This window comes from Arachis hypogaea, chromosome 8 (assembly GCF_003086295.3).
Source record: "Arachis hypogaea cultivar Tifrunner chromosome 8, arahy.Tifrunner.gnm2.J5K5, whole genome shotgun sequence".
Taxonomy (NCBI): Eukaryota; Viridiplantae; Streptophyta; class Magnoliopsida; order Fabales; family Fabaceae; genus Arachis; species Arachis hypogaea.
In genome coordinates this window covers 15,803,579-15,875,667 of record NC_092043.1, presented here as the reverse complement: position 1 = coordinate 15,875,667, position 72,089 = coordinate 15,803,579, and the positions used below count along the sequence as shown (strand labels likewise).

At 33.6% G+C, this 72,089-nt stretch overlaps 4 protein-coding genes and 1 non-coding gene across 5 annotated transcripts in view; 1 reads left to right on the top strand and 4 right to left on the bottom strand.

The window, feature by feature from the left end:
• LOC112706299 (receptor-like protein kinase 7) overlaps positions 1–1,378 on the bottom strand; it is a 3,613-nt gene extending 2,235 nt beyond the window's left edge. Inside the window, exon 1 of the mRNA XM_025757535.2 lies at positions 1–1,378. This exon is cut by the window's left edge and continues 1,408 nt beyond it. Within this exon, the coding sequence (XP_025613320.1) occupies positions 1–1,188 (1,188 nt within the window). The 5' untranslated portion in view covers positions 1,189–1,378.
• A 29,434-nt stretch (positions 1,379–30,812) lies between these two features.
• Positions 30,813–32,500, top strand: LOC112705058 (uncharacterized). The gene is made up of 3 exons (XM_025755917.1): positions 30,813–31,062; positions 31,155–32,396; positions 32,493–32,500. The coding sequence occupies exons 1-3, from the start codon at positions 30,813–30,815 to the stop codon at positions 32,498–32,500; spliced, it is 1,500 nt and encodes a 499-aa protein (XP_025611702.1).
• Positions 32,501–34,019: 1,519 nt separating this feature from the next.
• On the bottom strand, positions 34,020–35,119 carry LOC112705057 (protein MAIN-LIKE 1-like). The gene is made up of 3 exons (XM_025755916.1): positions 35,039–35,119; positions 34,150–34,916; positions 34,020–34,059 (listed from the first exon to the last, which is right to left on the bottom strand). Exons 1-3 carry the CDS (start codon positions 35,117–35,119, stop codon positions 34,020–34,022), a joined length of 888 nt encoding a protein of 295 aa, XP_025611701.1.
• Positions 35,120–42,480: 7,361 nt separating this feature from the next.
• LOC112705056 (F-box/kelch-repeat protein At3g06240-like) lies at positions 42,481–43,629 on the bottom strand. Its single transcript, XM_025755915.1, has one exon. The coding sequence runs from the start codon at positions 43,627–43,629 to the stop codon at positions 42,481–42,483; it is 1,149 nt and encodes a 382-aa protein (XP_025611700.1).
• Positions 43,630–61,608: 17,979 nt separating this feature from the next.
• Positions 61,609–61,716, bottom strand: LOC112708648 (small nucleolar RNA R71). The gene has a single exon (XR_003156491.1). It is a non-coding gene; the product is annotated as a small nucleolar RNA R71 (small nucleolar RNA).
• Positions 61,717–72,089: the final 10,373 nt, after the last annotated feature.

The following is a 72,089-nucleotide window of genomic DNA, read 5'->3' as shown; positions in this document are numbered from 1 at the left end:
GGAACCGGAGAGCGAGTTGTTACTGACTCTGAAGCGGTTAAGAGTGTTACAGGAAGCGTAGGTTTCCGGTATTGATCCGGTGAGCTTGTTCTGAAGCACTAACAGAGCAGTCATTTTCCCCTTCTTGCACATGTCAGGTGGAATCGGACCCGAAAGCATGTTCTCCGAAACATCCACGAAATCGAATTCCGTCCAAGAACCCAGTCTCTGAGGGATTTCACCAATTAATTTGTTTCTATACAGAGATAATGCCTTGAGGCTCTTGAATTCGCCGATCTCTTTCGGAATCTCACCGCCGAAACCGTTTTCGAAGAGCTGAAACGAAACGAGATTGGTTAAGAACTTCACCTCGGTGAGATCGCCTTCCAGTTTGTTCATTGAACCGTCAAAGTAGTTTAGTCCCGTAAGGTTGCGAAAACCGAAGGGAAGCTTTCCGCTTAGGGAATTATTGTAGAACGTCAGCTGCCACAGCTTCTTCAGATTAACGATCTCGCCGGGAAGCTCTCCGGTGACGAAGTTATCGGAGAATTCCAGTTCCGTAAGCTCCGTAAGGTTGCCGATTCCGACTGGAATTTTCCCTCCAAGTGAACAATTCGAAAGGTAGAGCCAGTTCAGTTTCTTGAGACTAACAACTTCTTTCGGAAATGGCGTGAGATCGAAGGGGTTATCACCAACGCTTAACTGTAACAGAGAATCCGTCATGTTCAACAGTGACTGCCATGGAAAAGTTCCGGAGAAACCGCTCTGGTTCAAGAACAGGTACTGCAGTTTGTTTAACGGTGAGATGTCAGGGAACGTTCCGTAGAAGTTGTTGTTCCCAAGGTCCAAGAACTTGAGCCCGGTGCAGTTTCTGATGTCGTCGGAGATTTTTCCATGGAGAGAGTTGAAACCGAGCTCGAGAGTCTGGAGAGACTGGATGCGGCAGAGATTGTGAAAATCAAGAACGCCGGTGAGGGAACGGTTGGAGAGGTTGATTCCGGTAACGGAATTGGAAGCGTCACACGTAACGCCGTTGAAGGCGCAAACGGAGTTGTCAGGGGTCCATGAGAGGAAGGCGTTGGGGTTTGGTGATTGAAGGGTTGACTTAAAGTCGAGGAGGAGTTGACGATCGTCAGAATTAACGGCGAGGATTAATGAGGAAACGAAGAGAAGGAGAAGAGTGTGGTGGGAAGAAGGGGCGGGAAGCATGTTGACGTAAGTGTATGAGGGAGAATGGAAGGGAAGGAATGAAGAAGGTTGTGATTAGGTGTCTTGAAACGTAAGAAAGTGATAAGGGAGTTACATATAATATAAGAAAGAAGGAACAAAGTGGAACCTCGTGGGAATGGAGGGGATAGTGGGGAGTGACTTATATGATGATAATGCCAAAATTGCCAATGCAGCAATCCTCAACACTACTGGCTGTAGTAAATCCCCCACCACCTAGTGAAAAGTGAAAACAGGTTTTGTCATTTACTTATTTCCCATTAATTTTGGATGATGCATGAACGTGGACGTCGTTCATTGTTGATATTTTTTCCTCATCTTTAAATACTTATTATTAAATAAAAATAGAGAAATACTATTTGTACACTAAAATCAGCCATCAATATATTTGTGTATAAATATATGTGTAGTTTCATTTATTTTCAATATGTATTTATATTTTAATATGTATTTTATAATATTGGCTAACTTTAATGGATGATTTTGATGTACATGTAGTATAATTATATTTTTTATTAAGAGTTTAATTTTGATACACAAAAAATAAAAAATAATTATTTTTACTGATATGATATTACGTAATTAAATGCATGTGTAAATTAGATTAATTATATTTCTTAAAAAAAATAGGTTAATCATATTTCTTGAAAAAGTTTCAAATGAGTTACAGGTATGTTTTTTACTAAGGAAATAAAAAATTAATGTTTATAACTAATTATTTTATTTATTATTTTTAATAGTAATTTATTTTTTAAAAAGCACTGCACTATCTGCTTTACCTAGAACACATTTGTATTTATCATGGTTTATGTATGATTTGATTTAGTTTTTTTTTTTTTTTTTTACAAATATTTATTGTGATTCAGTTTAGTGCTTAACTTCTAGCATATTTTGTTGCTATAGTGTTTCACGTACATTAAAATATATAAGTATAATAAATATCTAACATACAAGGCATATTATTCATTGGTGGATATTTTAATAACAATATCTTTAGATAAAAATTATATTGTAAATCATTAAATAATCTAACAATTCATAACGTGATCTTCATATAAAAATATGAAGATCAAAAGATCTATACTATATATGATCAAAACCACAATAAAAACACTAAAGAATTGGATTCAATGATTAACACTTTATGTGGATGGTTTGGTTGTTTGTTTGTTACTTTGTTAATGCTACTTTTCCTAAAGCACTCACGTGTTTCCTTTTTCATTTTCCTCTCTCTTTGCATAATTGACAGATTTAGATTTTGTTGTATAGATGTTCTTTTTGGTAATGTGTGTGAACATGAATTAAGAAGTTAGAATAGATTTGCATACTCATCTTATGAAGGTAAGAAATAATTCTTGGTTCTTGTGTCTATTTGGGTTCTTTTCGTTATTGTTGTCCTGCAGCTATATATATTATGTACTAATATACTGTGTTTAATTTTTGCATACATAAAGAAATTAAAATTGTAAAATTTCATATTGAAACATTTTAAAAACATATTTTCAGATTTGTTAGCAATGCAAGACCCTGTTCTTTTTGCTTAAGTTACATCATATTACTGATAGATCAGAAGTGGTGATCCAATGAGGCTGTGAGTGAAAGAAGACTCACCAACTCAGTATCCGTGTTAAACATTGGCCAATTGACTTGGACTCGTTAACTCTCAAGTCTCAAAGATTGAAAGAAATCATTATGCCTAAGAAAGAAGACCCTATATATGGTTATGTTGTTTTTAATAAATAATGTTTGGACATCCAAAAAGACAACTACCTATTGAATCCCTTTTATTCGTATACTACAACAAACGCGGCAGACGGCGGTGATTGGAATTTGGGATGCTGACCGCCGCTAAACATTCTGCAGCGGTTGGTCAATCGCCGATAGTAAGGACGTCGATAAACTTTTAGCGGCGGTTTTTTATGACCGTCGGAATAACCAATGCTAAACTGTATTTAGTGGTGAATACATTATGCAGCGGTTAGCAATCGCTGCTATCTATCAGCACTGATTTTAGACTTTTTGAGGCGATTAGATAACTGCCGCTATTTAATTTAGTTTAAAAAATAGGTTTTTGTAACATTCCATAAAAACTGTAGCTAAAAGTTCAAATTTTTTTCATTTAAATTGATTATTTGAATTTTGGATTCATATCACAATCAATATTTAAAATGTTATGTATTAATTTAACAAGATACAATTGATATTTAAAATATATTTTTTATTTTTTAATTTTTGTGTATTATTATATATTAGTGTGAAAACAAATTTACACTAACATTATATTAAATGTTGTCACATAAATAATTAAAATGTTTTTTCATAAACAGAAAATGTAGAGGTTAATTAATTAATTGATTTTGTTTACATAATAACGACACTACCTAATGTATAGTTGTTAGTAGAATTCATTGTTTATTCTTTTATAATTTATATTACGGACATATTGTGGGGAAGCATGTACGGCATAATATGTGAATGGAAATGTAAAGTATTATTCCAATATAATACACTTTTTTTAATTTATATGGCTAAAATATGGACAAATAACTTAATTAAAATTTTTTAAATAAAAAATTTAAATAATAAATATTTATATTAAAAATAATTTATAAATAAATTATTTTGTATTTAATTTTTTAGTTCTAAAATTATTTATTTTAAAAAAAATAATAAAAAGCTTTTATTATAAGAAAAGATATTTTTAATTTTTTTATAAATATTTAAAAAAAATTAAAAAGTTATAATTTAATTTTAAAAATTATACTAATATTAATACTATAATTTTTTATAAATTAAAAATTAAAAGAATATTTATAGACCTATCCAAATCTACCCTTAATATGAAATTTTCTTACTCATGAATATCTGACTCATGAATATCCTTAACCTAATATTCATATCTTCTCTCTCTTTTCTTTATTTTTTTTTTCCGGTAAGGGATCATAACAAAATATTCTCCACATTTTTATCTTTTGCATGTCACTGCACGATTCATGTTGTTCGGAAGGTAAAGATAAAAAATGGCTATTTGCGAAATGAAATATATATGGTCTATAAAATAATCTAATATTGTTATACACACACATATATATGGCTCTACATTATTTTATGGTAATAATTACATTCAATACTCTAAAATAATTGATATATAATTGTAAGATGCTATACTTTTGTGATGGTGTGAGATTGGTGTGAGATTTCATCTAATGACTCACTTTTCTTTGTTGGTTATATGCTGGCCAGAATTTAATCAAATTGCTGACTTCTTAGACTTTTCTGTTTATTAATTACTTGAAGATTATCTATTTTTAAATATATCTTGTGTTTCAAATGAATACAAAAGCTGGATTCCAATAAAATAAAAAATTTGATGCCAGAAAGATTGGAATAATTTTGAACGCAAATATTTAAAAATAATAAATCTGATACTAAAAGATTATGATGATTTAAAACAGTCACTAAATATAGAAAAATTTTTTGAAAAATTTGTAATTTAGTGACAATTTTCAACTATTATCAAATATATTATGACGGTTTAAAACAGTTATTAAATAAAACAATTATCATGAATTAGTAATTTAGTGACCGTTTGAAATCGTTACTAAATATAACATGAAAAACATACCGACAAATATTATAAATTAATAATGATTTTATACTTCTAAAAGTATCACAAATAATTCAGCGACGATCTTACAATTGTTGCAAAAAAATTTTAAACATAATAAAATCATCGCTAAACAATAAAAAAAAACGATGCAAAAATATTGTTTTGTTGTAGTGCGATACTCTTCTCTTAAAATAAATATAAACATCTATATCCAATATAAAATTGGAACACAAAATCTGCCTATTTTTATTATTAATAGAAAAGCTAAGAATTTTTGTTAAGTTGTTAATAACATTAAATAAATAAAATAATTACAAATTTTTACTTTTTATCTTTCACATACAAGAGTATAGCGTCCTTTAAGAAAATCTAATTTTTTCTTAAAATATTAGTTTTTAAAATTATTTTCTCAATTTTTATATACATGCATTCAAAATAAAATTAGACAACTATTTTTTTTGAAAGAGAATCACTTAACTATATATAGCCGCCAAAATTGACCTTATGTGATGCACCAAATAAAGAAAGAGGGGCCACTTTAGAAAAAAAAATACATTAGAAGGTGACAAAACAGTGTACCAAACAAGCTGAGATGACAAATTGACAATGGACACGACGCACGCACACATTATATGATTATCACTTAAATTTCATATTAGCTTTAGTAGACCGAATTATCAATATCAATGGAGTATATTTATTCGAGATAAAGTATTGTTTTGATCCCTAACGTTGAAGATTAAAATTGAAATCGTTCTTATTGTAATTTTGAATTTAAAATTATTCTTAACGTTTTTTTAGTATTAAAATCGTCATTTTTAATAAAAAAAAATTTACGTTGTTCTTAAATTATCCCTATTTTAATAATAAAAGTTATAAAATTTAAAAAAAAATAAAAGAAAACGCGGGGGGGGGGGGAAGGGGAGGGGAGAAAAAGGGAAAAGGGAAGAGGGGGAGGCGGACGGCGCCGGCGCCGGCGAAGCTTATAGCCGTTTGTCGCCGAAAGAAAGAAGAGAGGGGCTGCGACAGGATAGAAGAGAATAGGGAAAGGAGACCACGCCGCTAGGGCTCGCCGCCGCCGTTGCGTCGTCATCGGGAGACTACGCCGCCGATTCGACCACGCCGCTGCTCCGTTGGTTTTGCTTCTTCTTCTGAATCTGCTTCCTTCTTCTTGGAGCTGCCGTCGCCGTCGCGAGTCAGGGAGAGAGCCTCGGATTCCGCTCCGCTGCTCCTCACCGCCTCGCTGTTGCTCCTCGCCGCCTTACCGCTGCTCCTCGCCGCCTCTGCTTCTTGCTTCGATCTCTATTTCTGCTTCGCCTTCTGCTTCTTCTGCTTCTGTATCTTCTGAGTTTGCTTTTGTATCTTCTGTATCTTCTGCTTCTGCATCTTCTTTGTTGAAGCTGGATTTGATTTGTTGAATCTGATTTGATTTGTTGAATTATTGTTGGTTTTGTTCTTGTTTTGATTTCTGAATTGCGGTTGATTGATTTTGTTCTTTTTTTAATTTCTGAAATGTTGTTAGTTTTGTTGAATTTGGTTTTTGTTCTTGTATTTTTTAATTTGTTAATGGAAGAAGTTGCTGTTGTTTGGTATTCTTTGTGTTAGTGGTGGTGGTAGTGCTGGTGGTGGTGGTGATGGTGGTGGTGATTGGTGCTGGTGCTGGTGCTGGTGGTGGTAGTGGTGGAGGAGATAATTGTGTTAGTAGTAGTGAAGGTATTTTTGTCCAAAAAAAATTAAAAGGACGATTTTAATACGAAAAAAAAACGTTAAAGATGATTCTAAATCAGAAATTACGTTAAAAACAGTTTCGATTCTGACCCTCAACATTAGGGATCAAAACAATACTTATTCCTAGCTATTCTATATATATAATTATATATACAAAGGATTTATGATTGTCTTTCTATAATGGTCATGTCTTTAACTTTTGATATTTATATTTATATATATTATTATAGTTATTAAATTCAATCTATTCGGTTCATCAATACCTTCAAATTATAAAATTTATTTACAAACAAAATTTAACAATTATATTATGATTCATCTTATATTTTTTAATCATATATATATATAATATTATGAATTTATTAACTTTAAATATTATTAATTAACTACTCGCTTTTTTTATTATTAATTAAATATTGTTTAGTATTTTTTATTATTGTTAATTCTAAATTTTCTGATAAATGTGTATTTAGTTAAAGTAATGAATAAAAACAAACAAATAAAGTGTATCTTTTTAAAGTTGACAAACATAAATTTTTATATGTTCTTAACTAGGTATATTACTTCATGACAATTTATACATATAAATTAAATAGAAAAACATAATATGAGATTGTCCTAAATCAGATTTTGCTATAAATTTATCCATTTTTATATATACAAATCACAGTACATGGCTGTATATTTGTGAATAAAACTCACTCAAATACAATAATTTATTGACACAATACTATATAAAATAAAATATTTTTAGCAGTCATTTATTTTATTTTTAGCGACAATAAAAATAGTTGTTAATATACATTTTATCGCTAAAAAATTTTAACAATAATAAAAAATTTTTTAATATTCATAAAAAATATATAATTATTATTATAACATATAGTAATAACAAAAAAAATCTATAAATTTTAATATATAGAAACTGAATTTTATACATAACCAATATATCCCTAAAATTAGATATATATTCACCTTTACGGTTTTCACAAGTCCAACTAATCTCAATCATAAATTAAAACTTAAAAATAGTCACAACATATCCAAAATAATTTAATCAGTTGAGTTCCTAACTATTTAGATTAATTTGTTCATTATCAAACCAATAACTTAATCAACAACACTTCAAAATATGTTTCAATTAAAATCAGAACAAATTAAAACCAAATAACGAACACAAAATTATAATAACAAATCAGAACATATCAGAACTAAAATAACAAATATAAAATTATAATAACAAATTAAAACTAAAATTATAATAACAAATCAGACCTTATTCATATTTAAAAAAAAAAAAAATTCAGAAGCATTACTTAAAGAAGAACATCAACGTCGAGAAGAAAAGGGCAGCAGAAGCAGCGGCAGCAACAATAACGGCAAAAACGACGAATAACACCGAAAAAGAAGAGGATGCCAGCCTCGGAAGGGGTTTCTAGAAAGGAGGGGGATGCCAAAGAGATGAGAGGGGTAGAGAGAGTGGGAGGCGAGAGGGTTAGAGAGAGAGAGAGATTCAAATGAGGGGAAAAGGATTCGCAGTTTAAATTTAGGGCACAATTACCGTCGTATTTATCGACGGTTAAATTCAATGGTAATATATTGTGGTTTACCAAAATGCAGCATTTCATTAAGTGGGTTTACCGTCGGATTTTTTCTGCCAATAAACACAATCCTAAATGTCGCGCCTATTTTTTTTCTCTAATTATTATCGGCGAATTTACCGTTTGAAATGAAAATCCACTGGTAATCTTTTGACATGACGAATTTAACGTCTAAATCGCCAATAAATCCGTCATTATTCTGCGACGCTAAATTCAACGGTATTTAATATTTTTCTTGTAGTATAAATTATCATAAAAAAGTAAATTAATTTTTTTCTTTTCAACAATAAAGTTTAAAAGAGAAATTACAAGAAAAAAATCTAAAATAAACAACGTAATTATTAAAACATAATAATACAAGTCATTATATAGATTAGTGCGAAACTCATGCATCATAGCCTACTAAATCGTAGTATATGTGTCAACCATTTGCTGTGAAGCATAAAACCTATATAATTAAGTACCACGGTCTAGTGTGATTGAAAATCTAGGATTTCCATCTTCTAAAATTTGAATTTTATTTTAGATAATAAAATGTGATCTTTTATCTTTAAATGGTTTCTCTTTCATATTTATTTTTGGTTCCACTTATGAAATAAATGGTGAAAAATCACACTTTACTCTCTAAAATAAAATTTAAACTTTAGAGGATCCAAATCCAAAAATCTAATACCGAATTATTACATACTAAGATTTAATTAAGTAGGAATTCTAATACCGAACTACTTGTCAAGATTTAGTAGAAATTCTAATATTCAATTACATATTAAGATTTAGTAGGAGCAGTGATTTTTTAAACTCTTATACAATTTACAAAATTTAAAATTCAAAATTTAGATCGTGCCAACTGGTATATTTTGTAATAAAGATATTTAAAAGTGGTGAAAATTTGTATGCGAGATGTCTTTATGTAAAATTAATATTTAAAAATTTTTAAATAATTTTATAAGTTCAATTAAATTATTATTTAAATATTTAATGATTTTTAACTATAAATTTTACACGAAGATAAATGCATGTAAGTATTTACTACCTCTAAAATTTTTTGTAATTTAAAACTTTATTCACGTTTATTCAATAATTTATAAATTAAATATTATTCGTTGTCCAAACGTACTAATAAACTTCAAATGTTAAACCCTAATATATCACTACTCGTTAAGAAATAGTGGCAAATACTTTTCAAAAAGAGAATCGAGGAAAGATATGAAAGAACATTCCAACAAAAAAAATCGTGCCAAAAAAGAATGTTACATTCATATATTAATTATATGTATACTTGTACCAAATGGAAACCATGAACTAATGGATTCTGACACCTAAGGTACGTGTAGTATATAAATAGAAAACAATTCCGAAAGCATAGAAGAATGAATCAGATTCTATAGATATATACATCAAAGACATGAACATAAAACCAATGTGATGTTATTTGGGATATTAAGATGTGAGATGATTTTTAGGACCACTTAGAAGACGAGGATTGAAGGTGAACACATATTTGTGTCTTTCAACAAATTAACATTATTATATATATATATATATATATATATATATATATATATATATATATATATATATATATATATATATATTTATGAAAATGTTTTCTATATTGATATTTACTTAATTAAACTCGTATTAAGTTATGAAGTACGAATACTTCATTGAGTTGTTGTGTCTGCTTGTCCGATATATTTTGGACACGACTCTCATCGATATTCGTCTGACACGCGTTTCTACTGAGTCTAATCGTGTCTTAATAAAAAATAAAAAATTTTTCTGGACACGTTTAGACATACCTAAATATCATCACGTGTCAGCGCGTCCAGCCTTATTCTTAACATATATTCTTGAAATAAATTTAGATATGGTATATATTATTATTTATTAACACAAAAATATTTTAATACTTGATATAATTAAAATAAGATATTAAAAATAATTAAAAAATTAATTTATATTTTAATATCAATAAAATATCAAAATATCATTATAATTTATCTAAAAAATACTTTATATTTTATACGTATGCGTGTCCTCGTTTCTCATAAAATTTTAAAATTCGTGTGTCGGTGTGTCTTGTGTCATATTCCATATCCATATTAGTATCCGTGCATCATAGATATTAAGTGATATAATTAATTTTAGTGTTTTTCTTAGTTCAACATTAATATTCTTTTTTTATCATCTTAAATCTTAATTATTAGGCATTAATAAAATGAAAAATGATAATACTACTTTTAGATTGATAACAACACACCTTTTGATTTTTCTTTATTTTGTCTAAAACATCTCCCAATGAAATAATTTACTTATCAAAATTATTAGTGATTACTATTAATGCATTATTTTATTGTCTCTCTAATGTTATAACAATTAGTAAGTTAAATAAAATTATATTGGTAATTTTAATTTTATAAATAACTAGGATAAAAGTTTTCATTAATAATTATTGATATAGTAAAAGAATGTTAATTTGTAATTTAACAAATTATTTCCACTTGAAAATATATCACAACCATAATTTGTCGTTGTATAAAAAAATATCAAGCCAATAACTTTAATAATAATTAATATATTTTTATAAGTAGTGATAAATGAGGATGACAATGAAAAATGAGGATGTGAAATACGATCTTGGTCAAGTAGTTCTTTTAATCTTTTTAGTTCATAATATTTTTGATCAATTTCAGTTAATATGAGAATAGTCTATTAGATTATTCAACCAAGATTAAATTAAACTATAAATAGGGTTGGATGTAATTCTAACTTAAAAATAGGAAGAATATACTTTTTTGAATAATATATATCATTAACTAATACACCAAAAATATTTGATAAAATTTTTAATGTATTTATAATATATTTATAAAAAAAAATATACTTCTGATAGACACATCTTAATAAAATTCTAAAGAAAATTATTAAAAACAAAAATATCATCCAAAAAGGGAAAAATTAAATTAACTTACATGCTTTATTTAAAGATTTTGCTATAATACTTATAAAATATAAATATGATTTTTTTATGAAAGGGATAGAATATATAGTTTTGATTTTGGTTAATTCTTAAATTTTGAACCATTATTATTATTATTATTATTATTATTATTATTATTATTATTATTATTATTATTATTATTATTATTATTATTATTATTATTATTATTATGGGAAAATAAGAATGGCAAGTAGTTTTAGAAGAAGATAAAAAAATATCATTAAGAAAGAGCATTATCAATTTAAGAATGATATTATTTTTTAATTAAATATGTAACTTTTAAATGTTAAAATAAAGAAGAGAAATTAAAGGACTGCTTTATATAATATCAAGGGGAAAAGGGAAGGAAGGGGTTAATCAATTTCTATTGGATAATGTATTATATACCGATTATTAGTATTTTTATCCATAATAATATTATAAAAATATAAATTTTTAAAATTATATTATTTTTTTCTGATATTATATAGATTATAGTATAAAAAATGTATAGATTCAATATAAAAAAGTCGTAGGAAATGAAACTCTTCATTAGTTAAAAAGACCAAAATATTCATAAGTAAAAATAAAAAATAAAAAATAAAATTTTTACTTATTATTTTTATGTGAAAGAGTTTAATTTTTTTATTAATAATTAACTTTAATATTTATTATTTAAAATTTAAAAAAATTTAATGTGTATATTTTTATATTTGATTAGATGTTAAATTTATTGCATAAATAAAAATAATTTATTTTCATATTTATTATTTAAAAATAATATTTTTTTCTCTCTATGTATATAAAAATATCATTAGATATTAGTATAAAAAAATTACATTGATAATTATAGAATTAACTCAAAATCTTTTTTTTTAAATAATTGAATCTTGATTCTAATTATTAATCATAACATCAATATTCTCTCCAAATTATGTGTAATAAATATTTAAAGAAATAAAAATAAAAATATAAATTAAAAAGATAAGAAGTAAAAACTTAAAACTAAATAAAAAGACTAAAAAAAATATAATAATAATTTTTTCATATGAGTAATATTATAAAATTATTTTTTAATTATATTTAATTATAAATTTAATGTATTTTTTATAATTCTATGAATTTATTTAAATTATATTAATTTATTAATTTTATTTTTTTTAAATATAATGGTATAAAAGATAGAAAATGAGAGAGAAAAGAGAGAAAAAAATAAAAAAAAAAGAAAAAGGATAGATAGTTTTTTTAATTTTAGAGAAAAATATTTTATTTTAATTATAATGAAGAATAATATCTTTTGATACAGTTTTATTTGTCAAATTAGTAATATAAAATATAAATTATAAGCTATATGTAGAGTGGAAAGAGCAATAACAATAGAGAGAAATAGAAAAAGAGAGAGAGGTAGATAAGAGGATGTAGGAAAATAATTCATTAATTTTTGAAAAAAAATATTTCCACTCAATTTTAATGAAAAAGTATTATGTGACATATTTTTATTTCAGTTTTAATTTTAGTTGTAATTAGAGAATGTAATATTATATATTTTAATTATTAAATTTATAATTATTAATCATTGATAATAATATATAAAAAAATAAAATAAATAAAAAATGAAAAAAATAAAAAAAATTTCTTTAAGTTTAAAAAATAAAATTTGTTTTGATTATATATTTATAATAAAAAAATAATATATAACATATTTCAATTATAAAATTAGTAACATATAATCAATTTATACTTGATAAGAACTGGATTTGAATTCACTACTCGAGTGACTAATTCATGTGGAGTACAAATTTGACTAGGGAAAATGGGCAACATAGACAATGATTGATGCATAATAATGGACTTGGTGGGATGCATGGAAAACCAAAAACTTTCAAGACTCATTATTAGGGTGTCTTTAAAGTGTGTTAAGCACTCTTTAAAGTTTAAAGAGATTAAAAGATAAATCAATCCGCTAATTATACATATAGCTTTTATTATAGTAGATATAGTATTTTGATACCAGTATTTTTTATATAAATGTTAAAAAAATTTAATTATAAATTGTATTATTAAATATAAAATATTTAAATAAAAATATAAATAAAAAAATTATCTAAAAATTGTTATAAGGGAATTTGGTTAAGACAATTAAAAATATATTTATGTATTAATTATGTCAGAAAAACTAATTTTGTTGTTGTTTTAACCAATACTTTATGGACACACTCTTTAGTTAAATCCTAATCTATATACAAAGATTTTAAGATGAATTCAAATTAAAAAAAAAAAAAACAAACTGCATATATGTTAGTATGATCCCATTTTTATTTGAAATATATTAATTACATATTCTAGAAATTTTGTACTATTTTAGATTAATCACCGAATAAATTAAATCTGAAAGAAAATATTAACATTTGTCGATTATCACAAGTTCAAGCAAGCAAACCTTATAATTAAAAATTAGTGAGTCATTTTCTCACTCAAATTTTAAAGATAACAATTATGGTAAAAGTTGTTGTCCTAATCTTGATATAGAATCACTAATCATATTTTTTATATAAATAGAATCACTTTTGTTATAGTTTTTTAATTTGTGGGCATTTGTATTTTAGTATAAAACTAAGAGAGAGAGTGGAAACGCAAATTTTTGTATAAAAAAAGAGATATCTTTTTATAATTAGTGAACTATAATTTAAAGAAAATAATTTTTTTATATTCATTTAGAAATCGGAAATTCGAGTCTCATTCTTAATTTTTTTAAAAAAATATCAAATAAAATATATTGAGGAATATTTTTCATTTTGAATACCTTCTAGAAGTTCTGCCAATGACATGTAGTAAAAGCAATAATTCAAGAAAGAATAATGAATTTCATGTAGATAACTAGAAGTATTTGGCTACAACGTCTCCATCTACTTGTTGTTTAGAAAATGACACTAATCATATAATTAGTTTATCTTCAAACCATGTGCTACTCCCAAGTTTAGTTATAAACGTACTTTCAAGTTTCAACTACTAATTTTTAACCAAATTATGTTTCTGGACTATGCTGTCGGTTTATATATATAAATTGATACATTTGGTAAAATTTAAAAATGTCAGCTAAAAAAAGACTCAGAATATTCTTTGTAAGTATGGAGTTGAACTTTTCTTTTTTGGCTAGAGCTATCTTTTAATAAATAATTAATAAGTATATTTATCTTTATATTGTAAATGTTCCTTAAAGTTAGAAATATGCATTGATCTTTTTGATAGATTATTTTTTGACCCACCAAAATTCCTTGTTTATAAAATACAATAAAATTCATCCTATATATTTTGTAACGATAAAATATATTTTTATTCTTAAAATTTATTAAAAATTTAAAAAATATTCGTAATTTTTTTTTATTTTGTTCTAAAATTTTTTACTCTTATCTAATATATTTCTGACAATTAATTTTTTAAAAATAATCTTAAAAATAAATAAATCAAATATAATTATCGTACACTTTTATTAAATTGATCCTAAATTTTTTAAAAAAATTAACTATCAAAAATATATTTAATGCAAATAAATTTAAAAAATAAAATTTTAAAATACTTTTAAAATTTTTAATAAATTTTACTTTATCTATTCTCAAATATCTACCTCGATACTCGCACATGGATGTGTATGGTATAAATGGCATGCCTTAGAATTAGAGGAACCTTCTTCCGTACTTGTTCATGTGATTTGAGGAAAATAGTAGAAATTAAATTGGCTTTTAGAAATCAATGCAATTAAGAATACTAATTATTTAATAATTTATATAATTAAGCCGATAAATTAGATGCATAGAATATTCAACCAAATTTCTTGTCATGCTGATATTAATCAATTAAAGGACCCGGATCATATCATATCATATAAAATAATTATATAATATAAATATGATGATATGATACATGAAAGGCAATACCATAATTTTAAATAGCTACTAAGATAATCTTATCCTTTGAGCCCTGTCTTTTGAACGAGGAACATGGTCTAAGGTTACTAGGTTAGTGATTCAACGCCTACTCCAACTTTGTTCACAATTTAATAAGTGGATTTAAATAGTCATCAACAAACCTTCCCTTTATGTCTAGTCTATCTTATCATTTATTTAGGATTGATTAATAATTTGTAAGTTGGTATTTAGTTTTATGTTGTGATGGGTTAAAGATTAATTTGTAACGAATTTATATTTTATTTAATTGTTTGTAATTAGACAATAAATTATTATATATATAAAATAGAAATAGAACTATGATATTTATTTAATAGCTTAAATATTGATGAGTAAATTGATCACTCGATTAATTTAAATTAATTTTTAGTTAATTCAATTTTTATGAGAATTCACAAATGAATATCAAGTGTCAAACAATAATATCATAAATGACGAGGTAAAAGAATGTTGTATCCTATGACTAGTTGTATTATACTATAGATTAATTTTTGAATAAATAGTTAAAGTAATTTCTGAATAATCACTTAATTTTTAAATTAGTCTTTTAAATTTTTTTAATTAAATTCTTTTTTCAAAGATTTTAAGTTAGTCGTGTTAGTCCTTTCGTCACTTTAGTTGTATTAAGTGATATCACAATACATATTTATTAGTAGTCTTAATTGGCGGCAAACATAATAAGTTTATGAAATTAGATCAAAATAATCTCAAATTGAGGAATTTCAATGCCTCAAAATTTCCCTTCAATTATGTTTTGATTTAATCTAATATCATAAATTTATAATATTAATAACCAATTAGGATTTTTAGGTGTATGTTGTAATATACTTAACATGTTATATTAGTAAATTTTGACTCTAACAATAAAAAAAAGTAACAGAATAACCAACGTGATTAACTTAAAATTTTTAAAAGACGAATTTGATTAAAAAATATTTTAAAAATTAATTTAAAGAAAGAGTGATATTTCAGGAATGAATTTGACTCTTTATTCTTAATTTTCTTACATGATTGTTATTAATATAAAAAATTTGAGACTACTTTATTTATTTATTTATTTATGCATAATTAAAAAACGATTTCTAAATATTGAGTCAAAAGGAAAAAATAAAATAAAATCACCTTTGATATATTAAAAGTAACATGTGAAAGAAGCAGCATTGTCTCTATAAATTGGAGTACTCACTTTCTTAAAGGCAAATGTATGGAGAGAGCAAGAAAAAAAAAAGTTAAAAAGGTTTTCAATAATCAAAATGTAGTGCACATTGCGTCAGAGACCAACAATAATCACTCACGATTATTTCTTGCAATCAAAGTAGATACATGATATCATGGTGGGTTAGAAGTGTAACAAAAAATAGGATAAAGTATATTTTTTGTCTTTAAAATTTTGTAAAAATTTTAAAAATATCTGTAAGTTTTATTTTGTTTTAGTTTTGTTTCATTAATTTTTTATTTACATTAAATATACTTTTTACGGCTAAATTTTTTAAAAATTTAAGACTAATCTAATAATAATGCATGAAAATTATGCTTAATCTTGTGTTGAGGGTTGTTTTTATGAAATTGTTGTTCAATTAGTCTTAAATTTTTTGAAAAATTAGTCGTCAGTGATATATTTGATCCAAATAAAAATTTTTTATGATAAAATTAAAACAAAATAAAACTTAAGAATATTTTTAAAACTTTTATCAAACTTCACGGACAAAAAGTATATTTTATCTAAAATACTATTATTAATTTAATAAATACATTAATATAATTTTATGTATTTTTATAAAACTTTTCTCTATTAATAACATTAATATACATGTGCCATTAAAAAACATAATAGTTAAACGAAAAAAACTCATAAAAGTATGTATTAAAGCAACTTTAATAGAGTAACTTTTGAATATCATTTTTGACACTTATAAAAAATAAACTGGTTTAAAATTAAAATTTATATTAAATTACTGAATAAAATAAAACCGATTTTATCTTGAAAAGACGGTATCATTTGGATAAAAAACTAATAAAATTTTATTATCATTATAATAATAATTTTAATAAAATAATTAAAAATATAAAAATTAAATTATTTGAAATGAAATATTGGAATAATAATTTTTTTAATTAATCTTAAAAATTATTATTTATAACATGTGATATTATAAATATTAATGTAATATTTTGTGACGTCTAAAATAAAATTAAAATGAAAGATAAATTTGTTGGTGTTCTTAGGTTGTGTTTTTTTATAGAGAAAAGACATCGAGTATAAAATCATGTTTGGCCGAGGAGATATGGACAAAAACAATGTGTACAGAGACACTGAATTAGTGCATTTTGTGTCTATCTTGATAGGAAGGATACATAAACACTAACAAGAGACACAACTTATTTTTTATTTTTTTATTATTCTTGTTAATTTTTTATAATTATATTTTTTATTGCTATATTTTTCATCTCAAATTTTTTGAATGAAAAAAATAAAAAAAATTAAATTTTCATAATTTGTTCGAGTTTATCATCAAACAGAATATAAAAACACAAAATTTTGTGTTTCTGTCCATTAATATTTTATCCTATCTTATTCTCAATGTCTTATCCTATCTTGTTATTAGAAACAAACACAACCTTAGGTACTATAATTAATAACTAATAAGTAATAACTAATAACTCCTGTGAATATTGGTGCATGATTTTTTGTTCTCACCTTTGCATTATAGGTTCATGAATGTCTCATATCGGAAGTGATGCTAGCCAAATCCACATCGTTTAGGGAGTGAAGAACCAAAAAAGTCAGGGCACAAAATAACATCACTTTCCTTTCACACAAACACCCTCTCCTCCCTTCTTATCTTCTCTTTTATTAAGGTGTCTCCTTCCACCTTCAATCTTCTTAAGAATTTACTAACAAATGCTTTTAAAATACTTATTAAGATAATGCATAATATAAGTTTTTTTTATACCTTTTATAAATATATGATTTTTTTTATTTTGTTATAAAATTTTTGAAGACTCATTAACAAATATTTTTAAAACACTTTCTAACTGAATATTTTCGAATTAACAACTATAGAGTATTAATACAATATTAGAAATAAAAGAGATTGTATTTTATCTTTATTTTTGTCTTATAATTTTTTTTCGAATTTTGTGTTTTTTTAGACTATAATTCAACATAAATTTTATTTATTTTTTTAAATTTTAGATTTTATATATTTTTTTATAATTTATAAGTGTCGTTTAATTATTTTATTGAATAAAAGTTTTTTTTCATAAAAAAAAGTCGATTTGGCAATTGGCACTAGTGTAGCTAGAATCTAGCAAGGGACATGTCACCACAAAATCACTAGGATTTTGAACAATATGAATAACTACCAATCAAATAAAAATATACTATATCCTAATTTAATTTTACTAATTAAATTTAAAATTAATTTATTCTTTTAACTTTGTTAATTCATATTATTCACACATTATTCAAAATATTATTGATTATCTATACTTTTCCAAATCACAATAGTCACAGTTTTATTACAAGATACTAAAAATAAGACATAAATAATAGAGACACATAATTTAATATTTTTATATTTTATTTAATGATAAAATAAAAAAATTATAAAAATTTAATTTATTTTTATTTTTTTATTCAAAATATTTAAGAAAAAATATAATAATAAAAATATAATAATAAAAATTAACAAAAATAATAAAAAATAAAATATATCTCTTATTAATATTTTTTATGTTTTTTTTATTAAAATAAATAAAAAATATATTAATTTAATATCTATAAATATAATATATTTATTTATATCTTATATTTTTTTTTTGTTTCTCACGAAAAATTTAGTCCGACAGGTTAAGAATTAAAGGCAGAATTCAAATCTCTGACATTTATTTAAACGAACTAATAAACTAACTACTAGATCAATCTAATTTAATTTATTTATATTTTATTTATTAAATATAATTTTGTGTCTCTGTCCAATCTACAAACAAATGCAGCAAATAAGATTATTGAAACAAGGTGGATACTATAATGAAGATGGCAAAAATATCTTCTCATGAAGATGCTTTGGTTAAAAGTGTGGTTTATTTATTTAGCCACACTTTAAACAAAAACAACACTTTTATAAATATCAAAATCTAGGATTTGGCTCATCTGAAGTTGTTTATTTACTTTAGAGAAAAAAAGTAACGCAATCTAAGCTTGATAACATAAACGGTTTTGATCATCTTAAATAAATAAATAATAAATAAATACATTAAAAGAACCTTGAAAATCGTGCAACCAAGTCGTGCAAGTAGCAGTTTCCAAAACTGCGTGATTTTAATCTTTCATCTTTTTTGAATCCTGAATAACTTTTTGAAAAATTTAATAAAAAAACAAAATTAATTAATTTAAATTGAGTCAAAAATATTTTTTTATTTTTTATTTTAATATAAAAAAATACTCATGTAAATGTACTAAATTTTTTTAGATAAATATACTCAATTTTTTTTGTAATCCATTGTTTTGTTTATATTTTTTATTATTTGTCTATTCTGATGATAATATATTTTTTTAACCAGTCATACATTTAAATTTAAACTACAACATTAGACATGAAACAAGTATCATAAACATATAAAAACACATAAAAATACAAATAAATTAATTTAATGTATATCAATATAAATTTAGTAGATATCTATTAAACCAACATCACATCATTAGTTATTTTAAACGCTCTTTAGTTTGTTCTCAATTAGATTCTTATTTTAAGTATAAACAAAAAAAATTGAGTACATTTGTCTAAAAAAAATTAGTACATTTACATGAGTATTTTTTTATATTAAAATAAAAAATAAAAAAATTTAAATTAATTAATTTTTTTTTTATTAAATTTTTCAAAAAATTATTCAGGATTCAAAAAAGATGAAAGATTAAAATCACGCAGTTTTGGAAACTGCTGCTTGCACGATTTGGTTGCACGATTTTCAAAGTTCTTTTAATGTATTTATTTATTATTTATTTATTTAAGATGATCAAAACCGTTTATGTTATCAATGGCTTAGATTGCGTTACTTTTCTCTCTAAAGTAAATAAACAACTTCAGAGGAGCCAAATCCATCGTGCAAGCAGCAGTTTCCAAAACTGCGTGATTTTAATCTTTCATCTTTTTTGAATCCTGAATAATTTTTTGAAAAATTTAATAAAAAAATAAAATTAATTAATTTAAATTGAGTCAAAATTATTTTTTTATTTTTTATTTTAATATAAAAAAATACTCATGTAAATGTACTAATTTTTTTTAGATAAATGTACTCAATTTTTCTTGTAATTCATTGTTTTGTTTATATTTTTTATTATTTGTCTATTCTGACGATAATATATTTTTTTTAACCAGTCATACATTTAAATTTAAACTACAACATTAGACATGAAACAAACATCATAAACATATAAAAACACATAAAAATATAAATAAATTAATTTAATGTATATCAATATAAATTTAGTAGAGATCTATTAAACCAACATCACATCATTAGTTATTCTAAACACTCTTTAGTTTGTTCTCAATTAGATTCTTATTTTAAGTATAAACAAAAAAAATTGAGTACATTTATCTAAAAAAAATTTAGTACATTTACATGAGTATTTTTTTATATTAAATAAAAAATAAAAAATATTTTTGACCCAATTTAAATTAATTAATTTTATTTTTTTATTAAATTTTTCAAAAAATTAATCAGGATTCAAAAAAGATGAAAGATTAAAATCGCGCAGTATTGGAAACTGCTACTTGCACGATTTGGTTGCACGATTTTTAAGGTTCTTTTAATGTATTTATTTATTATTTATTTATTTAAGATGATCAAAACCGTTTATGTTATCAATGGTTTAGATTGCGTTATTTTTTTTCTCTAAAGTAAATAAACAACTTTAGAGGAGCCAAATCCCAAAATCTAACCATATAATCCATCGTTCAAAAATAAAAAAAAAATATACTCATATAAAGACAATTATGCCATCTTCATTGTAATATCCATCTTGAAACAAAACAATTTGTGCGATGGGATACACTTTTTTATCCCACGATGATAAAGAAGCCAAAAAGAGATTTGGGTCAACATTCAAACTTGTCATGGTTTGGGACTTGGGTTATTCTACTGAGTAGCGACACCCTACTAGTCTAATTGACCAAACTTAGAGGAGGATATTCAACCACGCTGTGAAAGAGACATCAACAATTATGAGATGGTCTCGTAATTCATTATTGCAATCCCCAATTAAAAATCTACGTGTACTTCTATTAACATAAATATTCACTTGTTAGATATAAAATAAAAAGTGTTTTAAGTGTATCAAAAATATTAATATTTTAATTATTTTAATTATTAATTTAAATTATAAAAAAATATATAATATATATTAATTAAAATAAATGATTAAAATAATTTAAATATTGATATTTTTTATTTATTTAAATTTTTTTTATAAAATATACATTTCTTATCCTGTGTTTTAACAACACATATTAGAATTATAAATTAAACAAATTTATTAAAAATATAAAATAATTAAATTTTTATTGTATTTATTTATATTCATTAAAAAAAATTTATTATTAAAAATTTTAAAGTATATATTAACTAAATTTATAAGATAAATTAACGTAATCAGTTTAGTGACCAACCATTCGTTTATTTGAATTTGCCAAGTTCCAAAAGACACGAATTACTATTATGAAGGATATACATAAATTTTTTGTTATTTGAGCTTATCACTACACCCATTTGGTTAGTCAAAAATGGTCTTAACTCTTAAATATACTCATTGAATGAAAATAATGAAATATATGGAAAAGAATAAATTAATATTTTGTGTTTGGGTCGTGTTGAATTTAAGTTCCTGTTGCGCCTTGGGCCCATTGAATTCAAGTCCCAATGGAGATAATGAAAAACTTTGAAGTGGAGCGTCTTAGAATGGATATGATGAGTGAGTTATATGACCAAGAAAAAAATTATAGAGTAATAATAAATACGACCAAAAAATAAAAGAAAAAGGTCATTTAATAATCACATATTCACATACCATAAACAAGTAACATTATTAATTGTTTTTTATTTAGTAGACCATTCCGAATTAATTAGTAACATTATAAATTAAAGAGTGATAGTATGACACTCCTAATCTTTAGTCCTCTCTTATATGTTTCGGCCTTGTCTTGAGCCTCTCTTAGCTCAGCAATATATATTTTTTTATTCTAATGGGCCTATGGCCCAAAACAAAAGAAATTAAAAACAAATACTACTTTAATGTTGAAAAGGACCAAAACCCAAAAAAAAAATGTTGAAAAAACAAGATGTGTTCTGTAAAAAGAAAATCATTTCTTTCTTTCTATGATCTGTATATTATCTATACTATCCCATAATATTTTGTCAGCATTTAGCCTAAAGTAATAATAACAACAAAAAAAGCCTACACAATAAAAGTAAATATGTTGTGATAAAGATTACTACTTAGATGTCCATTTTTAAGAGAAAATAAATTTAATAAGAGTTGAAAATAAAAATATTTTACATATATAAATAGAAAGCATCGTTAGATTAGGGATGGCAATTTATACCCTATTTGCGAGTACCCAATCCAGTCTAAATTGTTCGAGTAGGGTAGGATACGGATTTAGAGTGTATCCTACCCTATTCTACCCGCACCTCATATATAACACATATTTTTATAAAAATTAGGTATATAGTAAAAAAAGCGAGAGTTGAACTCACAACATCTTTTATGTAATGACTTACAATAAGTGAACAACTACTAAAACTAGTTAGTTAATTTAGTAATTTTGAACATTAGTTTTTTATTTTTGTATGTTATTAATATGTATAAAATTCGAAATGATTGAATTTTATATTTACTTTAAAAAAATTTTGATATTTCTGCGGGTAGAGTAGGATATGGTTTAAAATTTTAGGATATAGATAGGGTTAAAGTTGAGAGATTCTCAACTTGCGAATAAGATAGGATAGAGTTTTAATAAAATTTTCAACCCGCGGATAGAATTAGGATAAGATCCAAACTCTACCCTACCCTACCCATTGCCAGTCTTACATCAGATACAATATACATAAATAATAAAATTCTCTCTTTTACACTGCTAAAACACTCTTCTCTCTTTTATATACGCTACTATATATTGGTAATATATATATATATATATATATATATATATATATATATATATATATATATATATATATATATATATATATATATATATATATATATATAATTTTTAAAATATTAATAATTATAATAAATATTAATACTAAAATTTTTTAGTTATATTTTTTTATTTTATATTTATTACCTCTTTTTATTTATTTATTTATTTATTTTACAACAAAATGCAATAATTCATAATCAAAATGTGTGCATTCTTGCATCATGAAAAAGCAAGATTTACGTCAGAAATTCATACACGTAACTATAAATTACACAACATGAGTACATATATTCGAGCAAATCGCATAAAACATTTTATTCTTAGCTACACTACTCATCATGCACATTAAATGGAAATCAATCAAAAGACAAACTAAATAAATAATTCAACTTTTGGTGGAATAATATTTTTTTAGATAGTACTAATAAAACTATAATTTGTTATACTCTCTAAAAATATTTTTATCTGCATAATTTGCATAAAAGAATTAGTAGAATAAACGTTTTTTTTTAATTACCAAATTTCTATGTAACTCGATTCTCTCTCTCAGATGTTAACCTAATTGATTATTAGGTTTCATGAAGTTAGTTAAATAATTCCATCTCTCATTGGAATAACTCCATCCTCTATTGAAAATTCTATATTCATTATAACTTATTCCATAACTCACAATCTCCTATAACGGATTCTCTTTAGTTTGAGACCGAAAAAGATCTTGAAAAAGAATCTTTTAGAGCACTATTTTCAATACTTTGTAACTAGATGTCCTTCCAGAATCGAATCCTTCTTCCATCCTCTAGTTTCATAGATAAACCTCTAATCAACTTCTTCCTTATATGTGGTTCTATGATTTATAACTGACAAATATCCTTCCAAAGGCTCTCTTGTAGGTATAAGTTGACTGATAAGCATTTCTAAAGAATTCAAGTTATTGCATGAACACACAATTTTCTTTTATAATGGACAGTTTTTTTTAAAAAAACCGTCACCACCACTTAAACAACAGATATGTATTTCAAATCACTGCATCTCTAACCCCTAATCCACCTAGTTTCTTCGGAGCCTGCACTACTTCTTATTTTACTAAAGGTGTCCCATTTTTTCTATTCTTCTTACTCCACAAAAATTTCTTCTATAATTTCTTCTATAATGAAATTAGCTTTTTCACCATAGATTTAACCATTTTGTACAAACTAAGATAATACACAGACTATTTAAAACAGACTTAATAAGAACCAATTTACTAGTTTATTAAAAATTTTCACTTTTTACATACTAAGCTTTACTTCTATCTTGTCTATTATCGTCTATTACCGGTTTATGTATCTTGATAAATCTTAAATTTGCTTCTAAAAAAATATCAAAATATTTTATTGATAATGATGTTTTTTACGGTCCAACAACCTATACATCTTTCATGTCCAATCTTATTCACATTAACTGAATTTAAACTAGACTCATTAAAATTAATGTTCAGTTTTCACATCATCTCAAAATACCTTAACAACTTTTTGTAGTGTCTAATAGTTTTCTCTTGTAGTATCTATATTAGGTGAATTCTAATATAAAATATTTCGGTAGTTACTATTATTGTATAAGTGTGGTTAAGATTAAAATTATATTCTTTATATATTAACAATATTTTTTATTTTTTAAACTAAAAAATATTATTAAATAATAAAAAATTTTTATTTTTAAATTTAGTGTATCGTAATCAGCATAGTCATCATAATGTAAAAATACAAAAATACACTATTATATTATTGTCTCTATATTTAATCCAAAATAATAATAAAAAAATATTATTTATATACTAAAATTAATTATTAAAATTATTAATTTTTAATTTATATTTTATATTTAATATATATTTTATATTAATAATTAATTTTAGTGTACACTTAATATAATTAAATAATAAAATTACAAAACAAAAATAAATGCAAGAATTCATAATTAAATCAAATGTGTGCATTCTGGCACTATGGAAATCAAAATCAAATAGAAAAATAAGAGTTGAGTAAAAAATTCATCATCGTAATCATTATTGTATCCATTGTTGCAATATGGAAATTACTACAAAAATAAAGAAATCAAAAGGGAGAAAAACGTTTATTTCAATCTTGTTTGCCGAGACTGATTCCACTGTTGATGTGCACTGACTGAGAAATAAAAAATTGCACGATATTCTCGGGTGATAGTAACGAATGAGTGATAAGCATGGATGAAAATGGATCAAGTCGAATCAAAATTTGGTTTAGACGATTTTTTTTTTTTGAACGTTGGCTATTAAATTCTAAGTTACCCAATCAAATCTCAACCCAGTTTAAATTTCTTAATTGCAGTCGAGGCCTGGTCAGATAGTAACTTTGTTTATTTTCTATTGAGCTGCACCGGGTTTAAATTCTCATAGAAAAATATTAAATCATTTGTGTGTACTCTCATATAGTGTGTGAGTGGATTGTGTGAGTAGGTAATGCATGGGTGTAATGCCTAGGATTGGAGGCTGTGCAATCCACTTGACAAAAAAAAATTTTTTTTTCTTAATTCATTCCATCTATTTTGAAGCACATAAATCTTTTTTCTATTATTTTTCTGTTTTGTGCTCTAATTTACCCCTGAATTTGTAATTTCGATGATGTCGTATTTTTTCGATTCACAGCCTATTTGCCCTGAAACTCGTTTCCTATACCGAGTATGCTCCCTTTTCTCTTGTAATCGACCTGCATTTTATACTTCCTTAAAATAAGGTTTGTTATATCATTTTAATTGCATGTCTTTGTCTCAATTCAAATTGCTGCTGCCGCTAGAATTTCACTCCCACCGTTTCTTCATCTCCAATTGTTTTAAACAAGGTCGTGAAAGTCTTGTGCTTTCTCAGATCAAATTTGCTCATGTTGGTTTCTCCTTAAATCCCTTAATTTGGTGTTGATTTTGATTTATGTTTGCTCTGATATTGTTCTACATGTAGTAATTATTCTTGTTCTCAGTTGTTGAATTTTTTAAATTATTATGTTCCTAATTTTATGATTGATTTTCCTTTTTCAAGAATTGTTGTCAATTTTGAGTTTCCATGTTGATAATACGTCGCATCTCCAGAGGTGGTTGCATACTCCAGTTCTGACGAAGTCAATCTGATGCTGTCATTTTAACAACTGTGTAAGCAAGCAGATTCCTTTTTTTGGATGTTCACATTAGACCACAATTTGGTATTATTTTTATTAGCTCTCTAATATCTTGTAATGTTACTTTTGTTTCTCCAATGAAAGTATTTGATTTTATGGTTTGGATTAGTTTTAAACTGTCTAATTCAATTAATGTTTTTTCCAAATCCAAATTATCAATAATAATAAGGGCTTGTCTAATAGCTATAGCTTCAACTATTATACTTGAATGTGTGCTAATTTTTTCAGAGAAGCCTAACACAATCATTCCATTATTATTCCTAATGATCACAGATATTGCCCCTTTTCCATCCTCCTTCCTAAAAGCAGTATCCATATTAGCTTTTAACCAATTTTTCGGTGGAGGCCTCCAACTGATCAGGTGTGCTCTTGTATTTTTTTCGTTCTTCTTTTTTATAAATTACTGGTCTGTTGTGTTCCAAAATAGATTCCCTATTAGTTTAACTCTTTTAATTGTCCATTCTGGTTGAATATTCTGTGGTTGAATATTCTGTTGTTGAAATATTTTCTGATTTCTTATCTTCCACACCTCCCAAGCTAGAAATCATATTCTACTTATTCTCATCTCTTGATGATCTTCTCCTTATTTTTTTATTTTCTCTATATATTCCATCAACCAGTCCCCAAACGATTTTATTGAGTCTGCTGTGAATGTGCACTAACATTCAGCCCCAAACCAGGTGGCTCGCATCCATTCGCAGAGAAACAGGACATGCTTTGTAGTTTCAGTTTCTATATTACACACTTGGCAAATAAGACTAGTTATCAATTTCTTCTTATATAAGTTAGCATTTACGGCCAAGATATCTTGGGCTGCCTTCCATAAGAACGTTCTGATTTTTGGGGGAACTTTCATATTCCAAATCTCATTCTATAGTCCCTTTCTATCGATGCTTATTGAAGGACCATTTTGAATTTTTTTTTTCTGCGCCTCTAATCTTGCTGTTTGATAATCAATTTTGATTGTATAAGTATCATCTTCTTTCCAAGGCCAATATAGAGTGTCATGCCTTTTTATTGTACTTATTGGCGTTCTCACTATGTTATCTGCTATCTTTTGTGAAAATATTGAGTAAATTTTGGTTTTGTCCCACTCGCCACTTTCATTGAGTAGCTCCTTTACTTTCCTGTCCTCTATTATCCCCAAATTAAGTTATTTTTTCCTTCCCGCTATCCAATTGTCCTTCCTTATGCTAACTTGAGTAGCATCTCCTATACACTACTTTTCCTGTTTCTGGAGCAGTTTCCTATCTTGTAAAATATTCTTCCATATCCACGAAGCATTTCTTGAAGCCTTCGCTTTCCAAAAGTTCTTTCTCGAAAAATAAATAACCTTTAGGATTTGCACCCAATTCGGATCTTTTATAATTTTTCAAGCTCGCTTAAACCAAATAAGTTAAGTTTTGAATCTCTGCGTCTTTAAATTCCATTTATATTATAAATAGATAATCTAAATTTATGTTTATTTTTTTATAGTTTTTTTAGGCTTGAATCCGACCTGCTTAAATGCCCAATAAATCCACACAAAAATTTGTATCATGAATTATAATTTCAAACGATAAACTTAAAAAATCTAATTTGACATTAAGCATATTAGAATTTACAATTCATAATTTGTAAAATATAATTTATTTTTATATCAATTGTTAGTCACATATCATAACCATATTTACAATCCATAATTATAAATATTTTTTTGGTTAAATTGCACAATTGGTCCCTACACTTTTAGTGAAATTGCAAATTGGTCCCTACACTTTAAAAGTTTGTAATTAAATCCTTAAAGAGAATTAAAATTTGTAATTTAGTCCCCGCCAGTCAGAAAAGATTGATTTAACAGAATATTCTGTTAAATCAGACACTTTTTGAACGACGGAGACTAAATTACAAATTTTAATTATCTTTAGGGATCTAATTACAAACTTTTAAAGTATAAAAACCAATTTGCAATTTCACTAAAAGTGTAGGGACCAACAGTATAATTTAACCTATTTTTTTAAACAAAAAAATTGTAATCTTGACTAGTCTTAACTATTAATTCTTTTCAATTTTATTTTATATAAATATATAGTTAAAAATCTAAATTAAGAATAATTTATTTAAAAAAATTATTCTTAAAAAATCGGCCAAACAAGTTTTACGAGTTTTTTTTTAAGTTTATGGGATGACCTTTTAAACTAATAAAATTTTCAAAGGCCAAAACTTGATTTGTTTAATAAAACGAATCGAGACTAAAACAAGCTCGTGACTAACTTGATCAACTTCCATCCCTAACGATAGAAAAAAAGATTTGAAACTTAGAAGACTAAGTGGATAGTGATGGAAAAGAATATTAAAAAGTAGATGGATCTCTCCTCAAACTCCATGCTGTGAGTTACTAAGAGTAGAAAAGAGAATAAGCCTAAGAACAAGACTTTGAAAATTAGATTGGTTATCGAACCGTTTTAATTATTAGTTTATTAATTTATTGGTCTAACCAATTTAACTTTAGTTCAATTTGAAAAAATTATTTTATAATAAAATAATAAATAAAATATAAATAAATACACTAAACATAATAATGGTATAATGTAAATTTTAAAATGTCATCTAAATTTAAAGCACTACATCAACTAAAATTTTATGATCTTATCAAAATATAAACTCAAAAAACAAATAACAAAAGAGAATATCAAAACATGAAATCCCAACATAAAATTTTTTCATCCATCATCAAAATTCACAAAAATTTACTACAAATTTTAAAAGCAAAGATGAACAATTTATTCCTTTCCTAACAAAAGGCTAATTATAATGAACAAATAGAAGCTCATGCTTTAGCAGCAGGGCTTTTTTATATTAATAAGCATGGTAAAAATTAAAATTCCCAAAATACGCACGGCAAAAAAACGTTACGGAAATACGCATGTCCATGTCTTGGTCGCCGCCCACGAAATGGGTTTCCTCTTCATTTCTGGTGCAGCGCCCTTGAAATGGAAAAAGCAGCAGCAGTTCCAACTCAATAGCGGTGGCCACAAAATGGTGCAGATCCCATTTAGTGCCTGTTACCTGCGAAATGGGGCACATCTGGGTTGGCGTCCACGAGTTGGCCCCAAATCAACTGCAGCAGACGCGAGTTTAGCCACTTCTGGTGCATGGGCCACGAAATGCAATCGTGGTTTGCCTATATAAACGCTGCTGGATTAGCCACAGAAGAAGCCATTCTGTATCCAATCCCTTGCAACTCTCCAACATTCTCTCTCAAGTTCACAAGCTTCTTTTTCTCTTAAAAATGTTTTTTGGGTATTCAGATTGGGTTATTTTGTGTATGGCTTCGGAGAACGTGTATTTAATTATATATCCCAATGGAGAAATTTCTCATACAGCAGAAGGTATTACATTCGTTTGCGATGATCCACTATGGATAATGATTCCACCACAGACATCGTTACAAGATCTGAAGAATCTAATTCTGGTTCATACCGGAATGGTTGGAAAAAAAGAAATCACGAAGTCGACCTACAGGATGCCGGTTGCAGTGGCCAACTCGTTTGCATATCAAAAAATACAGATAAAATCTGATCAGCAGGTGTCAATGATGTTCTCTTATCATCGCAGCATAGGTACCATATATTCGTTGGAGCTTTGTCTGAATATTCAGGATATTGGCAGAAGCTCGTCCAGTTCCAATAATGTGGATGGTGTGAGAAATCTGGAAGTGGCTGATTTTGTACCGGGTCCGGATACAAGTAGGGCTCGTAGTCCAAGCTTCAATGCATTTGTTGTGCAGGAACATAATGCAAATCTTCGTGAAGCGCGGCCCTCTACTTCAACCTTACATGGGTTCGATAGGCATCCCGATGTTGGCATCCCTGGTAGTTCTGACGAGGATGACATTGAAGAATTCAGTGGTGATGAGGCAGAAGCCGTTCCGGAAACGCAACTTCTGCATGGCGACAACGTTCCTCTAACACCTGTCGAACCGGTAGGTGGAGGTGTATCCTCCAGCATACCTGCACACTACCTGTCCTTAAATCTTGGAGCAATGCATTCGAGTATCGCAGAGGACAGACCTAGTAGCTACCCTCTCTCAGGCGAGATGGAGCTTGAGATTGGGTTAAAGTTTTTGAACCGAGAAACAGCGATGCTGGCAGTCAAAAACTACAACATCCGCAGGAGTGCAGAGTATAAGGTCGTTGAGTCAGACCAAAGGAGGTATGTATGTCGATGCAAGCATTTCGGTGATCAATGTCGTTGGATGGTACGGGTTGCGAAGACAAGGTCTTCCAGATTTTGAGAAATTCGAAAATATGAAGGGCCTCATAGTTGCTTGGCAAGTTCGATGTCTCAAGACCACGCTCAACTAGATAGCAATGTGATATGCCAGCACATATTCCCCATGGTGTATGCTGATGCGACTATTTGTGTAAAGGTGTTGCAAGGATCGGTAGAGTCAGCGTACGGGTACAAGGTGTCTTACAAGAAGGTTTGGCACGCGAAGCAGAAGGCAATCGCAAGGATCTATGGTGATTGGGACGAGTCGTATGACCAGCTACGGAGATACTTCAATGCGCTAAAAGTTTTCGTCCCAGGTATTCCTTGCAATTTACTTTTGTACGGTCTTTGCTCTTTTTGTCCGTTTACTCGTTAACAACTTTGACCAAGTAAAAATTTTTTGCAACAGGGACAATTGTTGACCTCCAAATAGTTCCATACTATGTCGGAAACACGCTTTACCGTGAAAGTGTCATGTTTCACCAGGTCTTCTGGTCGTTCCCTTCGTGTGTTCAAGCGTTTAGGCATTGCAAGTCGCTGGTGTCAGTCGACGGAACACACATGTACGGTAAGTACGCTGGCACCCTTCTCATGGGCATAGCACAAGATGGAAACAACAACATTCTGCCTGTCGCTTTCGCCCTTGTAGAAAGGGAGAACACAGATGCATGGTACTTCTTCCTGACAAATTTGAGGAGACATGTAGCGACTAGGCCAGGAGTTCTTCTTATCTCCGACAGGCATGCTGCAATAAAGGCCGCGTTGGAGCATGAAGGATGTGGTTGGGATCACAATGCTTACTGTGTACGACATATTGCCTCGAACTTCGCAACAAGTTTCAAGAGTAAGGAAGCCAAAAGACACCTGGTTAATGCCGCTTATTCGAAGACCCAAGAGCAGGCGCAATACTATCTCGAGTTAATTAGCAGCGAGGATCCCATAGCATCCCCGCAGATGATGGGTTGGATACGAGGGTTAGAGCCACCTAAATGGCTGCAGCACCTTGATGAGGGCCGACGATATGGTCACATGACGACCAATCTTTCTGAGTGTATCAACTCCGTCCTGAAGGGCACTAGAAATCTACCAGTCTGTGCAATTGTCAAGTCTACATACTATCGCCTAAATGAGTTATTCGTCGTGAAGGGTAGGCAAGCACAAGCGCAGATTGCAAGCGGTCAGGTGTTCTCACAGTTCCTGCAGAAAGCCATATTAGCAAACCGTGAGGGAATTTCTCAGATGTTAGTGATGTCGTACGATAGAGCCACAACCGTATTCATAGTCGACGAGATAGCTGCTGCAGGGGTGCAGTCTCGGTTTAGGGTTAACCTTCAGTTTCGTAGATGTGACTGTGGTTACTTCCAGACGTTACACTACCCATGTGCTCATGCTCTAGCCGCTTGCGCCTATGCGAGACTCGAGTGGCAACAGTATGTAGACTTGGTTTATCGCATGGAGAGCGTGTTTCGGGTCTATGAAATGAAATTCCAGCCAATGCCGGATGAGGAGATGTGGCCCCTTATGAAGGCCCACGTGTCTGTCCCAACCCCCTCCTACGACGCACACTTGAAGGACGTCCGGTGTCTACGAGGTTTCGGAATGAGATGGACGAGGTTGAGCCTGGACTCGGTAAGCGGTGTGGCCTTTGCAGGCAACCAGGACATACGAGGCAACATTGTCCCAACGCTACTGCATCCTAGAATGCCACCTGCTTGGTTAATTGTAATTTTTTTGTTTTTTTTTTCAGTTATTTGAGTTTTATTGTATTAATGAATCTATGTTGTTTCTTCTTGTTATATTAAGTTCGGTTCGCATGTGTTGTTTATGTAAACAAACTAATATCATCATAAACTGCGGTACGGTCGTTAAAAAAATTCATGATTAACGAAAACAATAAGAAATACATAACACAAACAAATAGAGCCATTCATAAAGGTACGAGTACATCAACATAACTAAACGGTAAGACATATAACATCGATCGGAAACAAGATAACTAAACAATTAAACATAGAACAGATAACATCTAAAAGAAGGCTAATGGTGCTCGTGCCCCAGTCTGCCGCCTGTGCCACACGGAGGAGCTCGAGTGACCCGGCAGGGACGACCATGATGTCCCTCGTCCTCCTCCAAGCTAATATCAGCCTCAGTGTAAGAAAGCCTTCAGCCCTGCATTTGCATAGCGTCATAGGGACGGAGTGTTGAGCCAGCTGTGTCACAGATGGAGGTAGATCTCCTCCCCACAAGCGCATGCTGAGTCTCAGTGTCGGATTGGGGCAAGGCGAGTGCAAGATCAGTTGGTGTATGCGGGGATGCTTGCTGAGGAATAAAATGGTCCAAACCATCGAAAAAAGAAGAGAAATTTGTCCACCCAACTCTGTCCATAGAATTAATTAGGTCCTGTGTACCTCCCTGTGATGAACCCCCAACCTCGTAGCTACTCTGATATGGCATAAAATGCTGAATCGAAGATGGCTGGATAGGCTCTGGTTGAACATAAGGCTGCGGGTAGTAGCAGTCCCCAGGAACTGGAGGAGGCTGTGGTGGGTAACCCATGTCTGGCTCAAATCCGGCCCGTCTTCCACCGGTACATCCGGCCTATCCTCCCCAGGGTCAGCATCTTCTTCAACTCTACCCCTGCGAGGACGGCGACGACGATGGTCCCGTGGAACCGGTGGCAAATTAACCACGGGGCCTCTTCCATACTCTTCCGGTGCGCCTGCGGGGATAACTTCCTGCCTCGGATCATGGAATGCATCGGGGGAAGACAAAAATCTCCTTGTTCTGTTGCAGTACCACCTATAGTAATCTTGACTGGGACGCAATGTATCTGCACGATCAATGCGCAGCCTATATGCATCACTTCGCCGGTTTGCCAATACCTCAAACCACTCAGATAGTCTAACCGGCCACCATCCATCATCATTGCAGGCCGACTGTCGATGGAAGGTATCAATATTAAGAGGAGGGTTTGGAGGTCCTTGCTTTCCCCCAAATTGATGCAACACTCTGTCAACATTTAGGATCTCAATCCACCGAAAAAATATGAGAGGCACAACGGCGGTATAAAAGTCTCCATGTGGGTGGCCGAGGAAATCAGCCGGAACTCTAGAGAGAATCCGGGGGTCCATGTACGGTTGCCAAACAAACTACACATGAAATAAACCCCATCACTAAAGGCATATACACAGTTGTTGGTAACACATTAATAACAACCAGCACCAACCTCATCCACCTGAAGATTGTCCAACCTTAGACGGTGCCTCAATAAGCGCTACTCAGCATAGTCATTTTGTCCTTTTTTGCCTGCCCACCTGTTCGACAAGGAGAAAATTAAAAAAAAAATCTTCCAACAGCAAAGGATATCTAATAAAAGTCAGAAAGTGGGAAGACATATACCATACCTCGTGGCTAAAGAAAAACTATACGTTGTCGTGACATTCGGTGCGAAGAAAGGTAATCTGTAGTATATCCACGACATGAGCAACGTATGACAACCAGCCATACCCTCGACACTCGGATCTGTTGCTAAGCACATAGCACGATATAACCAACAGAGGACGGCACTCCCCCAGCTGTAGGTGCAGATGGCATCATAGTCAGCCAATAATGGCAGATATCGAACATGTACTGTGTTGTTCGCCTTGTCTGGAAGAAGCACTCCTCCCAACAAGTAAAGTATGTAACACCGTGCGTACTGCATGAGGCCATTATCTTCTAAGTCAAGCGGCATCTGCTGAAGACGAGTTCTGAGCCACTTCAACTTTATGTTGAACTTTGTTGTCCCTACGTGGCCGGCGGGAACCTCACCTAGAAGTTCATGACACCATTCCCAAATATCTCTTTGGTGAAACTTGCTCCATGACCTCAAAGTACCACTAATGGGCTGACCATCAACCGGTAGCCCTAACTGCATTGCTACATCTTCCAGGGTTACCGTACACTCGCCCCAAGGGAGGTGAAAGGTGTGTGTCTCCGGTCGCCATCGTTCAACGAAGGCACTAATAAGTGGATTGTCGTACTCGAAGCGCTTGATCAAAGCGGCGTGGTAAAATCCCGTGCGTCTCAAATAAGGCTCAAGCCTCTGCCACCTAATTTCCATGCTTGGATCCGCAGGATCCACCGTGAAAACATCTACGAGCGTGCCATGAGGAGTAAGGACACGTGTCGGCTGCAACAGAAGGTAGCAAGAAATACAATAATTCAAAAAACATAACAAAAATTTTTAAACGTGGAAAAATTTATGTCGAACAATCGCTAATGACAACTATCAACTTAATGATGTAAACTAACCTTTTGGAATAAATGTGCCGCTATATGATGTTCATCCAACCGGTTCAAGTTCTCCTCTGCGTTAACCCCTCCCCCACTCATATTAAAATTTTTTTTCAGCACTACCAACTTCTCCTACCTCCCTTTTACCACTTATACAATTTTTTTAAACCATATGTTCCCTTCAATTCAACCGTGCATGAGGTCCCCTCCCCACAACTCTTTTATAATGGTCTTGGCTCCCTTCCCAAGTGTCTCATGCCTCCCAACATAGCCAATGCATGTGAGGTACGGTTCCTGCAACATGTCCTTTGACCACACCTTCTCGTGGGCGCCACGCACAAGGTTCTCCATTTCATTGGCGCCGCCAGCAGGTTGGCCATTTCGCATGCACTGCGCCTGAGGTGAACCACCTCGTGTGCACCGTCATTGACTTGGCTCCATTTCGTTGATGGCAGAAAGGAAATGGAGAAAGCTGCTGCCATTGCACCATTTCGTGAGGGTCACACATGAATTGAAGTGAAACTCCATTTCGCAACTGCTATGCACGAATTGGGGGTGCATATTTTAGAATCAGTTTTGAATGCTGCGTATTATGGGAATAAAAGCTTCTCTAATGCTTAATTATATAAAAAAGCCTTAGCAGCAGTAACGTGATAAATTTTTAACAAACTTTTCAGCGTAATTTTAATAATTGTTAACAAGTTTTTTTGCTGATCACAATTTTAGCAAGAGTTTAACACAATTTTAACAAAGATTAAAAAGTTTTTTCCAATAATGAACTAATCAGATTCAATCGAAAGCAAAAAAACAGAATACAATACATCATAGGAGTAGAACTAATCATTTAACGATTCAATCTGAGTAACACTAACATAATCTTAAAAATACTCGTTTTGAGCGAAGAACGAAAAATTTAAAAAAAGCCATTGCCTCTGTTCTGAACGGTCTAAGCAAAGGGGCAGAAGCGTGACGGAAATGGAAACCAAGCGATGAGAATGACGGATGGTGGCCAAAGTGCGGCTAAGCAAACTAAAAGCAGACGTTGGATAGTGAGCTTGAGGAAGAGGCTGCGTTTGGTGAATGAGGAGAGGGGTTGGAGATTTCGACCACGACGACCAGACTAAGATGGTGGTGCCTGAGCCCAACAAACGGCGACAGAAGAAGACCAGTGATAGACAACTAGCTGGAAGAAGAAGTACCGATTGTTGAATGAGAAAGAAGTGCGGACGAACTGAACGAAAACACAATGATGCTTGAGTGTGACGGACAACGGCAGTGAGTCTCACTCCTTGTAGCCGTGGGAGAGAAACAATAAAGGAGATGAGAGAGAGAAGAATGGATGAGGAGAGAAGAGAAGGGTAGCGATCGAGATTGAATTGATGAGCAAAAGTTATCGAGGTAATCTGTGAACTCACACTTCCGCTAGTTACAAATAATCTATATATAGTATATACACATATCCATCACCTAACTCAACTAATTTAACACTTCCAAAAATATGTAGAAAATATATGTCTCAACAACTTCTAACTAATTAATTGACTAAGCTAGCTAATATAAGTAACCAACTAATTGTGTTTAATAAGCTAGTCAAGTCACAAAGAGGATTTGGGAAGAAAAACTAGAAGAAATGAGCAAAATAAAAAATTGTGCGTTGTTGTTGGAGAAGAGGATTTGGGGAGAAATCTAAAAAGAGTGAGTGATAGGACAGAGGATTTAGGGCGTGAAGTTGAGAAAGAGTGAGCAAAATCCTGACGTTGTTATTCGAGAAGAGAATTTCACAAGCTGCTAGATAAAGGAGTATACAAGAAGGTGGAAACTCATCTGCAGTCGACTGCAGGTGAAGTTGCTTCTGGATCGTTGATACGTATTACTGTATGGTTTAAAAAAATCGATTTATTTTATATAAATGATTTATTTAAAAAAATCGGTTTGAATAGATCAAATAACTACTTTTAAAATAATTTAAATTCTTTCTGCGTGTTATTCCTAAATTTCTAATAGATGAATTTGATATGTTCTTTTTCTTCATTCATATTGACCAATTTTTCTTTAAATTTATCTGAAACTTTTCTTTATTTAATTTTTATCAAATATATGTATACAAATTGTTTGAAAAAGTAAAATCTAGTATTCTGAAAAAGAAACAAAATTCACGATTTTTTATAGGAATGGCATAAATGATATATCATCTGTCCTTTTTTTGTGTCTCTGTTTCTATTTTCTTGATGAGTTTTGTTTTATTTCCCATAACTTACATTTTCAGTTACTTTTAAATTAAGATGTAAACAGATTTTAAATTAAGCTATAAAAATATGTTCAATTGCAAATTTATCGTTAAATTAAATTTTATGGTAATCAATCAATTAACTTTTATTTTACTAATAAACTATTTTCATGCAAATTATTGTTGATTTTTCAATATTATTCTATAAATAAATTATTTTTTTAAGATAATAAGACTATAATTTACTTGTCTAGAAATTATGATTTCACTGTCATGCACGTTTCTGTGTTTTTACTTATCAACTAGAATTTATTTTTTAATGAAATTAGAATTTATTTTCAATAAAACAAAAGTATCTAATCAAAATATTAATTTGGTCTCCTTAAATAATTGAACATAATATTATTAATTTTGTCTACAACAAAAATTTTTAATAAAATTTTTCAAAATAAAATTGATTCAAAAATAGAGAAAAAAAACTGATGAAAATATTTATTTTGACATTGCCATCAAGAATAGGATAGCCATAGAAAAAATTCAACCAAATAAAAAGGACCTAACTCATACAATTAAACTACCATCATATCATCACAATAAACTATAACATCACCAACTAAAGAGACATATAACAAATATGAAAGAGATCATGCCAAAATTTCAACAATGCTCATGCTATCAACTAGTCTATGTTATACCATAATTATATTTTTGTCTTCCATCACATGAAATTGCCATGAATTATCTTGGCATTTATGATCCTGAACATCAAAATAGTGTGATGACATAAATATGTACGTATTTATTAAATAATTTTCATCATTCACAGAGAAATGAATAAAAACATAAATTAAGAAATATATTTGAAATAATAAATTTGATTAAGAAATATAAATAAAAGGAACATACCTAATTGAAAGTTTCATATTAGTTCTGAAAAAGGAATTGAAAGAAAACGAATTTTACGTGCGAAACGAAGAAGAAGGAAATAAAAGTAACTGTTTAGTCCAATTTAAAACTGATTTTTTAAATAAACCATTTATATAAAATAAATCGATTTTTTTTAAACCATATAATAACATGTGTCAACCATCCAGAAACAACTGCAGGTGAGTTTCTGCCTAACATAACACTATAAAAATACGATTATTTGTAGGTGAATTCTTCCAAACCCATGGCAATTTTGTGGGTAAGTTACCCTTGCACATGTGTCTTCATCTCAGCCATTGATCAAAAAAATTTTCAACCTTTCATTAATTGATGCATTAAATTTTTTCACACTACATTGTATTTTATATTATTTACATTATACCCCATAACTTATTTATACTTGATGCAATACGCAAATAGTTGATTTTACAAATCTCTCCCCAAATACCATACAAATCAAAACCTTCCCCAAATACCATTTCAATGTGTACAGCTTCTTCTTCTATCTCTCAAAAGACACTTCAAAAGAACTGCTTCATTCTTCAACCTGACTGCTTCTTTTACCCTTCTACGATCTCACTTCTTCTTCTTCTCTACCCTTCCTGTGGGTGATGGGTTTTATTTTTCCGGCGACCCACTCCTAAAACCTTACCCAGATACTCCTGTACTATCCACAGCTCCTTCATCTACCTCAGTGCTTCTTCTACCCTCCCCTTAACTTAAGGGTTTGATTTTTCCGACGACCTACTCGCAAAACCTTCCCCAAATACCGCTGTAATGTCCACAGCCTCTTTTTCTACCTCGTTCCTCTGATTTCAAGGTCAGTCATCGTCAGGGACAGATTTTTCTGAACCCCGTGGAAGACCCTGCCTTCTGCGTCTTCGTCCAGGGGGTTACGCGGGTGTCATTTTCTGTGATTTACCGTCAAAGAACGTAAGTCATCCCCTTGCTAGCAAGGTTCCGGTGACCCACGTGCAGAACGCTCTCGGAAAACCCTTGTAAGCCCTACTGCTTCTTCATCTAGGTCATTCGTTCGTTTTTTTGTTTTTTAGCCAATTTGCGTGATTTGTTCTGTTAATCACTTTCTGTAATCACCGTTCATCGAAGAAGATTGATTCATTTTGGAATGCAATAGATGATGTTAGTTGTCCATGGTGGTGTTAAATGTTAATCAGATCGATGGCCAGTGATGCATGCTCCTCAAACACGAGACGAGGCATAGGGGGAGCCGACGGACAACGGGAACTGAGATCTGGAAATGCAACCTCAAGTTGGCTGCAACCTCAGGATGTAATAGATGGTGTGGCCCCAAAATGCTTCTGTGAAAAATATGCCATCAGTTACATGTCGAAGACAGACACCAACCCAAATAGGTTATTTTTTGGATGCCCATTATTAAAGGTAACCACGCAATTCTTTATGTTTGAGAACTAAGATTATGCTAAAATTTGATTAAAATTTGAATTTTCTGGAATGGAGCTTTAGACTCTATATTTTGGTTATTATCCACCTTGCTCAAGTTGTTGTGGATGTGATTTTGAATTGTTGGGAATTGCATGCCTATTGGTTATGAAAATGATTTGACTTTGTTATTGATTTGATGTTAAATTGGGTTGATTTTGTATATGATTTGATATTGGTGCTGGTTAATTTTGACGAATGACTGAGAATTGGGAAAAAGTTGATTTATTCAAAATAGATCTACCTAGATTAAAAATCATGATTGTGACAAGAATTGACATGGTACCTGATCTGAATTCAAAAATTTGAAAGGATTTTATAGATGTAGAATTTAGGGATTAATTACAGTGACGTACATGGATTAGATTGATTTGGAGTATTTTGTAACCCCTTACATTAATTGTGTTCTATTCGTTGTAGGTGACAGAAGCACATTGCAAGTTCTTTCTCTGGGTTGATGACCACATTGTTAGGGTCAGAGCGGGGGAGGCTACAAGGGGATCGGGTGACGGGAAGCAGAGTGATGTTGGAAAAGATTTGGGAATGGATAACTTGATAGACCATGTAGAGGAAAGAATAGCAAAACTAGAGAAGCTGCTGAACAAGAGAAGTAGAGAAGCAGAGTTGAGGAAAAAGGCTAGAGAAGCAGCTGCAAGAGACATGGAGGCTTCATCAACAACGTCTATTAATTAGCTGCAAACCAGAACCCGAAGCACCTCGATTAGGTTCAGAAACTTAAGAATAATTTCCTTCTTTGCTGAAAATTGCTACTAGAATGTAGAGACACAAATGTTTGAAGCTTTAAAAGCAAAAATTGTTGAAGACGTTCATCTGATTTGGGCAACATGGTTGGAATTTGTTTATGTTTCTAGTTACGTGTTTTTGTTTTACCCATAGATACGTATGTTTTATGGTATTTATTTTTGTGACTTAGTTACCAAAGTTCCCTACTAATTTCAATAGCGTATGAAAGCTAATATGTTGTAGTAAGTCAGCCTGAATACCAGATAATAGCAACCTTTTTATTAGTGAAATGAATGCTTAAGATTGCAGTCATGTTATAACTCAATCTTCGGCAATTCTGTAAGAGTAGGAAGGAGAAGGGCATGACAATATACACCGATGATTTGGTGACTTCCATGACAAATCATGCAGCCACCACAATAGATAATTGACAAGATCTATTTTTCTTCTTATATACTAGTGTGCAGCATAAATTTTAAGTTGTGATAGAATGAAGAAGCTGAAAGTAAACTAGAATGTTATGTTAGGCTTTGGAAATTTGTTGAATTGCAACTTGTTGGTCAAGTTTAATTGGTTTCCTTTCAGAAAATTTCCTGCGTAGGTTTCGAAATTCCTAATCCCTTGAACCTAAATAAATCTTAACACTTGTAGTTTATTTGATCATGATGAATGGCCACTGCTTTGTTCTAATACACATAAATTGTTCAGCAAGCTATGATGCTTGAAATAAGCTAGCCTGTCTGTTAACATAATGGGTTTTAAAGGCTTCATCTCATTAGGTATTGAAGTTGTAGATCATCATCTTTATACCATTGCACATGATGTATAATACTCCAATTGAAAGATCTGAATTTTTAAAATACCATAACTTCCCATTATTGCTGAATCCTTTATTTGCTCAATTTGTTTGACTTTATTCACCCCTTCATGCACTTGATTGAATTCCTATCAGTCTATAATCCAAAGTAAATGAACGAGTGCTAATGGGTTGATCATTTCAGCGACGTGGCCGTGGAGGTAGAGCACAAGCTGGAGTTTGTTCATGGAGTGCTAATGGCTTATTGCAGGTCTTACCAGGTTACCATGTACTGGGTTGCTCTTTTTTTCTTCTTATAAAATAATATTCAACGAGTATATGGCTTATTGCAGGTTTTACCGTGCACTGGGCTAGGTTCTGTCATCGTCCAACAAAGCAGTGGTGTATACAAATGTTCTCTTAAAATCCAGGGCCATCATGTAAGTTTCTCTTGTAACATTGCCCGTTTATATGTCGTCTGTTTTGGTCGAATTATAGGTCGAATTGTCTCGATTCACGATTATCCCGGATCAATTCTGGTTAGGTATTAAGGTGTAACATAGTATATGATCAAAGGTCATCGAATTTTTTTTCCCCAGCGTTTGTTACTTTAATTAACTGAATATTTAGTCTTTCTGTCATACTTGGGATTGGGCTCGGTCAACTAACCTAGAAAGACGTTTATTTTTTCGTAGTTCAAGTCTATCTAAAAGTAGAGTGGGCTATCTATCAACTTGGGCCAGCTACAAAAACAATTAGTGGATAATTCAAGTCAGGATTAATGCAGCAACTGGCTTGAAACCTGTTAAGCCCAACTCTCTCTGGAATTTTAAAAGAAAACCAAGTTTTTCCAGGTAACTATCTATTCCATTTATGTTTGTGTTAACCATTAATTTGATCAATGTTTTTTTGGAATAGCATTTCTTGATTGAATATTCGCGTAAAATGTTAGTAGGTTAACTGTTATTTCTCACATAATCCCTATACTAGGATGGTTAGAAATAGAATAACACCATTATAAATCTCCTGTACATGAGGAAGACTACACGACACATCGAATTAGATAGATTGAGGTTGTTATGCAACCATTTCTCTTAATTTTGGCTCTTTCAAACCAATGTAAAACATACAATTGTAAAGACAGGCTGAAAGAAAAAACACTAGGAATTAACCATTGTCATAACAGTTCTAGGGATTCCATTAACAAAAAAAAATATAATTAACATCAACTGGAATAGTAAACAGAGAGTTTCAACCAAGTTCCACAATACATGTAGTCGGAGTATATCTAAATGTCAATTATTTCTAGACAGGAAACATCCTTGCAAAATACTTGAGTGTAGACCTTACTGTGATCGGGTGTGGCGTTTCTGGGTATCGCCATGCTCTCCTCACCAATAGATTTCTAGTGCCATGTTTGATGTCATATTCTGTCAATATAAGCTCTGTGTACCTGTAATTGACGAGTAACTCTCTTTCCTTTGAATTGTTCACCAACAAAAGTAGGTTATCATCCACGAATAGTATTGGATTTTCTCTGATGCTTTGACTCGCAAACCTGCAGTATTGCTCTAATATTCTGTTTCCATCCGCGTCTTCATTCAAGTGCCAAATTGCTGCGACATAACCAAATTCGTTGTGTGTATGAGCGAGGAGTGCAACTTTTTCCTTGTGGGTTAATAAATTGTGAACGGTATATATTGCACCTACAGGGATAGACACCTCGCTAAATGATTCATCTTCAACACTGTAACATAAAACAGACTTGGGTGTAGCATAGCTATCTCCTGTACCAGTTATCCAATACGCTTGACCATTATTAAAAACAGAGTTAGGGTCAATTTTTTCTACACCAGGGAGACAATCAACGCAGTGAAACCATGTAGAACGCCTTGAACAATATCTAGAGAAAAAAACGTAGGCATCAGCTATGTCCCTTTTGCACATATGTATGACTTTGTATGCATCTGAGTTTGGAACATGACCGAAACCATATACTGGGAAAAACAATCTACCGTGGTCCCTGTGGGGGTCAGAAATTTCTCTAGAGCATTGTGTTGTCGGATTCCATACCAAAAGTCTTGTGTCGTCTCGTTCACGAGAGAACTTGAAACATATGTTCCCGTTTGACACTCCCACAATACGAAACCACCCATGGATGCCAACTCCGAAAGGATGCTGAACATTCACTTCTTCTCTAGAAGCAGCATTCACTATATATAGTGAATCTGAACCCATTAACAGTAGTGAGTATCCAACATGAAACAAAACATGTTGATCTAACACTTTCTGCCTTCGCATGTGGTGTATGCATGTCTCTGGTTGGCATAGCTGTCGGTACCAGAATTTATTCAAACACATACATCTCCCTACAGCTTTGGCACTACTACGCAGGAAGATTTCTTGTAGCAGTTCATCCGGAATAATCGGCAAGGGAAGTTGGAATTTAGCCATTTTACTAGACGCGCGTTTCGTAGTCTTGGTTTTCGGTTGTGTTTACTTTGTAGTTTTTGAATTGTTGAAGTCTGTTGCTCTCTTTTAAGTAATGAACCTAAATTAGTCTAACTTATTAATTGTTGAGATGCAACATCCAACGAGAATTGATGAGGCAGAATATTGTATTTACCGGTGTTATCGTAACCTGTTTGAACTAGGTGTTTAGTACCATTAAATTTGACTCGTCTACCCAAGTTTTTGCCTACCCTAGTAAATAAATTTAGTTGGAATTCCAACATACTCCAATAAGCTTATCTTTGATTTTTTGTTTTTCTATTTTGAAATTAGATGCAGCCGCAAATTTTTCCTATTAAGTTTTAATTTGCTGATATACTCACTAATCTGTTTACTTGATTTCCAATTTTTTTTGCCTTATCACAACATTACAACCCCTCATCCTAAAAAAAACCATGTTACTCCCAAATTAATCATTTCCGCAGATTCAGCATAAAGTATTTCCAATACCTAATCAGGATGTTATCAGCTACCACTGACACACCCTCATCCATGCAGCCACAGGTAAACAACATTCAAGTTTTCCCCATGATAAAAAAGTCGTTGTTACGAAATTTTCTTACAAATAATGACCGGAATAAAAAAATACTTCTGATGGTAGACTTGTGTGAGACTTGATCAAAAATAAACCCATAGATGTATATACATTAACAAAATAACGAAGTCCAACACCATAATTTACATTCAGATAATCAAAGCTATTACACAGAATACTAATCGAAGATTTCCACAAAAGTAAACATGTACATATAGACATGGCTACCGAAACACGACTACAAAACATTATTTCACCAATAAACCTTAAACAAATTAATCTGTCATCTTTTGTCCTACGATGATGGTGTTATCTGGTTCACAGACGAGTCGGAAGAGTCAGATGGCGAATTTCTTCCATACCTCCTACTAGGCCCTGCGATTGCCCTCCTACTAGGTCTTCCTACTGCACCTCCCCCCTGTTGACGGCGGTTGAACCTGCAGTAATTTTGGAAAATCTATTATACAACAATGAATATAATAAAGTATATAACTTACTTTCCTAAGTAAACAAGTTATTGTTACCTTGACTCGTGAGGACGCGGTGGTGAACCTTCTTGCCTCCGATGCTGCCGGCGTAATAATCTTTCAGTCTCAAACGCTGCCACCTGTTCATCCTTGTTGAAGTGTACGTTGCATCTGTCCGCCAGCCAGTGTTTGATTTGGTCCGGCAATACGTTGGAGGCATATATCTCATCAACGGCTCTGGGCATTTCTACCGAACGAGTATGGTCCCATGCAAGCATGTGGAAGATACCCCAACCTACGTAACTGAGCTCCAGCATAAGCCGTGGAGTTGGTCGAAAGAGAGATCTTATCCTCCCCATGTCGGCTGCGTTGATCCAGTAGTTATCACTGTCTCTAGTTGGGTGGATATGGAGACAGTTGTCTTGTCTGTCTATTAAGTACAGATCAGTGGTTGTGAAGAACGAAAAGTGCCATACAATGTGCTGTGGAATCCTTACATCTTCCTATAGTCAGAGAAACAAAATTAGATGTTAAACAGATTTTGAAAAAAACTAGATAAAAAACCGTAAAGAGAAGTGGTGTCTGCAGCACCGGAAGTAAGCTTACATCTGTTGGGAATAGGTTTAGGACAAAAGTCTGTTCAGGGCATCTTCTCACGTTCCTTAAGGCACTGATGTAACTAGCCGGTAGCCACCACGAACCAAATGTTGAAAAGCCAGTATTGTTAAGAATAAGAAACCATGGAAGGACAGAACCGAAACTTGAGAAGTAATCAATGTTAAAAAAGAACAAACCATGCAGGGACAGATGGTCATGCGTGTGGAAAAAAATAGTTAACAAAATGAAAAAAATAGTTATCTGCTTACCGGAATTCTGGCTCCATCTTTGTTTGCTAATATTAGTGACTAGTCTCTGAATTTGATAGTCGCGGTGAGTGAATTAGGAGAGGGTTTACAATGGTGTTGTCAAATGATTTTCTCTAGGAAGTCAAGTTTTACTTTTAAAGAGGGTAAAACCAGAGGTCACACCGGTTGGAAATGAAGTTGAAGGGATATATTGAAGCCATCAATTAGGATTCAAACCTCATCACTAATCATACCTTTTCGTAAATCTAAACTAAATAATAAATACACATAATAAACTCTATTTGAATTGTATTACTCATGTTTTGGTAAAGGTAAATGTAGTTTAATAACCATTCATTGGTATACGTATCACTAGATGAATAAACATAACGAAAGTTACACATAATAAAATTAAAAAATATAACAAGTTTAATATTGTGTTCATATTTACGTAAATTATTGAAATCATGTTTACTAAATTGTTTGACAAAATATACGAAATCATGCAAACCTTTCTTTATTAACATATCAGAATGTGCTATTCCATTCATAAATTAACATAAAGTACTTCAAATAACATAATCATATTTTTTACGACCCAGTAGCTTTTTCAATTTCAGTAAGCGCAACACAAAACGTCAATAAAAAATTAACCGAACGTACTTAAAATAACATTACCAGAATAACTTATTGCACGCATTATAGTATTAAAAGTCTATGCAATGGACACAATTATTTTAATGCCTTAGGTATAAATAACTCAGAGCATACTTCCTAACCCCTTAACTAATCGCTCTTCCTTTTTAGATATTTCGTTGTAGTATTTCTTTGCTGCTTCAAGAACTTCTTGGGATTTCAAATTGAACGGATTCATCACCAGATCAATAGCCAGCCGTAATCTAGTGCTATCATTTACCTAGGAGAAAAAACAAAAGAATTCAGACGCATAGGTTAGATTAAAATTTTGAGATAATATATGAAACCATGAAACGAATTTTATTTTATAACTACCTTAATATTGTAGTTACTCCTCCATTGGCACTCCCTCATCCAGGTTGTCACCCAAACTCCACAATCATTCCTTGTATATGTAAAAAAAGTTTATTGAAGTCTACAACCAACTTAATTCCTAAGGGAAAAAAATCATAGCAGACGAAATGGTACTGTAAAAAAATATTATCTTCCGTAACCAAGGCTGGCCGGAAAAGCAATGTATAGCACTATTACAACATCAATAAATATGTTAGCGGTCTCTTTTACTTGTGCATAAGGAAAATGTATTCATCACACGTTAGCAAATTCATTGATGAATCTCAGTAATTAAGAACTCAACAATCAATAATAACTTGTAAGGTTTCTTACGAGTCATCGTTCTGCTCGCCAATTTCTGCAGGGTGTATTATAGGATACTCTGAAATTACTGGCCTGTGTGTTGTTTGATTAGCATAGAAGGTGGAGTCATCAAGCATCTGCTCAATAAACAGTGCCTGTAATCAAAGTAAAATTTAATTCAGGTGTCAACTCTGGTGTCTGTTTAAGCAATTTAGAATCTATTTCCGCCTATTAGAAATTTTGCAACACTACCATTAGCTTCGCACAACGATGGCGTCTGGTTCTGCTTGAGACGCATGGTTTAGAATCCAGTAATATTAGGTGTCTTTTTTCTATATCAATTACAAGCAGGTACCAGTGCATGTTATCCTCATTCATTGGAACAAAAATCTATCAAAAATATACACAAATAAGTTAGGTTGGAATAAGCGTTTTTTATTTACATTATCATATATTACGAGAATTAAATTATAAAGTTACCTTGCATAACGACTCAAACTCTCCCATGTATTCCTCAGCGTAATAGCGTTTCAAAGTCTTTGGGGAGTGAGTCCAATTAAGGGCAAATTGCTGAAATTTGATTTTTCATAAACATGTATAAGATCAATGGAAACCAGGAGATGGAGATCCTCTTAATGGTTTTTCACTCACCGAAAATGTAGTGGGTAAAAACCACAAACAGGGAAAACCGGTGTCCTTGCGTGCATCACACATGAGCATGCTTGATGTGAGGTATATGATCTGCTTCAGCGTTCGTTGATTGACGGCCAATAAGAAAAAATATAAACATATATTCCCTTGTTAAAATTATTTTATATGTAAGGAGTTTCATTTATGAAATTAACGAAGACTAATGACTGAAAAATCCATACCTCGTCCACCAATGGTTTGTTCGGCAGTAGAGTATACATGACTCTCCTATTAGCGTGCCACAAGTTTGTCTGTGAAATTATCTCCGAATTCAGTTCTTCATCCTCCATATCCGAACCAAAGACGTAGGTTACGACTGAAACTTCGTCCTTGCACAGTGCCATATCATCTGGGGGACGGAACAGAACAGGCTTTCACTGATACAACAAAAACTAAGCCGTTATATATTAATAGTAAACCAGCACAACAAATCTGTAAAACTTACTTAACATGATATAACCCACCGCAGGTATCTTTGCGGTTTCATTCGCTAGTGGCAATTTTCTGTCAGCCGGGTTGAAGTAGCTAACATATACAGCCTTGTCTAAGCTACTCATTATAACTGGTTCTGTAGCTGTCTTCTTTCCAGTACCATCTTCGCTGAACAAACTTCGGCGAATAACATAATCATCTGGCGGTGTCTGTTCACACCTCGGAGACATTGAACAACACTTTGTAGCCATATGTGACTTTGAATCCGCGGCTTGATGAATGCTTGACATGTTGGATCTAATCTTCTTGGAGGAATCCAGATTCCTCTCAAGAGTACCAGACGGCATGCTGAATCCGCTCATGATCACAGGCATTAATGTGGAATTGAAGTTATCGGGCGGCCCATTCCGAAGATTGATTGTTTGTGGCATAGTTCCAAACACAGGATAACACGTCTTGGTCTGGGAAGCAATCAGGTTTGTAAGTGTATTCATCATCGTCGACATTTGCGTTACCACTTCTTTTAGGGAAGGTTCTACGACTGTAGTTTTACCGAAGTCGTCGCCTATCTCTTTGCTGGCTCCACCGTTAAAATTTACATGTAGTCGCTGGTCATGCATGGTGCTTCCTCAGAGACTATGAGAAACAAAACTTAAAAATATGAATACTTTATATTCGGAATCGTTATAAAAGGACTTCACTAGTTTCTGGAAATGTAATTTAATTCTAACCTTGATGACAGTTCTATCACTTCCTTGTCGACAACTTTTCTCGAGATTTTTCTACTTTGTTCCTTTTTGGCTTCGTCGTCTCCCTTTTCTATTTTTTGTGTTGAGCGTCGCTTTCCTCTGGCAGCCATTGGGTGTTTTAGATGTTTAATTTTTTTATTTAAAAAAAATGAAAAGTACTGCAACATGTTCAGTTAATGAGTTGCACTCCACTAGCAAGCACAATTTCTTAAAAGAATAACAAACATGGTAGGTTGTCCCTACTATTTAAAGGAGTTTTGACAATTGAGTGATATTTGGATTTTGGCCTTTTAATATAATATATCAGGCAGTTTACGTTTCCCCTTTATATTCCTAAATTTTTTAATAAAAAAAATTTACAAAAACATCTTTTTTCTGATTGGTAAAAGATAAGGCTACAATAATTTTTTTTTTAAATTATTTTCGTTTGGTCAAGGTATCGATCCTTTAAATATATTTGAAGTTATTCAGCTCAATACATTTGTTTAATTTCCTTTTCTGTAGTCAAAGCTATTAAACATTTTCTGGTAACCGTCTATTTTTTTTTCTTTTACCAATCGGTGACTGGAAGATTTGTTTTAATTTTCGTAATGAATGCTTGTCTCCATTAAGTTGCTCATAAAGTAATATGCTCATATAACAGAATTTTGTTTGTTGTTATCTCTTGTTGTTTCACACACTCGGTCAAAGATCTAGTCTGCAACAGAGTTTAATGCGACGGCTAAACACCCGAAAAGGTTAGCATGAAAATAATACACATATTTGCTGCTAGCTCGAGAAAAGGGGAATTTTTAATCCATTTCCTATGAGTTATATTCCTTTTCATTAACTATGTGTATACCGTTACCTGTCTCCAACACAGATCTTTGATTTTTCCTTTGTCATGGTCACTCATCATCTAACTTATGGTGCACCCTAATTTATTGCCTAATGACTTTTTTGCTTTCCACCTTTAGGCCCGTTGCCTATCACTTATAGGAGACTGAACTTCCCATCCCTCATCGCAAAGAACTTCCTTCCCCGAAAGATAATAACGAAACTTAAAACTAACTATTAGTAATGTGTTTGGAACTTTTTTATTAGTATCATAATATTGGATTTATTCACTCTAAGACTGGAACCATTAAGTGTGTGTTTGGATTTCAGTTTGCAAAGGTGCGTTTGCTTAAAATTGATTTTACAAAATTGATTTTGATGAAAAGTAAGTTTGGGTTAACGTGATTTATGTTTGGCAATATTTGTATCAAAATTGATTTTTACCTGTACTCTTTAATTTAGTATTATCTTGGACTATAAATTTTCACTATTTATGGCTCTTGTTATTTATAATTAATTTTTTAGTTATTTTGTCTTTTTTATAGGATCATAGTTTATATTATACAAAATTTTGATAATAAACGTAATAAATAATAATTACAATCACAAATTTTACAAAGTTAAAATAAAAAAAATTAGTATAAAAAAAGATATAGTACATCAAACAATAGGAAAAAAATCATAGAGATAAAAAATAATAAAAATTTCATAAAACCAACAACATATATCATATGAACAAAAAAATACAATAAAAATTAAATAAAATTTAATTGAATAAAAAAATAAAAAATTTCATACACAACATAAATACAGTGTAATAAAAGATAGAAAAAAAGGAATTGATATGAACAAAAAATAGTAAAAAAATCAAAAAAATTAACACTGGACCGTGCGCATTGAACCGGAAACTGGCAAACCATAAACAAGATACACGAAGCCGTTCACTAAAAGACCTAGCGATCAAACCGCGAACCCTAAACCGTTAACATTGAACCGGAAACCGCCTAACGATAAACCATAGACACAGAACCATTCATGATAAGACCTATTGACTAACTCGTACACATTGAACCGTACACGTTGAACCGGAAACCGCCAAACAAAAAACCAGAGGCACAGAACCATTCACCATAAGACCTAACGACGAAACCGCGAACCCTAAACCGTACACGTTGAAGCAGAAACCGCCATACAATAAACCATTAGCACGAAACCGTTCACTCTAAGGCCTATTCACTATAATCGTACACACTAGACCGTGCGCATTGAACCGGAAACCGGCAAACCATAAACAAGATACACGAAGCCGTTCACTAAAAGACCTAGCGATCAAACCGCGAACCCTAAATCGTTAACATTGATCCGGAAACCACCAAACGAAAAACCAGAGGTACAGAATCATTCATGATAAGACCTACCGACGAAACTGCGAACCCTAAACCGTACACATCGAACGGGAAACCGCCAAACAATAAACCGTCGGCACGAAGACCATTCAGTCTGAGATCTAGTAGCTAGACCGGACACATTGAACCGTGCGCATTGAACCGGAAACCGACAAACCATAAACAAGATACACGAAGCCGTTCACTAAAAGACCTAGCGATCAAACCGCGAACCCTAAACCGTTAACATTGAACCGGAAACCGCCTCACGATAAACCATAGACACAGAACCATTCATGATAAGACCTACTGACTAACTCGTACACATTGAACCGTACATGTTGAACCGGAAACCGCCAAACGAAAAACCAGAGGCACAGAACCATTCACCATAAGACCTAACGACGAAACCGCGAACCCTAAACCGTACACGTTGAAGCCGAAACCGCCATACAATAAACCATTAGCACGAAACCGTTCACTCTAAGGCCTATTCACTATAACCGTACACACTGGACCGTGCGCATTGAACCGGAAACCGGCAAACCATAAACAAGATATACGAAGCCGTTCACTAAAAGACCTAGCGATCAAACCGCGAACCCTAAACCGTTAACATTGATCCGGAAACCGCCAAACGAAAAACCAGAGGCACAGAACCATTCATGATAAGACCTACCGACGAAACTGCGAACCCTAAACCGTACACATCGAATGGGAAACCGCCAAACAATAAACCATCGGCACGAAGACCATTCAGTCTGAGATCTAGTAGCTAGACCGGACACATTGAACCGTGCACATTGAACCGGAAACTGGCAAACCATAAACAAGATACACGAAGCCGTTCACTAAAAGACCTAGCGATCAAACCGCGAACCCTAAACCGTTAACATTGAACCGGAAACCGCCTAACGATAAACCATAGACACAAAACCATTCATGATAAGACCTACTGACTAATTCCTTCACATTGAACCGTACACGTTGAACTAGAAACCGCCAAACGAAAAACCAGAGGCACAGAACCATTCACCATAAGACCTAACGACGAAACCGCGAACCCTAAACCGTACACGTTGAAGCAGAAACCGTCATACAATAAACCATTAGTACGAAACCGTTCACTCTAAGGCCTATTCACTATAACCGTACACACTGGACCGTGCGCATTGAACCGGAAACCGGCAAACCATAAACAAGATACACGAAGCCGTTCACTAAAAGACCTAGCGATCAAACCGCGAACCCTAAACCGTTAACATTGAACCGGAAACCGCCTCACGATAAACCATAGACACAGAACCATTCATGATAAGACCTACTGACTAACTCGTACACATTGAACCGTACACGTTGAACCGGAAACCGCCAAACGAAAAACCAGAGGCACAGAACCATTCACCATAAGACCTAACGACGAAACCACGAACCCTAAACCGTACACGTTGAAGCAGAAACCGCCATAGAATAAACCATTAGCACGAAGCCGTTCACTCTAAGGCCTATTCACTATAACCGTACACACTGGATCGTGCGCATTGAACCGGAAACCGGCAAACCATAAACAAGATACACGAAGCCGTTCACTAAAAGACCTAGCGATCAAACCGCGAACCCTAAACCGTTAACATTGATCCGGAAACTGCCAAACGAAAAACCAGAGGCACAGAACGATTCATGATAAGACCTACCGACGAAACTGCGAACCCTAAACCGTACACATCGAATGGGAAACCACCAAACAATAAACCGTCGACACGAAGACCATTCAGTCTGAGATCTAGTAGCTAGACCGGACACATTGAACCGTGCGCATTGAATCGGAAACCGGCAAACCATAAACAAGATACACGAAGCCGTTCACTAAAAGACCTAGCGATCAAACTGCGAACCCTAAACCATTAACATTGAACCGGAAACCGCCTCACGATAAACCATAGACACAGAACCATTCATGATAAGACCTACTGACTAACTCGTACACATTGAACCGTACACGTTGAACCGGAAACCGCCAAACGAAAAACCAGAGGCACAAAACCATTCACCATAAGACCTAACGACGAAACCGCGAACCCTAAACCGTACACGTTGAAGCAGAAACCACCATACAATAAACCATTAGCACGAAACCGTTCACTCTAAGGCCTATTCACTATAACCGTACACACTGGACCATGTGCATTGAACCGGAAACCGGCAAACCATAAACAAGATACACGAAGTCGTTCAGTAAAAGACCTAGCGATCAAACCGCGAACCCTAAACCGTTAACATTGAACCGGAAACCGCCAAACGAAAAACCAGAGGCAGAGAACTATTCATGATATGACCTACCGACGAAACTGCGAACCCTAAACCGTACACATCGAATGGGAAACCGCCAAACAATAAACCATCGGCACGAAGACCATTCAGTCTGAGATCTAGTAGCTAGACCGGACACATTGAACCGTGCGCATTGAACCAGAAACTGGCAAACCATAAACAAGATACACGAAGCCGTTCACTAAAAGACCTAGCGATCAAACCGCGAACCCTAAACCGTTAACATTGAATCGGAAACCGCCTAACGATAAACCATAGACACAGAACCATTCATGATAAGACCTACTGACTAACTTATACACATTGAACCGTACACGTTGAACCGGAAACTGCCAAACGAAAAACCAGAGGCACAGAACCATTCACCATAAGACCTAACGACGAAACCGCGAACCCTAAACCGTACACGTTGAAGCAGAAACTGCCATACAATAAACCATTAGCACGAAACCGTTCACTCTAAGGCCTGTTCACTATAACCGTACACACTGGACCGTGCGCATTGAACCGGAAACCGGCAAACCATAAACAAGACACACGAAGCCGTTCACTAAAAGACCTAGCGATCAAACCGCAAACCCTAAACCGTTAACATTGAACCGGAAACCGCCACACGATAAACCATAGACACAGAACCATTCATGATAAGACCTACTGACTAACTCGTACACATTGAATCGTACACGTTGAACCAGAAACCGCTAAACGAAAAACCAGAGGCACAGAACCATTCACCATAAGACTTAACGACGAAACCGCGAACCCTAAACCGTACACGTTGAAGCAGAAACTGCCATACAATAAACCATTAGCACGAAACCGTTCACTCTAAGGCCTATTCACTATAACCGTACACACTGGACCGTCCGCATTGAACCGGAAACCGGCAAACCATAAACAAGATACACGAAGCTGTTCACTAAAAGACCTAGCGATCAAACCGCGAACCCTAAACCGTTAACATTGATCCGGAAACCGCCAAACGAAAAACCAGAGGCACAGAACCATTCATGATAAGACCTACCGACGAAACTGCGAACCCTAAACCGTACACATCGAATGGGAAACCGCCAAACAATAAACCATCGGCACGAAGACCATTCAGTCTGAGATCTAGTAGCTAGACCGGACACATTGAACCGTGCACATTGAACCAGAAACCGGCAAACCATAAACAAGATACACGAAGCCGTTCACTAAAAGACCTAGCGATTAAACCGCGAACCCTAAACCGTTAACATTGAACCGGAAACCGCATAACGATAAACCATAGACACAGAACCATTCATGATAAGACCTACTGACTAACTCATACACATTGAACTGGAAACCGCCAAACGAAAAACCAGAGGCACAGAACCATTCACCATAAGACCTAACGACAAAACCGCGAACCCTAAACCGTACACGTTGAAGCAGAAACCGCCATACAATAAACCATTAGCACGAAACCGTTCACTCTAAGGCCTATTCACTATAGCCGTACACACTGGACCGTGCGCATTGAACCGGAAACCGGAAAACCATAAACAAGATACACGAAGCCATTCACTAAAAGATCTAGCGATCAAACCGCGAACCCTAAACCGTTAACATTGAACCGGAAACCGCCTCACGATAAACCATAGACACAGAACCATTCATGATAAGACCTACTGACTAACTCGTACACATTGAACCGTACACGTTGAACCGGAAACCGCCAAACGAAAAACCAGAGGCACAGAACCATTCACCATAAGACTTAACGACGAAACCGCGAACCCTAAACCGTACACGTTGAAGCAGAAACTGCCATACAATAAACCATTAGCACGAAACCATTCACTCTAAGGCCTATTCACTATAACCATACACACTGGACCGTGCGCATTGAACCGGAAACCGACAAACCATAAACAAGATACACGAAGCTGTTCACTAAAAGACCTAGCGATCAAACCGCAAACCCTAAACCGTTAACATTGATCCGGAAACCGCCAAACGAAAAACCAGAGGCACAGAACCATTCATGATAAGACCTACCGACGAAACTGTGAACCCTAAACCGTACACATCGAATGGGAAACCGCCAAACAATAAACCATCGGCACGAAGACTATTCAGTCTGAGATCTAGTAGCTAGACCGGACACATTGAACCGTGCACATTGAACCGGAAACCGGCAAAAATAAACAATATACACAAAGCCGTTCACTAAAAGACCAATCGATCAAACCGCGAACCCTAAACCGTCCACGATGAACCGGAAACCGCCTAACGATAAACCATAGACACAGAACCATTCATGATAAGACCTACTGACTAACTCGTACACATTGAACCGTACACGTTGAACCGAAAACCGCCAAACAAAAAACCAGAGGCACAGAACCATTCACCATAAGACCTAACGACGAAACCGCGAACCCTAAACCGTACACGTTAAAGCAGAAACCGCCATACAATAAACCATTAGCACGAAACCGTTCACTCTAAGGCCTATTCACTATAACCGTACACACTGGACCGTGCGCATTGAACCGGAAACCGGCAAACCATAAACAAGATACACGAAGCCGTTCACTAAAAGACCTAGCGATCAAACCGCAAATCCTAAACCGTACACATTGAACCGGAAACCGCCAAACGAAAAACCAGAGGCACAGAACCATTCACTATAGTTTCCCACTTTTTATATATTATTTTTATTTTGGTCTATAAATATTATATTAAATTTATTAGAGAATTAATTAGTAACATCTATTCAGTTATGTAAATTAAAATGATAATGTAGTATACAAAAATTATTACTGCATATGGTAAATAACCTGTTATGATTCATATAGAATATGGCGAGGTTTACGCAATTAAATTTCAATTTCGCCTTACTAGATAAACTTATCACATGTTTTTTTTCAAGAAGAAACTATAAACCGCACCTAGTGGTATCAATAAAATCATATACATGTATAGAATGTAATTAAGGCCAATAAATAATATTCCAATTAGATAGGTGATGGTTAGTCTAGGACTACGAGCAAGATGATGGTGCAATAAAGTGGAGACCATGCTGCATGACTACAAGAAGGAGGAAATGAGTTGGTGGTCTAAGCATAAAAAACTACAACTACAAACTATATACTTACAAATTCTAACCCATACAACATGGATACTAGAAGGAAGCCCTCAACCATGGCAATCGAATGTTTGGAAATGTTCCATGGAATCAATCGAACTGCATTCAGGATGCTGACGCAAGTCCTTCACCGCGAAGTTAAACAGTCCCTGATGGTCATGGCATTTCTATTGTCACTGGAGCAATGGGACTGAATGGTATTGTGCAAACAGCCATAAAAAATGAAGGCTGGTTTATGAACAGTCTTGCCGATGAATGTGTCATCTGTTTGCAATGCCTACTATCTCAGGAGTTCTCTGGGGTTGTGGAGAAGTCCAGAAAACTCGAAACCCTCGGACACGTGCTGAAAATTGATCTCACGTTATACCAGGTTCATAGGATGAGATTGATCCTCCTAACTCTAATTCCCGATACCCTATCAACCATTTGCGCTAGAATTCTAGGCGACATAACGATGGATGCGGTGTGGTTGGAGTACCAGAGGACTCCTAAAGAACTACTGGGTTTCAACACACAGGACCAGTGCATATCGGTTGCACCAGAGGCATCGAGTAGACATAACGATGGCCGAGGAATGCATATGCAACAAGGAGGAAGGCAAACTGAGCAAGATAAGGGAAAGCAGAAGTACGTCTGCAAGGAGCTGGATGACGCGGAACGTCCAAAGACACTGACCGTATGCTTCGGTCGAGAGTCCATGCCCACTGCAGAGGGCATTGCTGAGTTTTTCTGCAACATGTTTGGTCATGTGGTTCAAAGGGTGACAGTCATGCCTCGGAGGGACAAAGAATCGGGTGATTTTGCTTTCGTTCTTTTCAACAACGCATCAATCCAGCGCATTATCATGGGGGACAAAAATGTCGTTCATCATACGATACAAGGCATGAAATGTTGGATCAGATGGTGGAGAGGAACACATTATCGCTGTGTGAATTAGTCATACAATATACGATAAAGGTTAGTTTCTTTTTTTCAAAATAATCTAGTTCCAACAGAATATTTACTTGTTAAGGGAGATGAAATATACGTTGTAGGCTCATTTTTAATATCCAAGTTAGATTATCTTTCCATGTTACTTGATTCTGTTGATAGAATCTTGATCAATCCGGTTCCTTATTCGGCTGTGGTCATGAAGTTTAAATTGGAAATAATAGGCCCTACGACCATTAATTAAGTTAATGTCGTTTGGAGTCCTTCACCATGTACCTCCCAAATACAAGATATTATTATGTACTTGGACTTACTGGGACTAACGTAGGAGACATAGCAGGAATGTTTTTTCAACTATATTACTTGAAGTTCACCCTTTTTAGTTGGTCATTTTAAATTTGGACTGGTGTATGTGGCAGACAATTTGTGTATAAGTTTTAATTTTATTCGTGGGCCCTAAAGGTGTTGTTAGGAAAAAAAAATCTTTATTAAAACGTCAAGGATTATACACTATGACTGATGAGCGGATAATTTGTACACTTTTTGGCATTGTTTTTAGTATGTTTTTGGTATGATCTAGTTAGTTTTTAGTATATTTTTATTAGTTTTTAGTTAAAATTCACTTTTCTGGACTTTACTATGAGTTTGTGTGTTTTTCTGTGATTTCAGGTATTTTCTGGCTGAAATTGAGGGACCTGAGCAAAAATCTGATTCAGAGACTAAAAAGGACTGCAGATGCTGTTGGATTCTGACCTCCCTGCACTCGAAGTGGATTTTCTGGAGCTACAGAAGCCCAATTGGCGCGCTCTCAACGGCGTTGGAAAGTAGATATCCTGGGCTTTCCAGCAATATATGATAGTTCATACTTTGCCCAAGATTTGATGGCCCAAACCGGCGTACAAAGTCACTCTCAGAAATCCCAGCGTTAAACGCCGGAACTGGCACCAAAATGGGAGTTAAACGCCCAAACTGGCATAAAAGCTGGCGTTTAACTCCAAGAGAAGTCTCTGCACGAAAATGCTTCATTGCTCAGCCCAAGCACACACCAAGTGGGCCCGGAAGTGGATTTTTATGTCTTTTACTCATCTCTGTACACCCTAGACTACTAGTTTTCTATAAGTAGGACCTTTTACTATTGTATTGAGACATCTTGGTAGCTATCTTCATTTTATGCTATCTTAAATCATTGGGAGGCTGGCCTCACGGCCATGCCTAGACCTTGTTCTTATGTATTTTCAACGGTGGAGTTTCTACACACCATAGATTAAGGTGTGGAGCTCTGCTGTACCTCGAGTATTAATGCAATTACTATTGTTCTTCCATTCAATTCCGCTTGTTCTTGTTCTAAGATATCACTTGTTCTTCAACTTGATGAATGTGATGATCCGTGACACTCATCATCATTCTCACCTATGAACGTGTGACTGACAACCACCTCCGTTCTACCTTCGATTGGGTGAATATCTCTTGGATTCCTGATTGCACGATGCATGGTTGATTGCCTGACAACCGAGTGCTCGCCTGACAACCGAGCCAACCATTCCGTGAGATCAGAGTCTTCGTGGTATAGGCTAGAACTGATGGCGGCATTCAAGAGAATCCGGAAGGTCTAACCTTGTCTGTGGTATTCTGAGTAGGATTCAATGATTGAATGACTGTGACGTGCTTCAAACTCCTAGCAGGCGGAGCGTTAGTGACAGACGCAAAAGAATCGCTGGATTCTATTCCGGCCTGACTGAGAACCGACAGATGATTAGCCATGCTGTGACAGAGCATAGGAACATTTTCACTGAGAGGATGGGAGGTAGCCACTGACAACGGTGAAACCCTACATAAGCTTGCCATGGAAAGGAGTAAGAAGGATTGGATGAAGACAGTAGGAAAGCAGAGAGACGGAAGGGAAGGCATCTTCATGCGCTTATCTGAAGTTCTTACCAATGAATTACATAAGTATCTCTATCTTTATCTTTTATGTTTTTATGCGTTCATCACCATATCCATTTGAGTTTGCCTGACTAAGATTTACAAGATGACCATAGCTTGCTTCATACTAACAATCTCCGTGGGATCGACCCTTACTCGCGTAAGGTTTATTACTTGGACGACCCAGTGCACTTGCTGGTTAGTTGTGCGAAGTTGTGTTTATGCCATGGTATTGAACACCAAGTTTTTGGGGTTCATGACCGGGGATTATGAGAGTTGTGAAAAGTATTGTTCACAATTTCGCGCACCAAGTTTTTGGCGCCGTTGCCGGGGATTGTTCAGTTTGGACAACTGACGGTTCATCTTGTTGCTTAGATTAGGTATTTTTTTTCTTCAGAGTTCTTAAGAATGAATTCTAGTGTTTCAAAGTGATGTTCTTATCATCACCAAAGCTGATTGACCTTCATCAATTTAGCTATTGAATGCAATGTTCTGCTGAAGCTTGGCTGACCATGTCTAATTCCTCTAGACTGAAGCTTTAGACTAACATTGCATGATTCCTGGAATTCTCATTAAGAATTTTGATACCTTTTTCCACTTAATTTTCGAAAAACACAAAAAAAAAACTACAAAATCATAAAATCCAAAAATATTTTCTTGAGTCTAGTGTTTCATTTTAAGTTTGGTGTTAATTGCATGCATTCATTCATGTGTCTTAGTGATCTTCAAGATGTTCTTGATGATTTCTTACTCTGATCTTTGAATTCTCTTGACTTGAGTGTTTTATGTGTCTCATATGCATTCTCATTAGTGTCAGTAGTATACAAACTGCTAAGTTTGGTGTCTTGCATGCATTGTTATTTGATTTTTGTGCATCTTGATTTTTCCTTATTATTAAAAATCCAAAAATATTTTTTTTTTATTTGTGTCCTCTCAAGTCAATACTACAGAGAAATTAAAGATTCAGAACATACAGCAGAGGAATTACACAGAAAAGCTGGGCGTTCAAAACGCCCAGTGAAGAAGGACAGACTGGCGTTTAAACGCCAGCCAGGGTACCTGGTTGGGCGTTTAACGCCCAAAGAGGTATAGTTTTGGGCGTTAAACGCCAGAATGTGCACCATTCTGGGCGTTTAACGCCAGGATGGCACAAGGGGGAAGATTTTGTTTTCAAAATCAGATTTTTTTTAAGTTTTCAAAGTTTTTCAAAATCAAATCTTTTTCAAATCAATTTGCAATCAAATCTTTTTCAAAATCAATTTCTTTCCATTTTCAAAGATACTTACTATCAATTAATGATTTGATTCAACATTTCAAGTATGTTGCCTTTTCTGTTGAGAAATGTTTAATGTTTGAATCATATCTTTTCTTGTTAGTCAAGTTTTTAATTTTCAAAATCAAATCTTTTTAAAATGTTTTTCAAATCATATCTTCTCAATCACATTTTTTTAAAACCAATCATATCTTCTTAACCGCATCTTTTTCAAAATAGTTTTCAATCAAATCTTTTTGATTTCTAATTTCAAAATCTTTTTCAAAAATCACTTGATCTCTTTCCCACTTTCATTTTCGAAAATCAATTAAGGTTTTTCAAAAAAATGTTTTCAAAATATTTTACTTAATTTTCGAAAATTACTTCCCTCCTTCTCATATCCTTCTATTTATGGACTAACACTATCCCTTAATGCAAAATTCGAACTCCATCTTCTTTGATAAGTTCGAATTTTCTACTTCTGTCTTCTACTTTTCTTTTCCTCTGACACCTAAAGGAATCTCTATACTGTGACATAGAGGATTCCACATTTTCTTGTTCCTTGCTCTTTCTTATGAGCAGGAGCAAAGACAAAAACATTCTTGTTGAGGCTGATCCTGAACCTAAAAGGACCTTGAAGAGAAAGCTAAGAGAAGCCAAAGCACAACTCTCTTTAGAGGACCTGACCGAATTCTTCAAAGAAGAAGAACCTATGGCAGCCGAAAACGACAACAATGCCAACAATGCAAGGAAGGTGCTGGGTGACTTTACTGCACCTACTCCCGACTTCTATGGGAGAAGCATCTCTATCCCTGCCATTAGAGAAAACAACTTTGAGCTTAAGCCTCAATTAGTTTCTCTAATGCAACAGAATTGCAAGTTCCATGGACTTCCATTGGAAGATCCTCATCAGTTTTTAGCTGAATTCTTGCAAATCTGTGACACTGTCAAGACTAATGGGGTTGACCCTGAGGTCTACAGACTTATGCTATTCCCTTTTGCTGTAAGAGACAGAGCTAGAACATGGTTGGACTCTCAACCTAAAGAAAGCCTGGACTCTTGGGAAAAGCTAGTCAATGCCTTCTTGGCAAAGTTCTTTCCACCTCAAAAATTGAGTAAGCTTAGAGTGGAAGTCCAAACCTTCAGACAGAAGGAAGGAGAATCCCTCTATGAAGCTTGGGAAAGATACAAACAATTAATCAGAAAGTGTCCTTCTGATATGCTTTCTGAATGGAGCATCATAGGTATTTTCTATGATGGTCTCTCTGAATTATCCAAGATGTCTTTGGATAGCTCTGCTGAAGGATCTCTTCATTTGAAGAAGACGCCTACTGAAGCTCAAGAGCTAATTGAAATGGTTGCAAATAACCAATTCATGTACACTTCTTAAAGAAATCCTGTGAACAATGGGACTAGTCAGAAGAAAGGAGTTCTTGAGATTGACACTCTGAATGCCATATTGGCTCAGAACAAAATATTGACTCAACAAGTCAATATGATTTCTCAAAGTCTGTCTGGAATGCAAAATGCACCAAGCAGTACTAAGGAGGCTTCATCTGAGGAAGAAGCCTATGATCCTGAGAACCCTTCAATGGAAGAGGTGAATTACACGGGAGAACCCTATGGCTGCGTTTGTTTTTGGAGACAGGACAGAACATGACACTAAGACAGAGACAATAGAACGGAGACACCAAAAATTATTTTTTGTGTTTTGTGTTTGGATATGATGGACAAGACACTGATGTAATGTCCTGTATTATGTTTGGATAGACATGGACAAAACTAAAATAGTATGCAAAATGACTGAAATAGCCATATAATTCCAAATTTTTTACATCGTACAAATCAATTTAATAAAAAATAAGAGTACGTAAGAGTACAAAAAATTACAAGAAAAATTAGTCTATGAACCAATAAGATAAAAATGATATTAAAGTAACAAAATTAAAAATAAATAAAGTAACATAAAATAGAGAAGTGAATTAAATCTCCATTAACACAGCATGCCATAAAGAAGAGAATGAACAATAAAAAGGAATAAATTAATTATCCAATCAAATAAAAAATTCTAAAAAAAAGAGAGTATCTAAAAAAGAACACAGAGAAAGAAGAACTCCGATGTAGAGAAGAAGCTAAAATTAAGAAAAATAAGAAGAGATAATAGTAGAATAATAAAAAATATCTAAGGATAGAAAGGGAAAAAATTTTGATTAAAAAATCCGTGTCCATCTTTTTAAAACCCGTGTCCATCATTGTCCTTCGTAAAAGAGTGGACACAAAAATATAAAATAGTGTCTGGAGACAATGTGTTCCGTGTCCATGTCTCTACCTCCAAACACGTTTTAAACTTTCGGTGTCCATGTCTCTATGTCCTGTCTCCGAAAATAAACGCTACCTATGGAAACACCTATAATCCTTCATGGAGAAATCATCCAAATTTTTCATGGAAGGATCAACAGAGACCCCAACAAGGTTTCAACAATAACAATGGTGGAGGAAACAGGTTTAGCAATAGCAAGCCTTTTCCATCATCTTCTCAGCAACAGACAGAGAGTTCTAAGCAGAATACCTCTGACTTAGCAACCATGGTCTCTGATCTGATCAAAACCACTCAAAGTTTCATGACTGAAACAAGGTCCTCCATTAGAAATTTGGAGGCACAAGTGGGTCAGCTGAGCAAGAAAATTACTGAACTCCCTCCTAGTACTCTTCCAAGCAATACAGAAGAAAATCCAAAAGGAGAGTGCAAAGCCAGCAACATGGCCGAATTTGGAGAGGAAGAAGAGGCAGTGAACGCCACTGAGGAAGGCCTCACTGGGCGTCCACTGGCCTCCAATGAGTTCCCCAATAAGGAACCATGGGAATCTGAGGCTCAAACTGAGACTATAGAGATTCCATTGGACTTACTTCTGCCATTCATGAGCTCTGATGAGTATTCTTCCTCTGAAGAGGATGAGTATGTCACTGAAGAGCAAGTTGCTAAATACCTTGGAGCAATCATGAAGCTAAATGACAAGTTATTTGGAAATGAGACCTGGGAGGATGAACCCCCTTTGCTCACCAAAGAACTGGATGACTTGTCTAGGCAGACACTGCCTCAAAAGAGACAGGATCCTGGGAAGTTTTCAATACCTTGTACCATAGGCACCATAACCTTCAAGAAGGCCTTGTGTGACTTAGGGTCAAGTGTAAACCTCATGCCTCTCTCTGTAATGGAGAAGTTAGGGATCTCTGAGGTACAAGCTGCAAAAATCTCACTAGAGATGGCAGGCAATTCAAGAAAACAAGCCCATGGACTTGTAGAGGATGTTCTGGTTAAAGTTGAAGACCATTACATCCCTACTGATTTCATAGTCCTAGAGACTGGGAAGTGCATGGATGAATCCATCATCCTTGGCAGACCCTTCCTAGCCACAGCAAGGGCTGTGATTGATGTTGATAGAGAAGAGTTAATCATTCAAGTGAATGAAGAATCCTTGGTGTTTAAGGCCCAAGGATATCCCTCTGTCTTCATGGAGAGGAAGCATGAAGAGCTTCTCTCAAAGCAGAGCCAAACAGAGCCCCCACAGTCAAACTCTAAGTTTGGTGTTGGGAGGCCACAACCAAACTCTAAGTTTGGTGTTGAACCCCCACATTCAAACTCTAAGTTTGGTGTTGGGAGGTTCCAACATGGCTCTGAGTATCTGTGAGGCTCCATGAGAGTCCTCTGTCAAGCTACTGACATTAAAGAAGCGCTTGTTGGGAGGCAACCCAATGTTATATTTTATCTATTTTCTTTTGTTATTTTATCTTTTCTGTAGGTTGATGATCATAAGAAATCACAAAATCAATGAAAAAAGCAAAAACAGAATGAAAAACAGGAAGAAAAACAGCACACCCTGGAGGACGCACCTACTGGCGTTTAAACGCCAGTGAGGTTAGCAGGTGGGCGTTTAACGCCCAGTCTGGCACCATTCTGGGCGTTTAACGCCAGAAAGGGGCACCAGACTGGCGTTAAACGCAAGAAAAGGGCAAGAAGCTGGCGTTAAACGCCAGAAATGGGCACCAGCCCGGCGTTTAACGCCAGAATTGGCACAAAACGAGATTTTGCTTGCCATTTGGTGCAGGGATGATTTTTCCTTGACACCTCAGGATCTGTGGACCCCACAGGATCCCCACCTACCCTACCACTCTCTCACCTCTTCCCCCAAAACCCCTCACCTATCAAATCCCTTCTTTCTCTTCACCACTCACATCCATCCTTCATAAAACCCCACCTACCTCACCATTCAAATTCAAACCACTTTTCCACCCAAACCCACCCTCAAATGGCCGAACCCTACCCTTCCCTTCTCCTATATAAACCCTCCTTCACTCCTTCATTTTCACACAACTTAAACACCATTTCTCTCCCCTTTGGCCGAACACAAAGCCATTCCCTTTCTCCTCCTTTCTTCTTCTTCTACTCTCTTCTTTCTTCTTTTGCTCGAGGACGAGCAAACATTTTAAGTTTGGTGTGGTAGAAGCATTGCTTTTTGTTTTTCCATAACCATTTATGGCATCCAAGGCCGGAGAAACCTCTAGAAAGAGGAAAGGGAAGGCAAAAACTTCCACCTCCGAGTCATGGGAGATGGAGAGATTCATCTCAAGGATGCATCAAGACCACTTCTATGAAGTTGTGGCCTTGAAGAAGGTGATCCCTGAGGTCCCTTTTTCACTCAAAAAGGGTGAATATCCGGAGATCCGACATGAGATCAGAAGAAGAGGTTGGGAAGTTCTTACCAACCCCATTCAACAAGTCGGAATCTTGATGGTTCAAGAGTTCTATGCCAATGCATGGATCACCAAGAACCATGATCAAAGTGTGAACCCGGATCCAAAGAATTATCTTACTATGGTTCGGGGGAAATACTTGGATTTCAGTCCGGAAAGTGTAAGGTTGGCATTCAACTTGCCCATGATGCAAGGAGATGAACATCCTTACACTAGAAGGGTCAACTTTGATCAAAGGTTGGACCAAGTCCTCACAGTCATATGTGAAGAGGGCGCCCAATGGAAGAGAGACTCAAGAGGGAAGCCGGTTCAATTGAGAAGGCATGACCTCAAACCTGTGGCTAGAGGATGGTTGGAGTTTATACAACGCTCAATCATTCCCACTAGCAACCGGTCAGAAGTTACCATAGACCGGGCTATCATGATCCATAGCATCATTATTGGAGAAGAAATAGAGGTTCATGAGGTTATAGCCCAAGAACTCTATAAGGTGGCGGACAAGTCCTCTACCTTGGCAAGGTTAGCCTTTCCTCACCTCATTTGTCACCTCTGTTATTCAGTTGGAGTTGACATAAAGGGAGACACCCCCATTGATGAGGACAAGCCCATCACTAAGAAGAGGATGGAGCACACAAGAGACCCCACTCATCATGAGATCCCTGAGATTCCTCAAGGGATGCACTTTCCTCCACAAAACTATTGGGAGCAACTAAACACCTCCCTAGGAGAATTGAGTTCCAACATGGGACAACTAAGGGTGGAGCACCAAGAACACTCCATCATCCTCCATGAAATTAGAGTAGATCAAAGAATCATGAGGGAGGAGCAACAAAGACAAGGAAGAGACATTGAGGAGCTCAAGCACTCCATAGGATCTTCAAGAGGAAGAAAGAGCCGCCATCACTAAGGTGGACCCGTTCCTTAATTTCCTTGTTCTTTATTTGTCTGTTTTTCGAATTTTAGTGCTTATGTTTATCTATGTTTGTGTCTTGTGATCATTAGTGTCTATGCCTTAAAGTTATGAATGTCCTATGAATCCATCACCTTTCTTGAATAAAAATGTGCTTAATTGAAAAAGAAAAGAATTGCATGAATTTTGAATTTTATAACAGTTTAATTATTTTGATGTGGTGGCAATATTTTTGTTTTCTGAATGTATGCTTAAACAGTGCATATGTTTCTTGAATTTGTGGTTCATGAATATTGGCTCTTGAAAGAATGATGAAAAAGGAGACATGTTACTGAGGATCTGAAAAAAATCATTAAAATGATTCTTGAAGCAAGAAAAAGCAATGAATATTCAATGAAACGAAAAAAAAAGAAAGGAAGAAAAGAAAACGAAAAAAAAAAGAGAGAAAAAGAAAGAAATAAAGTTGTGATCCAAGGCAAAAAGAGTGTGCTTTAGAACCCTGGACACCTCTAATTGGGGACTCTAGCAAAGCCGAGTCACAATCTGAAAAGGTTCACCCAATTATGTGTCTGTGGCATGTATGTATCCGGTGGTAATACTGGAAGACAGAGTGCTTTGGGCCACGGCCAAGACTCAATAAGTAGCTATGTTCAAGAATCATTATACTCTACTAGGAGAATCAATAACACTATCTGGATTCTAAGTTCCTAAAGAAGCCAATCATTCTGAATTTCAAAGGATAGAGTGAGATGCCAAAACTGTTCAGAGGCAAAAAAGCTAAAAGCCCCGCTCATCTAATTAATACTGATCTTCATAGATGTTTTTGGAATTCATTGCATATTCTATTCTTTTTATTTGATTTTCAGTTGCTTGAGGACAAGCAACAATTTAAGTTTGGTGTTGTGATGAGCGGATAATTTGTACACTTTTTGGCATTGTTTTTAGTATGTTTTTGGTATGATCTAGTTAGTTTTTAGTATATTTTTATTAGTTTTTAGTTAAAATTCACTTTTCTGGACTTTACTATGAGTTTGTGTGTTTTTCTATGATTTCAGGTATTTTCTGGCTGAAATTGAGGGACCTGAGCAAAAATCTGATTCAGAGACTAAAAAGGACTGCAGATGCTGTTGGATTCTGACCTCCCTGCACTCGAAGTGGATTTTCTGGAGCTACAGACCCCCAATTGGCGCGCTCTCAATGGCGTTGGAAAGTAGATATCCTGGGCTTTCCAGCAATATATGATAGTTCATACTTTGCCCAAGATTTGATGGCCCAAACCGGCGTACAAAGTCACTCTCAGAAATCCCAGCGTTAAACGCCGGAACTGGCACCAAAATGGGAGTTAAACGCCCAAACTGGCATAAAAGCTGGCGTTTAACTCCAAGAGAAGTCTCTGCACGAAAATGCTTCATTGCTCAGCCCAAGCACACACCAAGTGGGCCCGGAAGTGGATTTTTATGTCTTTTACTCATCTCTGTACACCCTAGACTACTAGTTTTCTATAAGTAGGACCTTTTACTATTGTATTGAGACATCTTGGTAGCAATCTTCATTTTATGCTATCTTAGATCATTGGGAGGCTGGCCTCACGGCCATGCCTAGACCTTGTTCTTATGTATTTTCAACGGTGGAGTTTCTACACACCATAGATTAAGGTGTGGAGCTCTACTGTACCTCGAGTATTAATGCAATTACTATTGTTCTTCCATTCAATTCCGCTTGTTCTTGTTCTAAGATATCACTTGTTCTTCAACTTGATGAATGTGATGATCCGTGACACTCATCATCATTCTCACCTATGAACGTGTGACTGACAACCACCTCCGTTCTACCTTCGATTGGGTGAATATCTCTTGGATTCCTGATTGCACGATGCATGGTTGATCGCCTGACAACCGAGTGCTCGCCTGACAACCGAGCCAACCATTCCGTGAGATCAGAGTCTTCGTGGTATAGGCTAGAACTGATGGCGGCATTCAAGAGAATCCGGAAGGTCTAACCTTGTCTGTGGTATTCTGAGTAGGATTCAATGATTGAATGACTGTGACGTGCTTCAAACTCCTAGCAGGCGGGGCGTTAGTGACAGACGCAAAAGAATCGCTGGATTCTATTCCGGCCTGACCGAGAACCGACAGATGATTAGCCATGCTGTGACAGAGCATAGGAACATTTTCACTGAGAGGATGGGAGGTAGCCACTGACAACGGTGAAACCCTACATAAGCTTGCCATGGAAAGGAGTAAGAAGGATTGGATGAAGACAGTAGGAAAGCAGAGAGACGAAAGGGAGGCATCTTCATGCGCTTATCTGAAGTTCTTACCAATGAATTACATAAGTATCTCTATCTTTATCTTTTATGTTTTTATGCGTTCATCACCATATCCATTTGAGTTTGCCTGACTAAGATTTACAAGATGACCATAGCTTGCTTCATACTAACAATCTCCGTGGGATCGACCCTTACTCGCGTAAGGTTTATTACTTGGACGACCCAGTGCACTTGCTGGTTAGTTGTGCGAAGTTGTGTTTATGCCATGGTATTGAACACCAAGTTTTTGGGGTTCATGACCGGGGATTATGAGAGTTGTGAAAAGTATTGTTCACAATTTCGCGCACCAAGTTTTTGGCGCCGTTGCCGGGGATTGTTCAGTTTGGACAACTGACGGTTCATCTTGTTGCTTAGATTAGGTATTTTTTTTCTTCAGAGTTCTTAAGAATGAATTCTAGTGTTTCAAAGTGATGTTCTTATCATCACCAAAGCTGATTGACCTTCATCAATTTAGCTATTGAATGCAATGTTCTGCTGAAGCTTGGCTGACCATGTCTAATTCCTCTAGACTGAAGCTTTAGACTAACATTGCATGATTCCTGGAATTCTCATTAAGAATTTTGATACCTTTTTCCACTTAATTTTCGAAAAACACAAAAAAAAAACTACAAAATCATAAAATCCAAAAATATTTTCTTGAGTCTAGTGTTTCATTTTAAGTTTGGTGTTAATTGCATGCATTCATTCATGTGTCTTAGTGATCTTCAAGATGTTCTTGATGATTTCTTACTCTGATCTTTGAATTCTCTTGACTTGAGTGTTTTATGTGTCTCATATGCATTCTCATTAGTGTCAGTAGTTAATGTTTTGGAAATGTGTCGTTTATAAATGTGCAAAGATTTTTTTTAGTTTTATGTAGTTAATAATTTTCATTGAAGAATCTAAATATAAACAATAATAGTTATCAAATAGATAGTCACAGGCATTTTAAAAAAGAAAAAAAGATACCCAATAATTAGATTATTTAAAAAATTGAATTTAATTTTAAAAATTTTAAAACGTTTGTTTCGAGTTTCTAGCGGTTTTAATTTAATCTAGCATTAATTTCGATAGGAACAATTGTTGAAGAATTTAATTTTCAAAGGAAATAGTAGTAGTTACGTATAAACCGACTTATTAAATTAATGCGGTTAATAGCAATCAATTAATAATTGATTTTTTCCTAGGATTTCTTTTTTTTTTTGAAGTTAAATTAAATTTTATTTAGTATTTCGTTGAAAACGAACTTCGAAGGAGAGGGATTTACGGGGAGTTATTGGGATAGAACAGAATATTTGTTGGAGATTATCGAAAACCACAACGTTTAAATAGCTAAATTACTAACTAAATTTTTTTTTTGTAAAATCGCCGCGTTTTTAACCCCTCATTTTTTTACTATATATTTTCTTTTGATTCACAAGCGTGTAACATAAGTATCCTTCAGTAATCACTATTCACCTTCCATCTTCCTTAAAAGAAAAAACCCTTAAAGCAACCCCAACATAACACAGAATACACTGCTGAAGGCATCGACTCCAACAGCTTCGTCTTGGAGAATATGTCAAACAAGGTGAAACTCTATCCTCACTCTTCTCCTGATAGTGGTCGGTAGTTTATCATCATCTGCATGTAGTGTCAATGTACAAAAAAATGCAATCGTAGTAAAATCAAATTATGATGGTTAGGCATTTTTTAAATGATAGGGGGACTGATTTGGGTTTCTGATTTGATCGTCTGAAAAGGATTTTATGCATTTAGGTTTGATTAAGATTGTTCTGTTAAAGATTCAATAGATCACGACAGTAAACGATTACAACAAAATATAGTTGCACTGTGTGTGGAAAAATTGAACCACTTAGTTTCCAATTTCAAAAACATGCATGTGTGTTGATTTTAAATTAGAAGCTTCGACTGTATGGATTTTTTTAAATGAACTCTGACCTTGTTCCTTTTTGAACTTGGCAACTGTGTGACACTTGCCATAGACGACGACTTCGAAGGACAATGGTAAGAGAGTCCAAGAGATTGATAACGGTACGACACAAAGCTACAAGATGAGGTTTCTGAAGCCAATAATAAGGCCTTCAATGTTCAAACTGGTAACTAACATCCGTTTCCTTAACACCTCTTAATTTTAGAGTTTTTGCAATGCTATCGATGTTTTGACAGAACTTCACCAATTTGTAACAGTCATTACCTATAACTCCCGATGAGCTACCAAACCGCACCCCCTACCTGGACCTGGTTGTGCCTGACGGAAGGAATAACCCCTGTCGGTGCTTCTGGACGCAGCTCCAAAGTGGCAAAATTGTATTGACTCGAGGCTGGGAGGAGTTCTATCAGATGTACAAAATCAATCTGGACTCCATGCTATATTTCACACACAAAGGAAATTCCACTTTCCAAGTCAGGATTTTTGATTTTGGTGGCATTGAGAACTCGTACCAACTCCGTGATCCTGAAGAACCACCATATATAAGGACTGGTAATTATGAAATTGCAAAGTGTATCAACATACCTCCTTCAGCCAGTGCTAGAGCGGTTGCCGCAAAGGTCAAAAGCAAGTGGCCTTTCTTTGTGATGGACCTAACTGCTCGCATGATGTCGTCGCGATTATTGGTAAGCGTTAAGTTGTTAAGACATTTTGGTTGAAATATTATTTTACTGAAGTAAGCATTAAAGTAGATAATACTAACTGAAATTTCTTGTGTTATAATCAGCCGAACGTCCCTCATCTCAGTCACTTCACTGGTCAGAGACACCCTCTCATCCTCACACATGGCGACATACAGGTCGAAGCTACATATACAAGGTACAGTGGAAAAAGGGATGGTAGCTTCGGCGTTATTCTGGAGGATGGGAGAACTTTGCTTCATTGTGCAACTTCAAGCCAGGTGGCGTGGGTGACTTCGAGGTGATATCAACGGAGCCAGTGACGATCATCCAGGTTTGATGCAGATAGAATGCATAAGGATGAGTGACTGAAGGCGCTTAGTCCCTGTGTTTGACCTCATTGTCAAAATATATCATGCTAAGACTTTTCCATTAGGTTTAGAAAGTATTATATGTGTCTTGTTTGTTGAACAGTTATAATGACTTTTTTTTTGGTGTTATGAAATTGAAATCAACCTTTGGTATTAACTAAAACAGCATCGCGTTCGCAAATATTGTATGTTTGTGCTCATTTTTTAATTGACTTTTCCATTCTAACTTGGTTGGACAAAACTTAGTTTCTCGTTAAAAATGGCAGAGTTGCCTTTTTTTTTTGAAGAGTAGCCAGAATAAATTGATTACTTTGTTGGGCTTTCACGAAAAATGATAAAAAAATGTGGCCCAATAGGTGAGGAAGACAACAACTCCTCAAATTTTTGTAGGTCAAATTCTCTTTATATGTTGGGTTTACAATTGACACTTAAAAGGGGTTTTTTTTATCGACCAAAAAAAAAGGGGGTTTTTTTAAAAAAATTGGTTTGGTTTGACATTAAAATGTAAAAGAGAAAAATGTTTATCCAGAAAGATGATAACACCGGTAATGTTTGAATGAAGCTGTATGTAACCAGTTTTTTTTTTAATCTTGCTTTAATGTTGATAAACACCGGTGGACTTGTTTAAGGTAGTTGGGCTAATG

Coding starts and splice junctions, on each gene's coding strand:
- LOC112705058 (XM_025755917.1), top strand. CDS start 30,813: ATGTCTCAAGACCACGCTCAACTAGATAGCAATGTGATATGCCAGCAC. Junction 31,063..31,154: donor GCTAAAAGTTTTCGTCCCAG/GTATTCCTTGCA, acceptor TTTTTGCAACAG/GGACAATTGTTGACCTCCAA.
- LOC112705057 (XM_025755916.1), bottom strand. CDS start 35,119: ATGAGTGGGGGAGGGGTTAACGCAGAGGAGAACTTGAACCGGTTGGAT. Junction 34,917..35,038: donor CGGCACATTTATTCCAAAAG/GTTAGTTTACAT, acceptor CTTCTGTTGCAG/CCGACACGTGTCCTTACTCC. Junction 34,060..34,149: donor AGTTTTTCTTTAGCCACGAG/GTATGGTATATG, acceptor CTTGTCGAACAG/GTGGGCAGGCAAAAAAGGAC.
- LOC112705056 (XM_025755915.1), bottom strand. CDS start 43,629: ATGGCTAAATTCCAACTTCCCTTGCCGATTATTCCGGATGAACTGCTA.